We start from the raw sequence: 72,089 nt of genomic DNA, 5'->3' as shown, positions 1-72,089 counted from the left end.
CTTATCATCATTACACATCTTTAGAAAAATGTAAAGGAAGGTTCGAAGTCCATCCTTATCTAATTATTCCAGCAGACTTCTCAAAACGCGGCACACTGTAGGCGTTACTAAAGGTTCTTTGCTGCGTCCCTTCGGGCCCTATAGCTGCAACACCTTTCATACTTTTACTATACTTCTATTCGTATTCTCTTCCTTCCATCTGACTTTCCATCCTCTCTACTGATTCATAGCCTATTCTACTTTATATTCCAGTAACTGGAATATAAAATAGAATACACTTTAGAATTTAGGCCAGCAGCTGGGACCTATGAGGTCATTCGGCGTTAGTACGGAAGCAAACAGTAAATAGGTTTGGAAGGTTCAACAGAAGGAAAACCTCGAAGCAGTTGCACTAGGAATCAATTGTTAGAGAGGGTGGAAAGTAAGGTGGTAGGACGGGGAAAAGGGTGGTTGAAAGAGAATACGAATGGAAGTACAGTAAAAAGTATGAGAGGGGTTGCAGCTAGGGGCAAATAAAGTACTGCCTACAGTGCACCGCATTTTGACACGTCTGTAGGATGTGAGATGCACTGACGGCACTAACCCACCACGGGCAATATATATCTATATATATATATATATATATATATATATATATATATATATATATATATATATATATATATATATATGTATGTATAAGCCACGAAGTTAGGTGAAACACTGAGTAGCTGCAAGATCTTTCGACTCCATGCCCTTTACTTAATCAGTCTGCTAAGTAAAGGACGTTAAGTCGAAAGATCTTGCAGCTACTTCAGTGTTTCACCTAACTTCGTGGCTTATACCTTTATTTATGCATTTATCACGTTCCACCTTTTCGTGATTCAGTTATATATAATTACATTAAGTCGTTTCACCTATTGGTAACTCCCAAGAAAGAGAGAGAGAAAAGAGATAATGACCACTTACACATATACAAGCTGAATCTTGAGTCAGACCCAAAAAAAGAATTCTTAATTCTACAACACTAGCCGCTTCACACACCTAATCAGTATACGGTATCTACAAAAATAAGCAATTCCACACTCGATTCACGACCCATCTACTTCTACCAAGATTTGAAAACCACTTCTGCTGTCCATTCTCTAATGCTGGCATCACGTCATCCGTGAGGATATTAAGCAGCCATGGAGATTGAACATACCTTGGTTTCAGCCCCTTTTTCAACGGCCAACCAGTCACTCTCCTACTACAAACTCAGCAATTTACTAACCTATACGACACATCTTCAACACCCTCTACAATGCCCTTTATTTATTGTATAATAAGCCTTGTTTGGTTCAGGTATGCCACTCAAATATCTTTAAGATCTACTTTAATATAATAACAATTAGGCCTAGCTCGACAAAAAACACCCTAGAAATGCATAAGTAACCTTTTGCTATGTTTCATGAATAGACAGACAACCGTACACATAGGTATAAGCGGATACACAACCTCCGTTCAACTTCATTATTATCATTATACTAGCAAACATATGTGTACAGAAATTATGTATGATAAATTCGTAACTAAGTCTACGGGCATAACCAGCCCCATTTCACGGGGAGACCCAGCTCCGCTTCAGGGAATCCCTTCTCACCCCACCCGCTTCGGAGTGGGGAGAGGTAGAACGAAACCCCATTATAAATCATCTTAGGGGTCCCCACTATAACCCTGCCTTGTTTCATGTCCATCGGACCAGCCGTTTCTCCGTGATTGAATGACAGACAACGCCCATCATAGTTAGATTATTATATTATTCAAAAGACGAACCTTATTCATAGGAAGCGAGTCTGCCACAGTACCCAATAACTTGAAATTCAAGCTTCCAAAGAATATTATGGTGTTCATTCGAAAAAAAGTAACCGAAGGTGGCAATCTTACCCTAAAAAATAAAATAAAATAATGTGTCCTTTGTGTGAAGAGCAATATTGAACTAGGCAGCATTCAGTTAATCTGAAGAATGATAAAAGTGTTTGATAAATGAAAGGAGGTCGAGAGCACGTTCACAATTATTTTTGTTAGCGCCGACTTTCTGGGAATTGTGACTGGTATATTAAAAAAAAAAAAAAAAAAAAAAAAAAAAAAAAAAAAAAAAAAACTGGTATGCCTTTGCGATCTTCGTACACAGAGTAACAACCATTCATCTAAATAACGTGGATATGCGAAAGTGACCTGAAACATTAAATTTATGGCCTTTGAAATTACGAAAATAAAAGCGTATTCCAGAAGAAAAAAAATTCTTAGCACATAACGGAGAACAACTAACGAACGACCGTATAGTAGTTTACAATAGCACTAAATAATTACTCCATCTGCACTTCCATAGAGTATCAAAACGCGCGCGCTACGATGATAACATAATGCATTTATACCAAATGACGTTTGATTGTGTCAATTACGTACTCATGAAGAACAATTTTTCCTCCTAGGGTTGAGCAACGCTTATAAGATAATTATGAAGGTGAACGCGGGGATGAAACGTAGTACTACGGTCGTAGTGATTTTTTTTTTAGCCCCAGGTCAAACAATGACCTTGTCAAAGGTTTCAATATTAGCAATAGGTGGGGATGGGAGTGGTGGGGGGAGAGAACCCTACCACTTTAAGGAATAATAGTAGCCCTACCACTTGTCCAGATAACACTATTTCCAAAGTTAACGAGTAGGTAAAGTACGAAGAGCAACGCGAATATTGTATATATTGGATTACATAAACGATGAATAGTCTTGCATTATTTTGGTTAAAATCAATGCAACTTACAAGGGTGCTACTTTGGCTGTATTGTCTAAACGTCACCTACTCCGAGATGCTAGTACTAAACGCCGTATGGTCCATGTACAGTAATCGGCCGCACGAAGAAATAGTTTGTTGATACAGTTTGTCTACCACACAATACAGAAATGGATGTATATAATACTTTGATCCCGGAGGAGATAGTACTAACCACTGCGTCCCAAGGAGCTTTCGCCATGTTTAGTACTAGCACCTCGGACTCTTGATAGGTGACGTGTATGTAAGACATAGTAGCACCCTTACAAATATCCCTGGCTGGGTTAACTATAGGTAATTCACATGTGTCAACAAAACCTCAATGCAACATGGACCTTGTAGTATATATTCTTGAGACAAAATTCGGTTCAGACATTGGCACAATCATTGTTTCGACCACATGTAACGTAAGACAAAACAATAAACCACACAACCTCTGGACTCTGTGATCTCACACCTCGGTCATCGAGGAAAAAAATAAAACTGGGTCCACACAAATTCCCCAACTATTAACGACATAAAATACAGGTGGACAAATACATACATATTTTCACTTATGTACCTTTACCCGAGGCAATCTTAAGTTATATATAACCCGGCTGCTCCTTTGTTTTTCAAAAAAAAATATACAGTGCAAACTCAGCATGAATTACTTTCAGTTCTACCTTAATATCGTTACTAAGTTCTACTTCATACTCGAACTATCCCAATAATAGAAAAACTTTCATTATTTACATAGTACATCATTTTGCAAAAAAATGTCCCAGTATAGTCGAGCCGCTTACAAGAAACAAGGAACCGAATATGATTAGAACCGTGGTGGTTCGACACTTGGGAGACGGCTGGAGTGAAAGTAAGTGTTATTCGTTAACTCTCCAGAGCGATGATGTAACGGAAATCCCAAGCAACAGACCTCTCTCTCTCTCTCTCTCTCTCTCTCTCTCTCTCTCTCTCTCTCTCTCTCTCTCTCTCTCTCTCTCTCTCAGCTCGCAATGATGATTAAAAAAAAAAAAGAACTGACAGCATCATCTTCCAAGGAATTCGTCATGCCGGCAAACGAGCCTCGGAGAGGCTTGATTGTTGGTTTGTGCGAGATGGCAACTATATTACTTCGACACCAAGTGCTGCCTGGAAAGCTGAACACTAAGTAACAGAGAAAGTGAACATCGTTGCACTGTTTCTCATCAGATAGATATCATTCAGCTCTTATTATTTGCAATTACTTCCGGTGGAAACTTTTAACACATTTGGCGAACCCAGAAGCCAAGGGGCGGAGTTTCTCATGAGACTAGGTGACCTTTTACGTAAGGAACATGAATGATTTGCACGAATCCGTTAAAATAGACACATAAGGAAAGGCAAATATAATTTGTTCTACCGTTCACCGTATGATACAACTTTCTGCCAACTCCATTTTAAACCAAGCTCTTGGTGTAAGGGAAGTATGAGGCTATATAAATCTGGGACACTGGATGATGAACACTGCCTTCAAACCGAAGTTGCAAGTCATGACTACAGAAAGTACTTTAAAGAAAGTTCGGCATATGTAGTTACATAAGAATACACGTTGTCATCTTAGACACCTGCCTTTAACAGTAGTGGGCAGACATATGTGATGTTTAACTAAACAACAGCTGTGGCTTTTGAGATTCTATAACTGACCAAGCGCTCGAGTGTAACTTATCTTAGAAAAACTCACAGTTTCCATGGTATTCCTTCCCCAATAAAATACCGTTACAGTGACTTACAGAACTTGATAATGGTTAATGCAAACTCCCTCGTTACCTTCTCCATCCAGTCCCACTTTAAATAAATAAATAAATAACGTACTACTAAACTGCTGCACCTGTCGACAGTTACGTTCGAAGATCACCTTCACGAACTCTTTCAATGCTCTCATTCACTCAGACTTTTTCCCTTCTACCAATAAAACTTGAGTCTGGTAAGCCAGCTGTTCGGTCATGCTGTATAGCCGATTAACATTCTTTCTCGCATTTTTTATCTACAACTTTGGATGTCCATCATAGAATCGAAGGAACTTCTGGGACAACAAACAGCCCTCCCTCCCCAACAAAATTTCATTACACATGCGCCTTTTTTTTATCTATATATTGTAAACACGAAAAAATGCACGACCTCTTACACAATTCTGTGGGTGTGGTAATCATTTCCTTCCTAATATCGATCATTCCTCTTGCCTATGCTTGTCGAACATGTCCTTAATAATTCCATCAGAATTTAGAATGTTCCCCAAAGGAAAGGTTTCTAAAAGTAGTCGAGACTCGACGCTCACCGGTCTTTACAAAGCTTTTACCTACGTTAGACTGTCGGCGGACTAATGAATTTGACTGAACAGAGAAACACACACACACACACACATGCACAGTCAATAAAAGGCAATCGGGGTCTCTTTGCATACGTGTCATGACAATGGATTACGTTACCTATGTATCTAACCCAGTGACGAAACTTTTCTATAAATAATATATACATATATATATATATATATATATATATATATATATATATATATATGTGTGTGTGTGTGTGTGTGTGTGTGTGTGTGTGTGTGTGTACATATATAAATGCATGAGAGAGAGAGAGAGAGAGAGAGAGAGAGAGAGAGAGAGAGAGAGAGAGAGAGAGAGAGAGCGGATTGAGAAGAGAGAAGAGAGAATCTCACGTTGTTCCGGTTCATGAAATCCAAATGACTATGATATGATAATTATGTATTTACCGTCTGTTGATATTTCGTGCATCATTATTAAATTCACAAACCTTAACGTTTATCTGCTTTGCACCATCATGGCACAATGTCTTGAGATTTAGGCTGGAAGCAAGGTCGGGAAATATATGAAATTTGCATGACATTCAGCAATGCCTGACCTCTGACCGATTATGCGTGTCTATTATTACGGGCCTGTTACTTTCGAAGTTGTTAAACTGTGTTACAAACCTATTATTAAATTATTCATTAAAGTTTCGAAGCCGTGGTAGACATTAATGCTTCTGGCAAATCACCATGATGGCATGAAGACGGCTTATAACCCAACCCAACCAACATAGGCCTACGTCTAGTACAATTAAACACTCCTGCAGTTAGATTACTGGTTCGCATCAACGTCAAAATCCGAGTTTGTTAATGGTAGCCTGGTTAATTTCAATAGTTACTGTTGTGTTTGAACCTGTCATGATATCAGAGGTATTTGATAATAGTTACGACTTTGGGGTAACGTTATATATATCCGGGAATCAGTAGCACTTCACAATGCCATCCTAATCAGTTCATTTTTCTTATATTTCTGTTCTTATTCGTATAATAACATTTGCTTTATATATCTTTGTTATATAGCTACGGCTCTATTTTTAACTTTTTTTTTTTTCCATAGGCCTATGACCTTTTGATACTGTGGAAGTTTGTGTATGTTTTAAGTTATTTGCTTTTTCGGTTCCCCTATGAGTTTGAGTTTTCAAATTTTGGATGTTATGCGGTTAATATATTTTTTCTCCCGTGACATAGGCCTAGTCTTTATTTAAAACCAGTCACTAAACATATTGCAGATTCCCAATGCTCGGAGCTTAGGCCTATCAAGGAAAAAAATATTATAAGGCAGCTACTGAACATATGACACCTAAAAAAAAACGAATCAGAACAGGTGTCATTCCAGTTTGACAGACCTCTCTCTCTCTCTCTCTCTCTCTCTCTCTCTCTCTCTCTCTTCTCTCTCTCCGTAAACAAAGCAGCATGACAAGTTTTAAAGCTCATAAAAAAAATTTAAACAATAAAACATTAGATAATTATTTGAAATCTATAAAAATTAAGGCATAAGCTAGATAATGCTTATATATATATATATATATATATATATATATATATATATATATATATATACTATATAGCATAATATATATATACCAATACAACTCAAAAATATCTGGACCTACAATAATTCATATACTTATAAATGTAATAATATAAGTATATATATATATAATATATATATATATATATATATATATATATATATATATATATATATATATATATATAAAAAAAATCACTAATGCAACTCAGAAATATCTGGACTTACAATGATTCTTTCCAGTCACGTCCACCTGACACGTCGGAGGAGCACAGACAGACAGACCACTTTCGAAACTTCAGTTGCGTGTAAACTCACTGGATAACCCTGACTGAACTTTCTTCTTTTGTATGGAAGAAAGTTTCCAGGTTGTCGTACCGCAAGGCGAAAGAGAAAGTTAAGCGATCTTTCGGCGATTTATTTTACTATTTGCGACTACGCGTGAAGACAGAATTTGTCGGTTTAAGATTATTATTGATGTGTATCGCAAATCTGAGACGATTAGGGCTAGGAAAATTCGCCGGAGAGTTGATATCGTACGTCTGGCAGCCCTGATAGCTCGCGCACCCGTAACGAGGTTATGTTTTGATCTTAGAAAAAAATAAGAGGCAAAATTCTGATCTTATACTATTGACCTCGCAAATAGCCCTTACGATTTATCTTTGCGATATAATCGTCATTATGAAGTTTCTGTTGATTTTCACCTTAGTATCCTTCAATGCAGTTTAATGTTTTTTTTTCTCTCTCTCCACTTGATTATCATTTCGAGAACAACATGACGATGGATCGTGTCTCTTCAAGTGTTTACAAATATCTCTCCTTCATTATCAGGGCTGTACCTGTGGGAGAGTAATAATGCATTTTTATTTGATACGGAACAAGATACTTGGAGCCTTCTTTTTTATGGAAACATGCTAATAAAGGGACTATATGACGCATGTATAGTACTCTATGAAAAAGCAGGAAACCCGTATTAAAACGGCAAATGGAGATGTAGTAGGCTTATAATAGCGGAGTCTCTTTCCACTTTGCAGAAGTGAAACATGTAAGTACAATGACGCTGCATTTTCATGATTACGGACACGGGATCTCGGAGAATCCACAAGTGGGTGGCGGAATAACGTCTGTCACAAAAGGATTTCCTTCTTCTTGCAAAATACACAGCAAGTTCGAGAAGCAGTACGGTGTTTCACAGATAGTTTTAGACACATTGCGTCTGTTCCTCAGAGTAGGAATATTTGTGATGATACGTAACGGTTCGTTAATTGCTGTTTAATATTGTTCCTTTTTTTTACGTTAATGATACAGAGGATTAAATTGGCAAGTCCCAACCCCAGTTCAGTACTGAATTTTGCTTGAAGAGGATTATAAGGACTAGTCCCAAAACCAGTTCAGCATTGAAATGCCTTACAAAAACATATAAGCAATCCTGCACCCTATTCGTTGAAGGACTTTTTTTCTCTCTTTTATTTAAAAAAATACATTTTAAAGTTCATTTTACAATTCAATACACATACAATACATGTAATTTATGTATAAAACCAACAAATATATAATCATAATATTTTTTTATAGATCAATATACTTAAATTTACAATCTGAAGTGCATCACAGTTTACGATGGCAGTTAATTCATTTAAATATATTCTCAACTAATTTCTTAAGAACCTTGGGTATACCCTGGGCGTTTGCAAAACCACAAAATTACTAACTTTTATTCATAGCTATCACAGCGAGTCAAAGCACTCAAGATATGTTAACAAAACTGCTGCTTTTGCCTTCATCGTGGTCTTTTTTTCTTTTTTTTTCTTTACTGGAGATAACTTACATTAAGGGACCTAATCTAATCAATACAAAAAAAATATTTATATCAAAATTCAGCGATAAGGTTCTTGAAAAAAAAGATGTAGAAGAGACGGAAGCATGAAGAGCACTAGGCTGATGTACTTACGAATTTTGGAATGGTCGTGTTTATACGGAAAAGAAGCGCGCGCCCAAAATGAGCGTGTGTGTGTGTGTGAAAGAGAGAGAGAGAGGTTACTCTGTCTCCATGATACACGGCTGTATACTGGGTAGGAAAAAAATTATGGTCCAGACAAAAAACCAAATTGTGAACCACACAAGCAGTGTGTCATTCTTCCCAGTGAAAGCTGCTTACTCTCCAAGAAAATAAAATAGAAAAAATAAATAAATAAATAAATAAGGCGAACGGGGAAGACGGCGCGAAGCGGTATATTGTAATTAAAAAAACAAATAGATCTGATGAAAACGTGAGCTCGCATATGGTGAGACTAGATCATCCTTGTAATCCTATCAACGAATGTGTTTAGTGGATGAGATACCACACTATTGTTTCCCCTCAAATGTTTTACTATGTATATCGATAATCTCCCATAAAGTTCAGTTAATTTCCAGCTTCTGAAAGAAGCCTGGTATCTCCTACAGGCGAGTAGCCACAAGGGGGAATCCCAGATACCAACTCGCTCACTATGGTGGTTTAGGCCTATCGCAACTGTCAACGTCACTCAGCCTTCCGTCAGAAAGGTTTCAATGTCATTTTGAGAAGCTCTCACAGCAGCGCATTGCAAGGACATCGCCCACTGACTTTATGTCGTGGAAATGAAAAGCTCGGGCGTTAGAGGTACATAAATAAAGTCCGTCCGCGTAGGGTAGTATAATCGAGTGAAAGTGAACTGGCCGTTCTCACTGTCCCTACCTACACTACATCCGGCATGGCGTTTGGTTGTTTCGTTAACTTCTAACGGTATATTTTCTTCGATGAGCCAAGCTGGATCTCTGCTTGTTTCCATGCACACTCACGCACATTATGGTATCCTGTGATACTTTTCCATGACGAGTCATAAACGCCGTAAGTAGTGAGGCGCTGCTGCTTGTAGTACGATGAGTCACATAGTCTAGGCCTTGAGGGGATACAGTTATGGAAAGTACAAAAATACTTCCACAAAGTAAATTCCATGAACAGCAAAATCCCTTTCGTCTTAATACTGACCTCAGGGCAGAGCTGAAAGAGTGGGTGTTAAACATATAATGTTTAATAATGGTCTTCCACAATCGACCAACAAACCACTGTCTTGGATTGTCGCTGATTTCCGTTCAGTGTTGAGCGATTGGCGGCTTTTCATTTGCGAATATTTTCTTTTTCTCTTTGTAAAGAATGTTTTTGCACACACACACACACACACACACACACACACACACACACACACACACACATATATATATATATATAATATATATATATATATATATATATATATAATATATATATATATATATATAGATATATATATATGCAAATACTACAGAAAAATTATAGACAGAAATCCAGGCGCTTTCCTGGAAAAAGAATTGAACTAATTCGTAAGCAACTTTCGTCTTAAAGTACCCTGACCATATAATGAGAAAGCAATTCACAAAGCAAACGTAATTTTCTACCGACCCCCTAAAGACAAGACCAAAGATACACCCAACATTAAAATAAAAATTCCACGCCTGGACATGATTAAGACGGTGACTCAGACCCTAAGAAAATCTAACCCTTTTGCATTTACTTACCCAAACACCTTAACCAAATCCCTGATTAACGTCCAACAAAAGACATCCCCTAAGGACACCAGGGTTTATCAAATCCCATGCCAGGACTGTGACCAATCTTACATCGGATTTACAGGTAAATCACTTCCCCAGAGATTAATACAACACAACGGTCAGTTAGGTATGGACAACAGAACTCAGCTATTTCAACCATATAAATGAAAACATAACCATAGAATAAACTGGAATTTGTCACGTATAATTTATAGCAGCAATTGCCGGTACAAGAGTCAAATGATGGAATCGGCCTTAATAAAAGAGAGGCAGGTAATGAACATCTCAAAAGGAGCATGGGTTTCAGATACGATCGACAAGATTTTCATTCAACCAACGCTTAAGAAGATTAAAGGAAGATTATCAGCGGGGGTGACCTAAATTGGCTTGCCGTGGTGGACCTCTTGGTATAAATACCACCTTTTCTGTAAACTTTTCTCATTCATCTACCTAAAGAGGGAGACAGCAGTCTCTGAAATATAGTACTTTTCTCTCTATATTTTGGTGTTTTTTATGGGCTCCTTTTATTAGATGGAATTCTGTTGTAACAAAACATTTTTACCAGTCATATATATATATATATATATATATATTATATATATATATATATATATATATATATATATGCTTAAAAAATCACAGTAGATGCGCGGGACTTCATTAAATAAGCGAATACCCCTGCGAATACCACAGGAAAATGATGGGCAGAAATCCAAACGCTTTCGCCTTTACTATGACAATGTCTTAGTAAAGACGAACGAAAGCGCCTGGATTTCTGCCTATCATTTTTCTGTACCATTTGCTTATATATATATATATATATATATATATATATATATATATATATATATATATAATATATATATATATTTACATATATATATCATATATATATATATATATATATATATATCAATATATATATATATATGTGTGTGTGTGTGTGTGTGTGTGTGTGTGTGTGTATATATATATATATATATATATATATATATATATATATATATATATATATATTTTATATAAGCGAATACCACAGAAAAATGATAAGCAGAAATCCAAGCGCTTCGTAAAGACGAAAGCGCTTGGATTTCTGCCTATCACTTTCCTGTGGTATTCGCTTATATAATGAAGTCACGCGCATCTATTGTGATTTTCTAAGCATATATACATACATATATATATATATATATATATATATATATATATATATATATATTACCCCCCCTCTATTCCCTAAACTACACAAAACTGGGAACTCTTACCTGTTGCCAACGGTGCCCTGTCTGTAAGATGTCACGAGGCTTATTAAGACTGCGTAAATACAAAATATCATTTATTTCCCAAAGCAATTGGTTATAACAAAGAACAAAATGATTAACAAGTCATAATGGCACAAATACCCAAATCTGCCATAAAGAAAAACAATAAGATAACATTCTACCTTCCGGACTAAGTTACACTCTCAATCCCCCAAAACAAGTCACACTGTCTAGTATTGGTCAATTAGAGAATCCCATTCCTAATCAACCATGGAATCGGACCCATCTGTAATAAAGATAATAGTTATATAGACACCCCCACGTCACTCTTTTCAAAGTATTTACGTAAAGAGAATATTTCCACACTTCTCTCTCTTTCCCAAAAGGTAACAGATTTTCTAAGTTTTTTTAAAGAACGTGTCTTACCTTTTCGATGGGCGTTTTCTCCCGACACTTAGGGTAACCGCTTGTTTCTCTCCTTGCACAAAGAATGCGTCTTCCACAAGTACCCTGAACCAGTAGGCCTGTAATACGCGTACAAACGAATGCACATGCCTCGCAAACGGGGAACGCCTCTGAGACAAGTTGCTTGTTCAGCAAATACCATTCTCTCTCCGGTGACTTTGCAGTGTACCACCCTTGTCTCTAGGCAAGCAGAGCTATGTGACTTTATTATATAAAACACTTTAAACATATTTATTAAGCCATTCCCCCTCTTTCACCTCTTTAGATATTATTATATATATAATATATATATATTTATATCTATATATATAAATATATATATACTATATATATATATATATATATATATATATATGCAAAAAAACACTCTTTCCAAAGAGAAAAAGAAAATATTCGCAAATAAAAAGCCGCAATCGCTCAACACTGAACGGAAAATCAGCGACAATCCAAGACAGTGTTTGGTTGGTCGATTGTGGAAGACCATATTACATATAGACCAATGCTGCACTGGTTCCTGCTGCCACTTCTTATGGCTGCACTCTTTATGGCTTTCTTTAATGGTGAACACTTGATATCACTCTTTGAGAGCCGCAAATGTTTCTTTGGGGAAATTTTTTTTTCTTTTAATAAGCAATTATTGAACTAACTTTGATCATTTACTGGGGAAATACTTTCTGCGCTTATACAGTTAATCACTGATACGTATTATCAGATAAATAGGATGACAATAATTGGAATAAAATATACTAACTGGCAACCCCACGAGTTTCTAAAGAAGTCCGATCAATTCTGAGATTTGTCGCTTCACTTCTGGAACTTACTGTACTTTCCAAAACTGTATCCCCTCAAGGCCTATATATAGACTATGTGACTCATCGTACTACAGGGGATAAAAACGTGATTTAAGATGTATACAGTATTTGGTCGCAAGGAACGTGAAATAACAGCATAAGATCTCTTGCCCTTCCTTTTTTTTTTTAAACGTTACCTCACTCATTTAAGCTTGTTCGTGAAACTATAATGGTCCGAGCGGGGAAAATGAAAAAAGAAGAAGACGAATCATTTTGGAACGCGAAATGAATTTCGTTCGGGGAAATCCAGCGGTGTTTCAATACGATTTCAAAGCATCCATTAAACGTTCAGGAAAAATAGTTAGTCCCGTTGGATGACTTCAGATCCTGCCTTCATATTCCCGTTATATTTTGTTGTTGCCTTAATCCCACATAAGCCTACTTTTTTATTGTTTGAAAATAAATGTCCAGGAATGATTGATATGAGGAAACTCTTACATTTCATAAATGAGAAGGGGTGTGTGGATACTGTAGGTCTAGAGCAGCTCTGTGCGGGTATACGGATAGTAACTACTTATTGTGTCACATGAATTGTTATGTATCGATATGATAACCAGGATATTTATAGATTTTGTCAACGTAGTTTTAGATAAAATTCTGCATGGCTGAAAATTATTTCAAACGAATGAAGGTATATATCACTCATGACTGAGATACGTACGTGGCTGATACGTGTTGATTGAACGTAATTAGTCATGATACATGCCACTTGTTCCTGTCTCGTTGTTACATTATGCATTTTTCTATTTTATTGATATTTAAACTCTAACGTTGAATAAATTCGTATCTTTATCTCTTGGAGTCTGTAATATTTCTTAGCTCTGGATATGAAAATTAGTCCTATAGACCAAACACTTAAGGCAAACATCAAACCATTTCCCGTGAGAAATAGCGTGTATATGACAGCTTTCGGTTACGATCAATAATTTCTTTAACATTTTCAAAGCTGCGCATTGAAGGAAAACTATGGTGTAGTGTGTGTGTTTACGTGTCTTACCAATATTTATCTATATTTGTTGAATATATTGTACTTTTTTATCCCTAGGCTTATGCCCATGAGAGCTAGAATTCAATTTTTAAAAAAAAGTAATTTTGATGGAGTAAATCCCACTGACGGCCCCTCATACAACCAAGATAAGAAATAATACTCACCAATTTAAATTTTCATATTACACAGAGCACGAAATATCCCGAAACTGCAAAATAAATCGTTACAGTAGGCCGATAACGGTATCTGTTGGTATGAGAAGTGTTTACAACTTTTTAATGCACGATAAAACTTTTTTTTTTTTTTAAGAATTCGGTTGATAAAGCATTCGTCAATTTATCTCTATCCTTTGCTCTCACGTGTCATCATTGACACTGGGTGGGCATGCGTCGGTTTTTGCTGTTCAGGGCAAGGTCTAGACCGTAGACTCTAAACCTTGGTTCAGGGCATGCGTATACTCACGTTCACTATTGACGAGTTAATATTACCAGTGATGTGTTAAATTCGACGTATTTGAGCAACAGACTATACCGTTTTATTAATTTAATGTTTTAAACGAAGAAAGCCACATCATGCCACGTGGACATCTTTCGAAAACACAAGTTCGATTCGTGGTTCAGGTGATGGGTCTAGCTGTGGCCAATGTTCTTGCGCACCTTGACTAGACGCATAGAAATCAAAATGGAAACAATATGTAGTTTTTAACCATAGTGGCTCCGCGGTCTTCTGTGAAACGCTTGAATGGAAGGACTGCAATGATCTGGAAGTGCTAGTAATGATAAAACAGGAGCCACACCTCCCCGATGGGGAAAGGTAGGTATAGTACAGGCTTATAGCTGCGTTATATCAGCAACATAAAATGGCCAAAGTTATATTAATGGCGCGATTTATTGTTAGAAGATCGAAATGGATAATTGATCATAGCTTCTAAGTAAATAAAGAGAATATCTGAGGAGTTTATTTCACGAAATAATGTGAGAAGTTGCGGCCTGCCTGGTGGTTACCTACCACTGGGTCCAGCCGCCATATTCCATTGAGGGGCAGATGAGGAGTTTGATCGGGTGTAAATTTGATATAAGTGAGAGACTGGATTACTTTTTGGTTTCAAGAGAGAGAGACTCTCAATAGGAAATGCTCACCACCACAGTTAATTAACTATCAGATACTGCTTACGCCTACGGTGACCTGCCGGCTTGTGACAGATCACGCCCATATATATATATATATATATATATATATATATATATATATATAATATATATATATATATATAGGTGTTAGTAGAGTGATTCGACGTGCTGCTTATGAACCTTCTTTACACATGAGACATATGAAGCAAATAGCCATGTGGAAGTTATCTGCACCGGGCACTCATCCACCAGTATTTGATCAGATAGGCGGTGTCACTCAGCGTCACGTACCCAGAGTTGAATGAACTGATGCCCCCAATGTTACGTCATTGGTCTAGGGTTGTCTGTCATGGTATACATACCATCTGGGTATCGTGACAGTTAGTACTAGTAGCCCTCGTGGGCGACAGCGTGAAAATATTATGTCGTAATGAGGCGTGTGAGGGGATGGGGGGGAGGGGGGAAACGAAAGGAACCCACAGCATAGCAACGAAACATGAAAAACTTTGGATCAAAACAAGGAACGTGCCGTGCCGTCTGGCTAAGTTCATCCACCCACCCTAGACCTATAAAGGCGCACGCATACCCACCTTGAGAGAGAGAGAGAGAGAGAGGAGAGAGAGAGAGAGAGAGAGAGAGAGATTGGCAGCACCCAAACATTGAGCTTAGCCAAAGTCTCTGCCTGCCAAGAATAGCTTGTTCATAAATACGCTGGCATTAATTTTCCACGTTTTATTTGTTAGCGAACAAAACATCTTGTTTTGCATTCTGTCTCGTTTTTTGCAAAGATGAATGACTGCTGAAACCACTGCTGAACATATTATAGTTATCGAGACTGTATACCGGTCATTGGGAATATGCCGTGTCATTTATTTATTCTTAAAACTGCATATATAGACGCAACCTTGGTCCTTGTCCAATGACACACGTCGAGCGCAGGATAGATCTGGGCGCGTACCAACGGATACAATAATACGAACGGGTTTACCTTTGTCCCCTTTGCCCTGTCTCTGACACGGCAGGTAGACAGACAGACAAAGCTCTTTACTGTATTAAAAAGAAGAAGAAAGTCACGCTCGACACAGCAGATGAGCAGAAGTTGCTTAGCTGAACTGAATGAAATACCTTGCGGGTACACGAACGAAAAAGCCGACGTTATGTAGACGAAACATGTTATCAAGTCTTGCAACAGTAATAACAATTATATGTGGGTTACATCTCTTTTGCACGATTTAAATTATTGTTTATCTCGTCCATTTTACTCGACATTTTCATCGCCTTTTTCAACTTCCATACCACGATTACATAGATCGTGGTCTTCTTCAGTAATGGGAGTAAGTTGGTCTTTAAACTAGCACAAGATAATATTTGAAAGGGTGTATAAAGCCTCGTGTAGACCTCAGGTTTCTCCGCCTTCCAACGGAAAGTGTTGCGGGTGGAATCAGGTATGTCGCTTATCTGCTGACTTTTTATTTATTTATTTATTTTTTCTCTCTCCTTTGTCTCTGCCAGACGGATGAAGTTCGGTCTGGGGCTGTCGTACACCGACGCTAATATTATGGAAGAAAATGGGAATTTGGAGTCTGAAAGATCTAAATAAAAATTTAAGCTGAACTTGGCTGCTTGTAGACCTCATAAGTTCCCAGTTCTGACGTACTTAAAAATTGCTGTTTAACTTTCTTTATTGTTTTGTTGTATTCTGTTCTTTAACGTAAAAGTATTCCATGATCTTACATTTTTCCACAGCTATCTTAGCATTTATTGTTCCACATGGATCTCTGCAGAGTTTTGGTTGTAAATAATACAATTAAACCTTAGTACTGGTAAGAGGCAATGTTGGCATGATCTAGAAACTAGACCTATTCTGTAGGCCTTGATCTCTAAACGATCTATTTGGTTTCTACGATGCTCAACTCTGTGATGTTTCAGTTAGAATTTCCTCAAAATTCTCCAGAGATTTAGCTAATTCTCCAAATCAGATCAAATCTCCCTTACCAAGACTTTTTTAATAAAAAAAATACACTTTAAATGTCATTTTACAATACAACACATATACAATATACGTAATTTATGTACAGAATCAACAAATAGTTAGTTATATATAGCTCAACATACTTGAATTTACTATGTATATACATACATATACCTATACACTGTATATATCTTCAGTGTGCCTACGTGACCAGTACTACCATTAGGCGCATGAGGGAAATTCACCATTATAAAAAAAAAAAAAAAAAAAAAAAATCTCCGGTTTACCTAAGTTTCCCCAAAAACGTCCCCAATTAAGGGACAAAGTAGGAACTTCGTTTACCTAAGTTTCCCCAAAAACGTCCCCAGTTAAGGGACAAAGTAGGAACTCTGGAGTGGCAAGCTGTGCATGCCGGCTGCGTGCGAGGTTTTTACTATGAGGTTTTACGCTCAAGGTCGAGTGAATATTATCGTTCAAAAAGGCGTGACGGCGTCCTCTCGACGATGAGTCGATCGGCTGCCAGAGTCGACAAATGATTATTGTTTTACTGAACAGAGAAGATGGGAAAATGGATGGTTGAATGTTGTCATGTGATTCGTCCCTGTAACATGTGTGAATTATTATTATTATTATATTATCTATGGACCTCGTAAACGGTGTGACATATCCCAGGCTACTTGAGACATTACCAAACGTTGCCTACGGATAAATTACATTCCAAATGAAACTTTATTCACGATGGACTACTGTCAGTAAAACTTGTAGGTTAGGAAGGGATGACTCAAGGAAGATTTGGTTAGAATTCGAGATGGCTCGGGATATAGGTCTAGGATTTATTTATTTATGAACTTAATTTGTTTATTTATATTCCGTTTTTTTTTGTTTTTGCGTTAACTGTCATACATCAACATCATCCTGAAAAATACCCCAAAAATTGGTGGGGAGTGAATTTAGTCTAAAAGAATCGTAGAATGATAAACGAAACAAAGCGTGATCCGACCTGCCGCTTAATCAGGGCGCGTGCTAAAATCTCTACTGTCAAATAGAGCGTTGCTTCACCAACGAAAATTAAAACAAATGCGTTATATTTTATTAGAAATGGTTGTTCTGTAGTGTTTAACACACACACACACACACACACACACACACACACACATATATATATATATATATATATCTATATATATATATATATATATATATATATATATATATATATATTATATTACATTTTCATTCTAATCAATAAATCATAAATATCCTATCGTAAAATTCCTGTATCTTTAACCCGACGCGAAACACCTTTTTCAGACCTTTTATAGACTTTTCCATAGACTTATTCTAACCAACCCCCACCCCCCCAACAACAACAGCAAAGTAGTTTGTAGTCTTACTCCCCGAGTAGGCGAAAACCTCCTTTGCTCTCTGGATGTTCAGCTCGACGAGACGACAACCCCAAGGACCTCTCCTGCGAACAGAGAGACTTGGTCGAATTGTGGATTCCGTCCACGTACGAAGTCGTTCTCCTGTTATGAAGAGGAGATAGGTCGACGGGCTTGACGTATGGCATACTAAAACTCATGCTTAGACTCAATATTCCTAAGAGTGTCCTATTTGTTTCTTTATTTCCTTGTTGAAGAATGACAAGGGGTTTTGAAAGAGAGGCAATCTGGTACTCTTGCCTGTACCAGGTCACGAGAAAGCGAGAATGAACAGTGGAATAATCAACTAGACTTATTCTAAAGCTAGGCTGTGTGCATACGTTCAAATCCTGATAAGGGTAATATAAGTGCTTTATGGTTCAATTTCATCTACGGGCTGCTCTGTGAGCAAGAAATCCGCGCTGGCATAAGGCCAGCTTAATCAATAAAACATCAGTTCACTTTGTTCGTAAGTTGAACCAAAACAATTCCTCGTTGTCAAATCTGCGTCTCTTCATTTGAGACCAAATCGTGGGCCCGAATTTTTCCTATTTGATGTTCAACTTACAACAAGCCGGTTGTTCTAACTTGTATGACGACACGAGCAGATAGTTGGTAACTCTGGGGCTGCTTTTTGTGTTAAAAAAAATGGATATATAAAAAGCTGCGAACAACCACGGCCTAGCTAACTCCTCGGTGCTCATCTCCCGGTAACTGGTTTTTCTTCGTCTAGAAAACAGAGGAGCCTAAGATGTCTGCCTGGTTTATTTTATTATCATTATTATTATTTTCACCCTTGCATGATTGCACCATCTCAGCCTAACACCTTCATCTTATCCAGCACGTCCATTAACCGATGCGTTTGAATATTACGTTTACTCCGGCTTTACTGCGTCTCTTCAAATGGAAATCTTGGAAATAAAAGATTTATTATGAATTAAACGAGATCCAGGGAAACGTGTCTAGAGTGCAGGCCTACTGTCCGCAGTTTCTTCAGAGGGAACAATGTTTGGTTGCTAACGTCAAAATTCTACCCCGTTTCCTTTTGGAGTATAGAGAGCAGTGTTTGATTTTATGATTGTGCTCGTCAATCGAATACGCTTATTGGCGTCTTCTTGCTTCTTGCCACCAAACTGCGCAAAGTAGTTGATAAATATTCTAGGTGCACAGCAAGTCAAATGAGAATATATAAATAAATAAATAAATAATCAAAACCAACTTCCTTTACGCAGAGGATTCTCACCAGATATACATTGGTCTATCAACACGGATTTAAAATCATATATGTCTACCCAGACCAGGTGAATATTATTCAAAACAAAATGTTTCTCTGCTATCCGAAACTTATATACAGTATTTACAATATAAACAAAATCAAAGGTTTTGCTTCGCCCCCCATTTTAGTCTCATAAAGAAAAATTCGGTCTAGCGGTGACAGTAACTGCGTTTGTTTTTCTCTTGGTTTACTGAGTAATGATAGTGGTATGAGTATTAATTCGTCATTTTTGTAAAGAAAAGGGGTATACTCAGTAAAGCAACCTCTACTTTAAATGAGCGAACCGAGTAACCAATTAACAAAGTAAAGCAAAAAAGAAATAGTAAAAAAAAAAATAGTCGCAAGTTAGCCTTGTAGGACCCCTCTACCTCTGTGTCCTCCAAGGTCCCCCCCCTCCCCCAGAGTAACCGCAAACCAAGGACTCCTTTTGAATGACTGGTACGCGGAGGCCGTATATCGTTGTTATAACAGAGTTTATCTTCAACCTACGGTCCAGAATTCTAGAAAAAGCTTCAACCAAAATCGAAGTCCTTCATTCCTCACGCTGTTGGACTATGTGGAACAGCGAAGATGCAATAATACTATTCTCCTTGCATTTTTTTTATACAGTTTTATCTATTCATCTATCATTTATTTTAGATAAGGGGTATCTCTTCTTTCTGTATTTCCCTTTACTTCCTCTTACTTCTTGCTAATGACACCACCGCATTTGGAAGTTTGAATTTCAAGTCAATGGCTCCAATGGGCTTGTTCCATATGAATAGGTTTCATCTGCTGAGCAATAATAACAATATAGGTCTAGAGGACTGCAAATTGGCATGTTGATCATCCACCCTCCAATCACCACATATACCAAATTGCAGCCCTCTAGCCTCAGTAGTTTTTATTTTTATCTAAGGTTAAAGTTATCCATAATCGTGCGTCTGGTAAAGATATAGGACAGGCCACCACCGGGGCGTGGGTGAAAGGTTTCAAGAAAGCTCATACAGAAAACTCGATTGAGCCTAAAAAACTTCAGTGCATTTTCTACTGGTTTCTTTCGTATCAGTAGAAGTTTGTCGAGAGGTGGACTTATCGAAATGTAATAATAATAAAATAATAATAATAATAATAATAATAATAATAATAATAATAATAATAATAATAATTGTATTATTATTATTATTATCATTATTATTATTATTATTATTTAATTGAAAATCACTCATCTCTCTTTATCTCTGACTGACAAATACTCACTCTGAAGATTCACTCCCTTTATGTTTCAGTCTATAGACTCTCACAGTGAACTCTCTCAATACTGAGAAGTAATATCTCTCTCTCTCTCTCTCTCTCTCTCTCTCTCTCTCTCTCTCTATATAATAATTAATAGAATATATTATAATATATACATCTATATATATATTTAAAAAATATTGCTGCTTTCAAAATACATATATCCCCTCTTAGACTATATAAAATGTTATGTAGAATTTTGACAACATTTTTTCAGATTTCTAGATAGTTTAAAGACAGGATGTTTTAAATGTGTGTTCAGATTTCGCATAACATATTGTAAAAGAATATATAACGTAGAATGTAGAAAGAGAGAGATTTTCTTTGTCCATTCGAAACTACGATTGTTTCCCTATTATGTCAGCGCTGTGAGATTAGAGGAACTCCGAGATCTCTGTTTGCTTCCCTAATCTGTCAACACGTTTGATAAGCGAGCTTGAGTCTTCATTGTGTTTTGGGATTCTGTCATCACATATGATAAGGGAACTTCTGCTTCGGTCGATCGAGTCGAGTACATGTCTTTTTTTAACAGACTGGTCTCGTACGCGTATGTCTTTGCCGAGTGCCACATGCAGATTACACATTTTGTATGTAAAGTTGCATAGATTCAACTTCTAGAAGCATTATTGCCCAAAACTTTTTGTATCATCTCCAGTCCAGCTTCTGTAAGGGAGAAGTTTTTCATTCGGCCTTAAAGACTCAAACCGTTCACATCTCTCTCTCTCTCTCCATCGCATAGCACTTTTGATTTTAAAAGTAACGTAACGATTTCGTACTTATTGAATGGTCACTCGTAACTTGTAATTTTCAGATTTGATATTTCTTAGAGTTTATTTATTGTTATTTAGTAATTTTTTGTGGAATCTGAACAAACATTGTTGAGTAACGGCGCCTGGTTTTGTGAAAGTGTGAAACAAGCCTGCAGCAAAGAAAGAAGTTGGTATACCAAAAAGGTAAAGTGTGTTATATTTTTATTAGTTGCAACTAATAACTGATAGGAACAGTGGTTAGGTAAAAACTAATAACTGATGGTTACGGTGGTTGGAGAGAAACTATTTACATTTTACACATTGCAAGTTTTTGTGTTTTGTGTTTATTCATTTGAAGTGATTTTTATGTTTTGTGCATTTGTCCATTTTCTTATTGAAGTGTGTCTTTTTATTTTACGTTCTGTGTGATTAATGCTTTTTGAGATTTGGTATTGTCCACATTTTTCTGTATTTTCATTTGCATTTACAATTCAATTGCCTTAGTTATTTTCATTAATTAATCGTTGCACATTTAATTAAATTTAACACTTGTGAATTCATTTGCATTTACTTAGAATTCTTTTCAAGTTTTATTATTGTTTAGCACTTGTGAATTAATTTCCAAATTTCAATTATTGCCTAACTTTTGAATTTTGATTGAATTAATATTCTTGAATTTTGTGATAAATTAATTTTGATTTAATTTTACTTAATTGATTCAAGAATTAATTAAACTTTACTGTTTTCAAGTAACAGTAATTTTCCCTGATATTGTGAATTTCACTTATAAATTTTGAGTTTAATAATAAATTTTTGCATTTAAAATTTTTGTAAGTGTTTTCATTTCTGACCAGTATATTTGCATTTGATTATATTGATGTTAGGTAGAAACATAGAGTGGTAATTGATCTGTTTTCCTTCAATTAACTTGAAGTGACTTAGAACCAGGGAAGTACGTAGACTTCTGAAATCAGGGAAATGCTTAGACTTTTAAAGTTGTTGATGGAGTGATGCCCTTTGATTAATTTACAAGATTACTTACAAGATTACCTCACACCTGTTTTGATGAACTTAGTCTGATTTTCTGCAATACTGGTAAGTTGTTAAGGGATCACTGTTGCCTGTAGAGCATTCAGTCGATTAGTACCTGTGATGAGGGTTCAGGTGTCTGGCTTTTGTGAGGTATCAGTTAATGAATGGTAAGTGTAGTAGCCAGATACTTGGCACTTCGTCACAAGTAATTAATGGCGCCCAGAGACCCGGGAAAGCAGATTTCATTATCACTCTAGTATATACTGGTGGTGTTAGGGATATGTTTTGTTAGGAGAGTGACCATATAGTTTTGTTTTGCATATATTGTCTTGAATTGTAAGTTGATAACTTAGAAGAAAAATGGCTCAGTTCAAGGCTCAGGAATTTTTAGCAGCCCCTTCCATCCACGTTTTATCTGAAACCACTCTGACTAAAGCACAGTGGAGTGCTTTAGCAGTGGCATGTGGTGGTTATGTGTCTACTAGTATGGTAAAGGCACAAATAAGATGTATTGCAATGGAATTATTGATAAACTCTGGTAGAATAACTGATGAAGATGAGTTAGAATTGGCTCAAGAATTGTTGAATGTAGCATGTGCTGATCTTATGAATAAGCAAGCAGAAAAGAAGGAGAAAAGTGATGCAGAGTTAGAGCTTAGACACATTGGAGCAGAAGAGAATTTGATTAAGCTAAAAATGCTTGCTGAAAGAGAGAGAATGCAAGCTGAAAGAGAAAGAATAGACAGGGAAAACAAGAAAGAAGAGAAAGAGAAGAAGAAAAAGCCGCAGAAGAGGAAAGAGAAAGGATAAAACAGGAAAGAGAAATCGCAAGACATGAAAGGGAGATGGAATTGATAAGAGCTAGATCCACATTACCTGTAACACTGTCTAACCCTAACCAAGGTAATCAAGACCCTGCATTTGATGTAGTAAGAGTACAGAAGTTAATCCCTAAGTTTACTGAAGAAGCTCCAGATGAGTTTTTTGATCACTTTGAGAAAGTGGCTTCAGGTATGGGATGGCCAGAGGATAAATGGTCAGTTTTGCTACAAAGTGTCTTGATTGGTAAAGGGAGAAGTGCTTATCTAGCCTTAACAGCTGATGAGTGTAAAGACTACAAGGTACGTAAACACAGTGTGCTACAAGTTTACCAGATGACCCCAGAGTACTACAATGAAAGATTCAGAAATTTAAGAAAAGATGAGAGGGGAACATTCTTAGATTATGCTTACAAAGTGAGAAGGTGTTTCAAACGTTGGTTAGGAGCTGCTAAAGTTAAAACTTTTGATGAGTTAGAAGAGTTACTTGTTCTTGAACAGTATCTTAAAGGAATTCCTGAACATATAAGAGCCTATTTGAGAGAGAAAGAGAGAGAGAGAGAGGTGAAGAAACTTGACAAAGCTGCTACACTGAGTGAAGATTACAATATAATCAGTAGTAAACGTAATTACAATGTCAAGTACCCGAGTCAACAACGCCCAGGTTTTAAGTCTTATACAAATAACAGGAACAAATTTAATGGGAAACCTACAAGTGATACTACCAAGAGTACACAAGCTAATACAACTCAGCAAGCTAATGTGAAATCCTCATCTAGTTTTTCAAGACAGTTACAGAAACCTAATGTTGTCTGTTTCAAGTGTGGAAGAATAGGACACTACAGTCAAGAGTGTTACCGGAATCAATAGCAGTCAAAGCCAGTTGGTCAAGTTGTGAAAGGTGACCAGGTGAAACAAACTACGAAGAACAATGTGGGAAAGAATCAGCCTCCAGAGAAGAATGAAACTAAACAAGCTGAATGTTTAGCAACCAGTGGAAATGTTACCTCAAGCAGTGAGTGGCTTAGCAGTGTGGAGGCTTTTAAGCCATATATCTATGAGGGTATGCTGTCAACTCAAGAAGGAAGTATGCAGGTACCAGTCAAGATATTACGTGATACAGGGAGTAACCATAGTGTGGTAGTACGTGGCTCTCACCCTCAGTTGGAGAAGAGTCTCACAGGAGATTCAGTTATTTTGAAGGGTATAGGAGGAGAGGAAGTAACTCCTATATGCCGCTTACACCTGTCATGTGAATTGGTGACAGGGAATGTTGATTTTCCTGTAAAGGACTCACTGGCTGTGGAAGGTGTACATGTTCTGTTGGGAATGAAGTTGGTGGTGTGCCATTTATTCCTTGTCCTGTAGTGACAGACAAACCATTGAGGATTAGTCCTACAGTAGAATTGGAGAAGAATAACCCCCACCTGTTTCCTAGTTGTGTAACTACCAGAAGTATGAAGAGGACTACGACTGCAAGTGAAGAAACTGAGGATTTGCACACCCAAGAAGGATCAAGTGAAGGATCTTTGAGCTTAGAAGAATTGTTCCAGGGAAGTGAAGTTTCCCATAGTGCTGACCAAGAAGAGATTTCCCAAGAAGATGAAGACGACGACGATGAAGAAGAACCTGATGTTCCTGAAGAGACTCCGAGTAGTCAAAGTGTTACTGAAGACAGTAGTGAAACTACAGTAGCTGAGTTAGCAGATATTGAGAATTCAACCCTAGAAGTTGGTCAAGTGACAAGAGAGAAGCTAATGGACTTGCAGAAGAAGGATGCATCGTTAACTGATTTATTCTTCAGAGTTGTTGATCGAGAAGAGATACAACAAACTCCTACCTGTTATTATCTGAAGGAAGGTTAGCTGATGAGAAAGTATAGACCTACAGATATACCAGGAGAGGCTGTATGGGGCGAATATCATCAAATTTTGATTCCATATCCGTTGAGAAAGCAAGTGGTTGCAGTAGGTCATGAGTCTGGACATATGGGAATCAGGAAGACTGTGGAGAAGATCATGAAATATTTTTTCTGGCCTGGACTTCACAAAGATGTTAGCAGGTTTTGTCGTAAGTGTCATACCTGCCAGATAGCTTGAAAACCGAATGAAACCATCAAGAAAGCCCCCCTACAGCCTATAGAAGTTAGAGGAGAACCCTTGAGCAAAGTGATTATAGACATGGTTGGACCGCTGCCGAAGACAAAGAAAGGAAATGAGTATTTGTTAACATTAATGTGTCCTGTGACAAGATATCCAGAGGCGATCCCTGTTAGAAACATATCTGCCAAGATAGTTGCTGAAAAACTTGTGGAGTTTTTCTCAAAGTTTGGTTGTGATACCACGTCCAAAGAAATAAGTACAAAGTGACAGAGGAACAAACTTTACTTCAAAGTTATTCCAGGATGTGATGAATTTGTTAGGAGTGAAACAACAGTTATCCACTGCCTATCATCCAGAAACTCAAGGTGCCTTGGAAAGGTTCCATCAGACATTAAAAAGTATGCTGACAAAGTATTGTTCTGAGTCAGGAAGAGAATGGGATGTTGGTTTACCATTAATGTTGTTTGAAGTTAGGAGTGCTTATCAAGAAAGTATGGGATGTTCACCTAATGAGATGATTTTTGGAAGAGAAGTGAGAGGACCGTTGAAGATTCTTGCAGAAAATTGGGGAGAAAATCAAGAGGAAAGCCAAGAGAATATGTAAGAACTTAAGGAAAAGGTTGAAAGAGATTAGAAAATTCTCTTTAGAAAACCTGAAAATGAGTCAAGAGAAAATGAAGAGGAGATTTGATGCTAAGACTAAGCTAAGAAGTTTTAGTGTTGGTCAACAAGTGTTAGTGTTCTTACCTGTCAAGAGATTTCCCCTCACTAATAAATTTCAAGGTCCTTACAAGATAATTCAGAAGTTAAGTGATAGAACTTATGTGATTGAAACACCAGAAAGAAGAAGAAGACAAAGGAAGATACATGTGAACCTCTTGAAACCTTATTTCTCAGAAACTAAAACTGAAACTGTGTCAGTAACCCAAACAACTTTATCTACAGAAGACGATGATGGCTACGAATTGGGAGCTGAAAGCAAGATGAATAATTCTTCAATTCTGGAAGATTTGGAGGATAAACTGAAACATCTGAGTGTTGGACAATGTGAAGACTTAAGTGAAGTAATTAGAAGTTTCCCAGAAATTTTTGCAGATGTGCCTAGGCGTACTGATCTGACCAAGCATGAAATCAAGATTCAAGAAGATGGAAGACCTTTCAACCAAAGAGCCTATCGCTTATCACCTTATCATCGAGATGTTTTGAAGAAGGAAGTTGAGTATTTGCTGCAACATGGATTAGCAGAACCCAGTTCAAGTCACTTCAGTTCTCCATGTGTGTTAGTGAAGAAACCAGATGGTTCATTTAGGATGTGTACTGATTATAGGAAACTGAATTTTATTAGTGTGGCTGACAATTATCCTTTGCCTCTTATAGATCAGTTACTTGATAATATTGGGCAAGCCAAGTTTGTTTCCAAGATAGACTTGTTGAAAGGATATTATCAAATTCCCTTAGATGAGAATGCCAAGTTGCTGTCAGCTTTTATTACTCCTTTTGGACTGTATCAGTATACTGTTCTGCCATTTGGTCTGATGAATGCACCTACAACATTTCAACGAGTGATGGATCAACTACTAGGATCGATAGAAGGAGTAGGTGTATACCTAGATGACATCGTGATTTACTCTACAACGTGGGAAGAACATCTGAAGATTCTGAGGAAAGTTTTCAAGAAACTTCAAGATAACAGTCAACTTAGAGAAGGGTGAGTTTGGAAAGGCAACTGTGCAGTATCTTGGGTTTGAAGTTGGGAAAGGCCTTCTTGCTCCAGTAAATGCTAATGTAGAAGGTATCTGTAAGGCTACCCCACCTACCACCAGGAAACAGCTACAGAGATTTTTAGGCATGGCTGGATTCTATCGTCGTTTTTGCCCAATTTAGCTCCCTTGACAGACTTAACTAGTCCCAAAGCTAAGTTAGTTTGGACTCCAGAGTGTCAAGAATACTTTGAGAAGGTAAAAGCCATTTTAGCTTCAAGACCAGTACTTCAAGCTCCAGACTTCGACAAGAAATTTGTGATACAAGTTGATGCATCAGACTGTGGCATTGGAGCTGTTCTACTTCAAGAAGATGAAAATAATATCTACCATCCTGTGTGCTTCACATCTACAAAACTGAAAAAACATCAGAAAGTATACTTGACAATCGAGAAGGAAACTTTAGCCTTAATCACCGCATTGAAAAAGTTTGAAGTGTATGTGAATAGACCTAGGAATGAAGAAATTTTAGTGTTGTCTGACCACAATCCATTATCATTTATCCAGAGAATGAAAAACCATAATCAAAGACTGACCAGGTGGTCTTTGTGCTTGCAACAGTATAACTTAAGAGTGTAGCACATTAGTGGCAAAAACAATGTAGTTGCTGATTATTTATCTCGTTGCGAATCGTTGGATTCAACACCGTGATAAAAATCATCTGGGGGGAGGTATATTATATATTGCTACGTTCAAAATGCATATATCCCCTCTTAGACTGTATAAAATGTTATGTAGAATTTTGGCAACATTTTTTCAGATTCCTAGATAGCTTAGAGATAGGATGTTTTAAATGTGCGTTCAGATTTCGCATAACATATTGTAAAAGAATATATAACGTAGAATGTAGAAAGAGAGAGATTTTCTTTGTCCATTCGAAACTACGATTGTTTCCCTATTATGTCAGCGCTGTGAGATTAGAGGAACTCTGAGATCTCCGTTTGCTTTCCTAATCTGTCAACACATTTGATAAGCAAGCTCGAGTCTTCATTGTGTTTTGGGATTCTGTCATCACGTATGATAAGGGAACTTCTGCTTCGGTCGATCGAGTCAAGTACGTGTCTTTTTTTTAACAGACTGGTCTCGTATGTCTTTGCCGAGTACCACGTGCAGATTACACATTTTGTATGTAAAGTTGCGTAAGATTTCGAAGCTTCTGGAAGCATTATTGCCCAAAACGTTTTGTATCATCTCCAGTCCAGCTTCCGTAAGGGAGAAGTTTTTCATTCAGCCTTAAAGACTCAAACCGTTCACATCTCTCTCTCTCTCTCTCCATCGCATAGCACTTTTGATTTTAAAAGTAATGTAACGATTTCGTACTTATTGAATGGTCACTCGTAACTTGTAATTTTCAGATTTGATATTTCTTAGAGTTTATTTATTGTTATTTAGTAATTTTTTGTGGAATCTGAACAAACATTGTTGAGTAACGGCGCCTGGTTTTGTGAAAGTGTGAAACAAGCCTGCAGCAAAGAAAGAAGTTGGCATACCAAAAAGGTAAAGTGTGTTATATTTTTATCAGTTGCAACTAATAACTGATAGGAACAGTGGTTAGGTAAAAACTAAATACTGATGGTTACGGTGGTTGGAGAGAAACCATTTACGTTTTACACATTGCAAATTTTTGTGTTTTGTGTTTATTCATTTGATGTGATTTTTATGTTTTGTGCATTTGTCCATTTTCTTATTGAAGTGTGTCTTTTTATTTTGAGATTTTGGTATTGTCCACATTTTTCTGTATTTTCATTTGCATTCACAATTTAATTGACTTAGTTATTTTCATTAATTAATCATTGCACATTTAATTAAATTTAACACTTGTGAATTAATTTGCATTTACTTAGAATTCTTTTCAAGTTTTATTATTGTTTAGCACTTATGAATTAATTTCCAAATTTCAATTATTGCCTAACACTTTTGAATTTTGATTGAATTAATTTTCTTGAATTTTATGATAAATTAATTTTGATTTAATTGTACTTAATTGATTCAAGAATTAATTAAACTTTACTTTGTTTTCAAGTAACAGTAATTTTCCCTGATATTGTGAATTTCACTCATAAATTTTGAGTTTAATAATAAATTTTTGTATTTAAAATTTATATAAGTGTTTTATTTTTATACCAGTATATTTGCATTTGATTATATTGATGTTAGGTAAAAACATAGAGTGGTAATTAATCTGTTTTCCTTCAATTAACTTGAAGTGACTTAGAACCAGGGAAGTACGTAGACTTCTGAAATCAGGGAAATACTTAGACTTTTAAAGTTGTTGATGGAGTGATGCCCTTTGATTAATTCAATTACTTACAAGATTACCTCACACCTGTTTTGATGAACTTAATCTGATTTTCTGCAATACTGGTAGGTTGTTAAGGGATCACTGTTGGCTTTAAAGTATTCAGTTGATTAGTACCTGTGATGAGGGTTCAGGTGTCTGGCTTTTGTGAGGTATCAGTTAATGAATGGTAAGTGTAGTAACCAGATACTTGGCACTTCGTCACAATATATATATATATATATATATATATATATATATATATATTATATGCTGCTACTTTTATAATGCATATATCTTCTCCTTGACTGTATAAAATGTTATATAAAAGAGTTTTGCAACATTTTCAGATTCCTTAGTTAGCTTAGAGTTATAGGATGTCTAAAAATGTATGTTTAGATTTCATATAAAATAATTTAAAAAGTTAATATAACGTAGAATGTGAAAAGAGGGAGAGAGATTAACTTTGTCCGTTCCAAGATAGAATTGTTTCCGTAACTTGTCATCACCTCAGATTAAGAGATCTCGAGTTCTCTGCTGTGTTTTGGAATCCTGTCATCACATCTGATAAGGGGCTTCTGTTTCGATCAAATACGTGTCTTTGTTGAGCATACTACGTAATTGGTTTCATACGTGTATGTCTTTGCCGAATAGCACGTGAAGATTTCATGATTTTTCTATAAAGTTAGGTCATATTAGAAGCTTCTAGAAAGATTGCATCATCTTTTGCATGCCCAAAACGTTTTGTGTGATTTCCGCTGCACCGCTTCCATAAGAAACGAAGAATCATCACAGACTTTGAATCCCTAGCGTTCAGACATTCTCTCTCTCTCCCTCGCCATACTTGATATTAACGTAACGTAATTGGTCACTCGTAACTTTTAGATTTCGGGTTTCTTAGAGTTATTTAGCATTATTTAGTGCTTTTTTTGTGGAATCTGAACAAACATTGTACAAGTGAGTAACGGCACCTTTTCTTTTGAGAAATATTGTGAATTGGTTAAATTTTTTGAGCTAGCTGCAGCAGTAAGAAAATTGATACCAAGGTAACATGTTATTTTAAATTTATTATTTGCAACTAATAGTTAAAATGGTTTGGTGAAACTTTAAATTTTTACACATTGCAAATTTTTGTGTTTTGTGTTTGTTTCATTTGAAGTGATTTTTTTTGTATTTATCCATTTTCTTATTGAAGTGTGTTTTTTGTTTTTTAATATTCTGTGTGATTAGTGCATTTTGCAATTTTGGTATTTTCCACATTTTTCTGTGTTTTCATTTTCATTCACAATTTGATTAACTTGGTTGTTTTCATTAATTAATCGTTGCACGTTTAATTGAGTTTAACACTTATTAATTAATTTGCATTTACTTAGAATTCTTTTCAAGTTTCATTGTTGTTTAACACTTGTGCATTAATTTCCTAATTTTAATTATTGCCTAACACTTTTGAATTTTGATTGAATTAATTTTCTTGAATTTGGTGATAGATTAATTTTTATTTAATTATACTTAATTAATTCAAGAATTAATTATACTTTGCTTTTTTTCAAGTAACAGTTAATTTCCCTGATATTGTGAATTTCACTTATAAAATTTTGAGTTTAATAATAGATTTTTTTAAATTTAAAATTTGTATGTGTTTTCTTTTTCACCAGTATACATGCATATATTTATGATTAGGTAGAAACATAGTGGTAAGTGAGCTGTTTTCCTTCAATTTACTTGAAGTGAATTAGAACCAGGGAAGTACTTAAACTTTTGGAATCAGGGAAATACTTAGACTTTTAAAGTTGTTGATGGAGTGATGCCCTTTAATTAATTTGATTACACATAAGATTACCTCACACCTGTTTTAATGGACTTAGTCTGATTTTCTGCAATACTGTTAAGTGTTTAAGGGATTACTGTTGCCTTTAGAGTATTCAGTCGTTTAGTACCTGTGATGAAGGTTCAGGTGTCTGGCTGTTGTGAGGTACTCAATTAATGATTGGTAAGTGTAGTAACCAGATACTTGGCACTTCGTCACTATATATATATATATATATATATATATATATATATATATATATATATATATATATATATATATATATATTTAAAATCCCTCAAGCTAGTATCTGCGTAACGACTTTACATCTATATGTGGTGAGGAGTTGGTTGCAGCCTCGCTATATATGATCTGCTTTTCAAACTGAAACCCGGTCCATGCGGGTAATAATAGACCTGCTTTTCAATTGCTTCGATTTGAGGCGATCGGCGTCCAAAGATTCCTTCTGCGATCATTTTCTCTTTCCGTGGAGACGCGAAACTGAAAATGATTTGAAAATGCGTGGTACTTTGGTTTGTCATGTCCGCGAAACCGCCGAGGTGCTGGTATAGTACTATATGGCAGAAGCTCAATAGGACGCCATGTTTAGTACTATAATATACTATTTAGCAACTCGGGGATCAAAGTATTTTATACATTATACACCCATTTCTATATTGTGTTGTCGACGAATTATATTAATAAACGATATCTTTGATCCTGGAGGGGCTGGTACTAAACACTGCGTAGATAACAAGCCAAAGTAACACCGGAATATGTAACCCTCGATATATATAAACTAATAAATAAAACTAGAAACCTATTCGTGAGTTTATGACCACACCCAACGCCTGGAAGTAAAGAAATTCTAGACCTACTTCCGGATTTCTTTCAAAATCCTGTCAGCTCTTGCTTGGTCTATATGGTCTAAGCCTCCTGTCTACAATGTCTTCAACTTTTCAAGATATCCGTCATGGTTGAATAATCAATGCGCTATATTTTAACAGAGTATTGATCGTTTCTTTAGCATTTACCGTCCACTAGAGTTGACTAACAGTCAGGTATTACATCTGACTCATTATTTAGGTCAACTGAGGCGTACCTACAGGATTTTTAAACAAACGGTCCCACACCGTTTTTTACCTCGCCCGTGGGATGGCTGTATCATTCACGTAGAAGTGAGGTAGTTTCCCCATTCGCTGTTATTATTAATTAATGATAATTGCGGTAAGCTGTGAGGTATGATAAACCATTTAAAACTAGTTTTCAAAAAATACTGTAGACTGATTCATAAAAGCTTTGATTAATTCCATGTCCACGGTCAGTCAGGAGCAACAACCCATCCTTAAACTAGACCTATAATTAGCAATACTCACCATGGATAATTCATCAATTACAGCATGCGATTAAGCTAGACCCATAACACTAGACTCATCAAGGATAATTATCATCGAATTAGCAGCATACGAGTAGTGTAGAGTTCCAGCACAGATCGCAACCAACCGAAGATAAACCTTTTTAATTTGAAGCAGTAATATCCTTAGATTATACGTGAGACTGGCTGCCCGGGAAATCAAAGGTAGTTTGAATGTTACTAAAACCGATATCTCGCCCTACGGAGGTGGGAATAATTCATCACTTGGAAAGTATACATCTTAAACATTCGACTTTTTAAGGATCTTGCTAATAATAATAATGATAATAATAATATGAACACCATCCAGAGGTTCTTATTCCTCATACCCTGAGGATGTTGTGCAATTGGAGCTTATATAATTTCAATAATTTACTTACATATTTATTTATTTCTAATATATAAATAATCTCTTCTTTCCGTGTTTCCTATTACCTTCTGTTACGTCTTTCAAATGAACGCCAAATTCTATGGAAGCTTGAATTTCAAGTCATAGACCCGTAAGGGCTTTTTCCACATGAATAGTATTAATGCTCTGAATTATATTATTTCTAAAATAACAATAAATTAACCTCGCATTGATTTACAGATTCATTATTACAGTAAAAGTAGAAAAGAATTCCCCAGTAAATTCCCCAATTTACCTGTAAGTAAAAAAAAAAAATAACGTATACAGGAATGGTTTTTATTCGTCATGAAGCCACAGTCATCACAAATATATACATTTAAGAATCGTGGAAACCCGAAATATACCAGGACCCACTGAGAGGGTCCTGAAATAAATAGTATATACATTCGCGAGACGAAACCACACATCGAATGTGAAAGGGTGTTTTACTAAACTTTCCTCCTTTCTCTAGATACCGTGAGACTCAAATGGTCTGGCTGGGAACTTTTTTTTCCACTCTCCCTTCGTCCAGCGGTTATAGACTCAGTTTCGTTTTCGTCTGCTGTTGCAGGTGAGGAGGAGGAAATACTATCCACTCCCGGCTCGTCATCACGTTTGAATCATCGTCGCAGGCATCTGGACCGATCTGGGTGGGAGTGGGAGCCAGGGGTGTGGAAGGGGCTGGGTGTGTGTGTGTGTCTGACCAACCGACGAAGGTATATGAAGAAGGGAGTATGTAATAAAAGGGGGTAAACCTGGGGAAACGGCTCGCGGTACGTTCTTCAAATGGTCGTTTTCCTTACTAGCCCCCCTCCCCCGACACCCTCCCGCCCACTGCAACTCTATAACAGCCACATCATCCCCACCCCTCCTCTCTCTCTCTCTAATTCCCGCGCTCCCAATAGTCTCACATTCACCATCTCCCCCCCCCCCCCGCCTTTCCTTTCTTCATATACAGGAAAAATGGTGGGGGGGCGGGGAGGGGGGGTGGGGGGGGGATAACGGGAGGGAGGAACCACGTGGTAGTCACTGTTGCGTCACTGGGTCAGGCCGAGGACTGCTTTGGAAGAAGCGCTTTCCCTCTCAAAGCACAACTGTTTTTCCATTTATTTCGCCCCTGTCTGCATGCGAGGTGGAGAGGGAATAATTATTATCGATTTTTTAACTTGATCATAACTACGAAATGAGACTACTTCGTGGCAGATAAAACAAATGGGTAATAATAGTATAGTGTCCTAGGCCTAAGGTCACATTAACGTTTGACTCCCAGAATCAAGTTATATCGAAATCCCGTTCAATTTTTTCTTTGATATCTCCTTCCTTCCCGACCCTTGCTTTCTCGTCTAAGATATTATAACTTCCAGAAAAAGTGTATAAAAAATGGATATAGTATAGGCATACTCTCTTTTCCACGGCTCTCTATAACCCTCCATAGTTCAGGAGGCGTTTGCGTTATATAAGCGTACTCAGAGAGAGAGAGAGAGAGAGTTGACATAGCGTGAACAAGATTTGCTGACGAATACCCCAGCAACTAAACTACATTGTCTCATTCATCATAATATTCCCGGTAGCGATCCTGATAAACTCCCTTTTAATGAAGATCTGGTCAAAGATCCTTTCGTTATCCGAAGATTTGGCATTACGTAAAGAATGCTTTTCAACCCGGGCACCGATATTTAAAGGGAAATAGCAGTCGATTCTTGGGTACGCTGGGAGCATACTTTGTTGGATGCTTTTTCTGGGAAGGTTGTTGGAGAAGGTGGGATGGGTGGGGGGGGGGTGGGGGGGGGGGGGTCCGTCCCGTCGTCCTCTCTTGGGGCCGGGGGTAGGCTACCGGTGTAGGAAGGTAGGGTAGGTTACGGGTGTAGGAAGGTCACAAGTGAGATGCTGGATTCCTGTCCTCTGTTTTAAAATGGGATTTACGTGTGATTTAATATGTCAGAACGAGGATTTTCATTTACGGTTTTAAATCCCACCGGTTTTGCAAGTTTGCGAAGATGCCGGGCGTCAAAGAAACATTACATACACGTAATCAATGCTTGTCTTTCTATACAGTTATATATACGAGATTATACGAGCGCTTCTCGTTCGTTTTGTCGATATGTGGTCAATACATGAATGACCTCAATTAAAGTATCGCTGAAGACATTGTGCGTGTCCGTTTAAGGGTATAATTACAAGGAACTCTTACGAACACTGTTTGACTAAGTTTCATCAAGCAGTAGCTTTCTTATGAGTTATATTTTAAGAACACTTCACGTGAATCCAGGTTCACGTAGATTTAGTTTTTGCGCCGTTCGGTGTCAGTTCACTCTGACATTGTCTAGCTCTGCGATTACGGATAAATCGTATCGAATGATTACCGATGTCTATCGATGATGACTGCGTTGATCAATTGAACGAACAATATTCACATTTGCACCGAAATGCTGGTTTACGATGGGGGGGTTGTCACGTGGACTTGGTTGTGTTACGGCATGCCTGAAGTACGATACAAATACCGTTTGTAGCATCTTCATTCGAGTTAAAAGTCCTTTTTAAGCGGGTGAAATTAATACTTCTCTATCGACGTTATAATATGAAATTTAGCTGTGATAACATAAATGCGTATCGCATTCGTTACAGCGCGTTTTACGATTGATGCGACGAATATATTATGTCGCAACAGCGGAAAGAAAGCGCGATGGCGCTCGTCGCTCGCTGTTCTCCAGGATCGTTTCGTCGCCATTTGCGAAACGACTGAATGATATGGCAATTCGGCATTTTATGAAACGAATTCCCCACGTCCTTCGTCGCTCCCGAAGGAGAGGAACTTGGGCATTTATGGCCAAAGCATCGTTCATCGACCACGAGAGAGAACGGTGCCAGTCGCCTCTCACTTGTCAGGGAGGCCGTTGCATTATGGGTACGGGGCCCGCGACCCACCGACCAATCAGCGGGCAGCGCGCTCGTCGCCATGTTTGTGTGTGTAGAATGTCGAGGAGAGAAGTTGTTGTGAGTTCTGGGGGTGCGACAGTGAATTGATGTGATTTCGGGAGGGCGTCGCAGCCGTCGTCAAGTCGCAAGATGGCCTCGGAGGCCCCGCGGAAGTTTCGGGAGAAGAAGAAGAGGCCGTCGAAGCCCTACGACCGACCCAAGGTGAGCGATTTTGCCTCCGCCGTTTGTGGGCCTCCTCCTCTACCTCCTCCGAGGAGGTCCTCTGGCTCTTCCGTTTATATCCACGTTTTCCTCTCCTCGCCGCCTTTCTTTCCCTCCGCTGGGTGTTCCCCATCCCTCGACGCCCTCAATGGTGGTGGCTGCGCCCACGTGACGCGCCCCCACCGCTCTCCAGGGGCGTCTCTCGCGGGCGGCCCTGGCCGCCAGTTTGTTTACGTTGCGAATGCGTTATGGTGGTCAAGACCTGCGCGTGTTTTATCCGCTTAACCTACGTCGTACGGGCGCCCTTCGCAGGCTGGTTTTAGACGATACGACTGCGGGCGACGGAGGGGCAGGCGGCGACGCCGCAGGAGCGGCGGAATTCCCGCTAACGGACAAAATTGAGCAGGGTTTTGAATCGCCGTCGAAGGGTGGACTCAAGTATATGTATTTCGGTAACCCGACTCGCCGGGGGAGGTCCTTCGTCGCGTGTGTCGCTTTCTGGCTGTTTTTGTTGAAAGAGGAGTTGGCGTAGAGATGCCTGCAGGTGGTCCTGTGGCGTATATCTTTAAACTAGCCCATAGTAGTGGGTCGTAGTAGTACCCTCCCCCCTCCCCCCATCCTACCCACCAGTTGGTGGTGATGCTCGGGTTAGGTTGTTTGTATTTTGGAATTGGATACAAGCAAGCTACGTGTCTTCCTGTGGTATTATGAGTCATTTTTAAAATGAATTAGTTTTGCCAAAGCATTTTGTAGCAGTGGCTACTATTGGGCCAGTTAAACAAGGCTAGGTGGTCGGTCTAAGTAATAACACTGCGTCGGGTATTTCTTTGGACATTACAGTTTCCTTCTGTATTTGAGTTGCTTATTAACAATGAGTCCGCACAGGGTATTTCCTTGGAAATTACAGTTTCCTATAGTATATGGGTTGCTTAGTATTAAGAATTTACCAATATCTTTTGGGGACGAATGTAATTAACCCCCAGGGGCTAGTATATTAAAAACGGCGAAATACATTGGATGCCCCGATCCCTAGGGGCTTTCGTATTCGTGGTACCGTTCCTTGCAGTCTGTACAGAGTTATTCCCCAGAATTACTGGCTAGGCTACCACTATGGCTAAAATAAAACCTTAGCTGCATGTTGTATAGGAGTTTTTGGTGTTTTGAACGATGTTAACACCTAATTGCACCAGAAATCTCATTATCCTGTTAGGCTATTCCCTCCTTGCATCTAGGCTAAGATTGAGGCTTTGGGGTGAGAAAAAAATAAGAGTAATGAAATGTTGGAATACTTAACACATGCACGGGCAAACGTATTCACCGCAGATCCAGTAAATTGGAGAGTGCACGGTGCTTCTTAACCAGAACCCCTAGCCTAACCTGGCTTGGAACATTTAGAATATACTTCTGTAACCTAGTGTGTAAAATTGTTACCTTTTTTTATTTTATCCTAGATTTGTAAAGTCGTAATTTACTGTTATTTGCCAAAGTTACAGGTGAAATTTGGTGGATGAGGAGTTTGGGCCAGTGAGTTTGTTTTCCATGAAAATTGTCAGTAATTTGAAACAAATTATGAGATAAATCACATTTCAAAGTTTGAAAAAGAAACCCACAAAATCACTGTTATACACAGTGATTTTGTGGGTTTCTTTTTCAATCCCCAGAAGAAAACAAAGAAGATTTTGTTTATTTCAAAGTTTGTTTGCATTGCCCCCAGACTGCCCAATGTTTCATTGCAAAAAGACTCATTAACTTGAGAACTTTACAGTTTCAAGGCTAAACAAGTTAGATACTAAAAGAAAAGGGTCATGCAGTCAATGGTTAAAAACTGTGACATCACTGCTTTGTAGATATGAAAGTAGTAATGTTCTTGTTTAAGTGGTAATAACCTTCGACATTTTCATTATTCAAAAGAGTGACAGCTAGCATATAACTGAACTACCATGTGTAAAGAAGGAAGATTTATCATTTTAGATAGTATGAAATTTTAGTGTATATATATATATATATATATATATATATATATATATATATGTGTGTGTGTGTGTGTAACATTAAATATGTTTGTGGTATCACCCAGGGTAAAAGTTGCAAATTCAAGTAAATTTGAGCAATTTATAAGATATAACACAGCCTCAGGTGCTTTTAACCCTAATCTGTTTTTGGGCTAGTCTAAGGCCTAGGTTATACCAAGCTATCCAGTTTTCTTTGCAGGATTTAGGCCTGTTTGTAACATTTGGGTCGACATTTTTATTTTGTGAAGCTTTTACTAAAGGATTTATAATTAATTAGTGATTTTTTATATTTATTTCCTAATGTGCTGCAATCTATTCAGATTTTGTAGCAAACTGCTTATGCACAAAAGGCCTAGGCTACCCAACCTGTACATGCGATGTATGTACAACTAAACTTTACCGTACTATTATAAGTGTGTGTGGTTTGACTAAGGAGAAGCCAAAAGCATCAGTGCTTATAAGACAATAGAAATAAAATTTATGATGTTTTGGCCTGTAAGTAAAATTCATGAATATATGACAAAAGGAAGAATAATTTCAGTTTTGTACATTGTAAGCATATTTTGATACAGTATTGACAGTCATTTTAATTAGAAATGTTAGGATAAGGAAGGATATATGTGATGATATCAGGCCAAAAGAGCTGGATATCACGGTAATGTACTCTGTTCCTATTATTAAACCCTGTAGGGGGATACTACTGTTAGAGCACCTCATGCGGTACACTGTAGGCATTACTTGAGGTTCTTTGCAGCGTGCCTTTGGCCCTTAGCCGAAGTGGCTGTAAAACTCTCGAAGCCAGGACCATTTGCCCATCCCTGCCCATTTGTTTCTCAGTTCTTGGGTAAAAAAAAAAAAAAAAAAAAAAAAAAAAAATGGGTGTCTGGTGGCACCAAACAACTTTTACATAATTTTATCCCAGCAACATTGCCCAAAAGTCCAAGGATCTTTCTCTTTGGAACCTGTGGTGGCTGCAGTGCTCCTCTCAGACTAAAATGCATCTCACCTCGGGTACTTGTAGAACATAGGCTGGAGGTTGAATGGGTGAGCAACAGGCTCTGCAAGGCAGCAGTAAGGGTAGATTTCATTGTTGGAAATCTTATTATAGAGCCTTAGTTTATAAATGTGCGACTCATTATGTACACCCTATCATCTGAACCTATTAAAATATTATTGACCTTGGTACTAGTTGATTTTACTTTAGGGCAGCACCTGGTTCTCAAAAGTTTTTCCTAGAAGGAGAGTTCAGATGCGTTTCACTCTGGCTTAGAGCCTACTAATCCAAACTAGGACAGGAGCATGGCATTTCTGTTTGGAAATTCCGTTTGCCAGTCAGGCAGGAGAGGTGGTGGTAGGTCCTATTTTCAAAGGAGTAATTAATGTCAATAATGTTGAAGTGGTTAAAAAGGATATTGATGACTAGCCAGTGTTGGTATTTTGTTTTGCACACAGTTTTTCTAATCATGAAGCAGCTAGTGGTAAGTGCTTCCTGCGGGTTTTCTCATGACCCAACCCAAAGGAACCATTACTAGGAGTGAAAAGGGCACTTAAAATCCATTGAAGTCACAAACTTATCTTTTGAAAGACAGCTTGTTTTCATGTAAAAAAAAAAAAATGTAAACATGGCTGTTACTTCGCTGCATTATAGAATGACAGATTGTGGTGTGGTGGCTGATATAGTGCTCATAATGGGTAATGAAGCAGTGCTTGAGATAGTCATAATGGTAAGAAAACAGATGCTGTAATACTCAATGTAAACAACAACATCAAACAAAGAAAGTTTTAACTAGTAGTATTCTCGATAGTTATGTCACAACACAACAGTGTCTGGGAATGTTTCTGCATCATGAAAATATAAAACCTCAAATTTACAAGAGCAGCATATTAGGCATATGGGTGAGATTATTGCAAAGTATGAATTCTGGTGAAAAAAGTATTTTTTTTTTTTATTTTTTTTTAATTGTCCAGCATTTAAAATGACCTCCCAAGATAATTCTGGAGTGACCTGAATATTTAGAATGTTGATGTTTGAAGTAATTGTTACCAAAATAAGGAATTATATTTGGAGGAGGTTAGTGGGTTACCTGTCATTAAGGTATTGAACTCAATGAAGTTCCATGAATGACATTAAATGTTGATAATCAAAGAATAATTCAAGATAAAGTGCAAGTGAAAGGGGCAACTAAGAGGTGGTCCAAGAGGGTGGAGGAATTGATTATTAAATCATCAGCAGAACCCCAAATGGAGGAGGGAGAAGCAAAGTTAGGAGGGAACAGAACTCAGGTGTACACCTCCAGCTACCAGGAGGCAGCAGGTGTTTAGTGTTGTCAGATTAAACTGATATAAAATACAAGCCTGTCGAATCCCCTATAGCTCATGAGAACAAGGGAAATGCAACCAAGTCTCGCACAAAATCCAATTGGTAGTAAGATAAGAGAAAAGGGGGAAGCTTTATGGGTGATCTAAAATGTAAATTGTTTGCAATGTATGAGACTATGGTAGCGTAGAGAGAAGCTCCAGGGAATTTCAGTGTTTAGAAAGGGCCAGATAAGGAGATAAGCATGAGAACATAGATAAGAACTTGGTATCGGAAAAATGCAAGTTAAGACCCTTGGTTGTTTGGTTTACATCACTTGGGATGGAAGAACAAAATTGTTACCGTCTGTTAATAAGTAAAAGGACCAGAGTATATTCTGTTTCTCATTGTTTTCTTAGAGTACAATGCTTCATATCACATGTCTTGAAGTGAATATTACCTAACAAAAAGTCTAGGAAATAAAGCCAGGAATAATATGCAGATCCTCTCTTGCCTGTAATTTCAGTCATATGGTTAGAAGTAGCATAATTTTTAACTATTTGTTAAGGAACTGAATTATTACTGCACGAATCTGGGTGCTGTGAGCTCAGGATTGATCTTAAAACCAACAGTATTTATGTGGATTATCAAGATGGAAAGTGCTTGAGAGTTAACCTGGAACGTGGGTGTCCAGCTGACATAGTAGGCTACATACTGAAAGAATTTTTCTGTAGTTGTGCAGGGTTGGTGGGGTGCGGTTTAGGGGAGAGGGGGATGTTTGCCTCGTAGAAATTGCCTAAAAGAACTGAAATTCTGAGGCATTTTGTGTAAACTGTTTTGAGAACTACAAATACATTATAGGTTAGTAGTTATCTAGCAATGTGTTCATTTTTTCCCCCTTGCTTGAGATTATGTTTTGGCTTTCAGATCCCTTCAAAATATATTAACACCACCTAATTTAAAGGGTCCACTACATCAGCTTCAATTTTTCCATCCCCATTTTCTTTTCTAGACAGCTTAAAGATGTTTGCCAGTTCTCCAATATTTAATTACCTGGTGTCCATCAGTATGAGTTTCTGCATGTAAATGTCATACATCAAGGAATCCCATGCTGCCAACTTATCGCTGGTTGGTGATTTTTGTCCTGTGTCAGGGAGCCTTATTTTGGGGATATAAGCAGTTCATTGTTTTGTATACTATAGGCAAATACTATTTAAGAGAGTAAGATTTTCATTGGAGTCTGATATACCCATATTTTTCTCTACCAGGGAATCATCCGCCGTGTTACCGATTCAGTGACAGGCCTTTTTTCGTCGTCATGGCTGTCAGGGTGGATGGCTGGGGAAGAGGAGGAGGAAGCTGGTGACACTCAGCAAGCAGGTTCATCTAGAGTTGCCAGCCAAGTAAAAACGATGGCCCCACCTGGCGAGTCTTTCATTTTTGCCCAGCCAGCTACAGCTCGTCGCTCATTTCGTCCAATCTATCCTGAAGAAGGTATGACAGTAATTGAAATTTGCTTAGGAAATATGCTTGAAGATTTATTGAGGTATCCTAGTGAGCATGTGTAACATTTTCATGTAGGAACCAATTATTATGCTAAAAATATTTTTTCATCTAGAAAACATTCATTTTTAATTTATTTTTCCTTCCAACTGCTAGGTATATTTTACCCTTATTTGTTTAAGGCTTAGTTGGGTTCAGGGGAAACTAAAAGAGTTGAGATGTTGATACAGTTAAGGTCAGATATTTTAGTGTATGAGGAAAAAGAAAATAAATAGGCCAAATACCTGTACTAGTTGACTATTGTGGGGACACTGGTGATAGTTTGCCTTGTGTGATACACTGTAGATAATCCTCCAGGTTCTTAACAGATGTCTCTTTGACCTAAGGTGCCTTTTTCTTTTACTATTCAAGCTTTCCATTTGGTTTCTTCTACATTGCCATCCAATTTCTTCACCCAGGTCCATTTTACTCCCATATAAGAACAACTGCTTCAGGTGTGTTGTCAGTCTAGAAATGCAACTTGATCATTTTATAATGTATATTATAGTGAGGCACTATAACTTTAACCGACATTGGCCTGGGAAACTCGCCTATCTATTATGGCGGAGAGGTTACTCACATGTTACAAGGGACTTTTCATGAAACATTACCAGCCTCGGCACACTAAATCACTCAAAATGTCACAGCTGCTTTAATTCATAAGCAATTTCAGAATGGTATTGACCAGCTGGCTTTGCTAAGGGTTGCTCTGATTGAACCTAACCAAATATTTACTAAAAACCAGAAAGGAAAATTACACTTTGGCTGGAGATATGGTACACGTAAGATTAAGGAGATTAGAACACGGAAGGTAAGTAAAACACTTAGTCACCATATTCAGGAAGAAGTAAGAAAAGTAAGAGTTCAGTGGAATGTTGTCAGAATTGCCACTGGTAGATAGTCTATTTAATGGAGGAGGCCTGAGTGGCCACCAATGTAAACATATCTTAGAAAAAAATTGGGATCAAGAAGCACTTTTAGAATTCTGCCCAAGCTAAGAATTAAGATTGAAGACCGCTGCTCAAGAAACCCAGAGAGTTGATCTTAATGAAAGAAGGTGAAGAAGTTGAAGCCAGTTGAATTTGTTATAGTGAGATGGTTGGCATTTATAAGATGATTCCATTAGTATACCAGTTTAGGTAGATAAAGAAGTATTATTTGGGAAATTGCCTGCTAACAAGGAATCAAAATACAAAAGTGGTTGGTTGACACTACTGAAAGGTGTACAAAAGGCACCATCAGTATTGTGTGGTATGTCATTAGGGTAGGAATAACTTGAGCCTTAGAAGAAGACAAACAAGAAGGGGAAAGATGTCTACATGGAAGAGAGCAGAAGGCCAAATTGTAGATGGCAAGGGGAAAAGAGGCTTTTGGAGGAAAGAAATTGTAATCTTACAACAGCAAGGGAAGATAGAAAATATCCAGGATAGCAAAGTGTTTTGAGTAAAGATGTAAACTATTGAAATGGGGAAAATGGATACTTGAACAATGGGCCAGTTTTTGAAGGAAGAGATAGGAGCAGAAGAAATGAAAAAGAGCCTTAAAATCAGTACACAGAAAAACGGAAAGCATTTATAATGTGGAAAGCTAGAGGAATGAGGCTGCTTGAGCATGCTGTGAAAATATTGGATGAGGTCCAGAAGTAAAGGCTGAGGCAATGAATTGGCAGTAGAGGTAGTCTTCATAATAAATCGGCTGCAGGAAAAGCACCCTGCAATGTAGAAGATTATGTGGATTGAGAAAATAAGGGATATAAGTGTCCCACACTTTGAAGATACTGGAAAGGATGAGAGATGCTAGACTGAGGGATGAAGATACTGGAAAGGATGAGAGATGCTAGACTGAGGGAAGAAGTACAAACAGGTACAGAGCAGATGGGATTTATGAAGTTAAGGGGAACTGGTATATTTTGTCTGAGACAACCAATGGAGAAATTCGGGGAAAAGCAAAGGGACCTACATATGGTATTCATTGACCTTGAAAGGGCTTATGGCTGAGTCCCAAGATAAGAGGTATGGAGGAGTCTGTGGGAGATGATGGTGCCAGGGAAGTATGTGCGATTGATACAAGAGATGTACTGAAATGTATTTACCAGAGTGAGGAGCAGTGTTGGGGAGACAGAGGGTTTTGAGATGAGAGTAGGATTACACTAGGGGTCGGCTCTTAGCCCATTTATCTTTAAATAGTGATGGACGTTATAATAGAGGAAGTAAGGGAGGCAGTACCATGGAACATATTGTATGTGGATGATATTGTTCTGTGCGCAAAGGGCAGGGAAGATCTGAAAATGAAATTGGAAAGATGGAGACAAGTTCTGGAGGACAGAGGAATGAGAATAAGTAGATCCAAATCAGAATGTATGTATACCACCAATGAGGGGGGTGATAGAGAAAGTATTCACCTTTGGGGAGAACAAATAAAGAGAGTTGATAAGTTTTAAGTATTTGGGATCCTTCGTTAACGCTGGAGGAAGTATGGAAGAAGTAAAACATTGGGTGCAGGCAGGCTGGAACAACTGAAGAGCGACCTCTGGAGTTCAAGAGCACCGCTGAGGTTAAAAGGAAAATTTTGCAAGACGGTGGTAAGAACAACAATGCTGTATGGTACGGAAACAGCAAGCTTGAGAAAAACAGGAGAAGATGGATGTGGCAGAAATGAGAATGCTTAGGTAGATGTCTGGGGGGATGAGAGGATAGGATCCGAAATGACTAAATATGGGGGTCAACTAAGGCGATGGAAGTATCAAAAGCAAGTGTAGGAGGGTAGGCTGAGATGATATGGACACCTGCTGAGGAGAGATGAGGACCATGCTGGGAGACATACTATGGGGATGGAGGTTCAAGGAAGAAGAAGAGGGAGACCAAGAAAGAGATGGAAGGACTGTGCGCAGGATAGAAATAGATGGAAACGGCTCATATGAAACGCCGACCCCATATAAAAATGGGAACTAGTTGGGAAGAAGAAAATAAGGGATCTAGCATTATGAAGGAAGAGAATACTTAACTAGAAACAATCATAAAGCCAGTGATAGAAACAGCGGCCTCTGTTTCAGAAAAATCTAAGGAAAATGTTGGTGTCCATCAAAGGTCAGCTTTGAGCCTTTTGGCTGCTTATCTTAGTATACTGGAAAAAGCTGGAGAGGTTGCCCATGGGAGTTGCTTGTATGCAGATGACCTTTGAGTTCAGAAAATCTAAGAAATATATGTAGATATTGGTTAAGGCTGAAAGGATGAAATGAAGAGATGACTGATAATTGCATACAGAACAGTTTATAATAAGGAAAGAAGGCAGACAAAAGTACAATGAGAAAAGGGGCCATGAAGTTGTTTTTGAGTTGTTGTGCTAGTTGGGGAACTTAATACCAACTGTAACAGGTGGTTTTGCAAGAGGTGTTTAGGATTACGAAATGGGCGGGTTTTACATGCAGCAGACCTTCCATTACACTACTTGAGAGTGGTCTGAGGACACATTCATAGTTTTTGCACCTAGCTGTACAGGTGGTTTGCCTCAGACATTTCATGCCTCTTGTCATTTTCCATACTTCTCTCAAGGAGCCGCTCATGCCTGTATGTTTATGTGACCAGGAGTTTGACATTTCTGGGTAGGATTCAACTCGTTCTGATGTCTGGGGTGACCTTCCACTTAAATACAAGTGATTTGTATTATTCTTTGGCATACAACCCGGAGCTTTGTTGTATTCCCATCTGGGCCACCCTACTTAGTCCAGGAACTGACAAAAGATGAGTGAGGGTATTCCCCCCAACTATATTCCCATAACCTCCAATTTATGATCTTCCCACCAAATTCAATGGCTGTTCCAGCTCGTGCTGAGGATATTCATATTTTATAGGCCCTATTTGCATGACCAGGAAATTTAAGTTACTATATTGTGAGATGGCTTTATTTCATTTTATACTTTTGTGATGTGATTTTCAGCATCTAATGATCAGCTTTTGGTTTTCAGGTGAGATTGAGGGCAATAACCAGCATGCACATGGTGTGAATGTTGGCGCCAGCACAAGTAGTGGGGTGCGATTGAATTTAACTACAGCCACGTCTGTTGCGATTCCTACTGCATCTTCAGTTCCGTTAAGTAGTGAAAATCCTAGCCCAGTGCTTTTGGGCCGAAGACATCCTATAATATCCTCAACTCCCTCTCAAATGTTTTCTACTCGTACTAAAAGTCAGCTTGAACCTCGCCCTGCGCCACTTCTTACAAGCTCCACCCCAACAGGTTGTAGTAAAAAAAAAAAAAAAAAAAAAAAAAGCCCCAGTCCAATTCACATTACAGATTTTATATATATATATATATATAATATATATATATATATATATATATATATATATATATATCTATATATATATCTATATATATATCTATATATATATCTATCTATCTATCTATATATATATATATATATATATCATATATATATATATATATATATATATAATATAATATATATATATATATAATTATATATTTATATTTATATATTTATTTATATATATATATATATATATATATATATATATATATATATATATATATATATATATATATATATATATTTATATATATATATATATTTATATATATTATATATTTATTTATATATATATATATATATATTTATATATAATTTATATATATATATATTTATATATATTTATATATAAATAAAGCTTGCTGTACTAGCTTGGCATCAGAGCCAAAGTCAAATTTAAAAGTTAAGGGCAATTTGGTTAGTATGACAGCACCCCCAAGTAAGAGATTAGGAATTCATTTCTCTTTACAGTGCACTATATGAAGCTGATTAAATATCAGTTTCATTAATGAATATGATGCTAATAAGCAAATTGAGCTGTAACTGCTGAGACCTGTTTACAACCGTCAATGATTATACAGTATAGGAAAGAGGTTCTTGAAATTTTGTCAGAATCAAGATTTTAACTTTGTCCAGCAGCTTGGTTTTTAAGCTTTTTATTTAATATCTAAGAATTGAAACAAATCTGGGCCAGCCTTATAATTTTAGAATGTTAGCTTCACAGTCTGGATATTAATGTAATAAATAGTAATGTTTAGTATTGTCAACTGTATTAACTGATTATTTTTTAAATGCTTTCAAGGTGATGACGGCAGTGAATTTAGCGAGTCATCAGCAGACACAGGTGTGGATGCCTCTGTAATTCCACGTCCAGATGAGAGAGATTATCAACGAGAGATACTGCAGCTAGATGATGAGAGTCTGCAGACATTGAGAGAGTCTCTGGCTAAACCAGCCCTGGCTCCTCCAGTCGCCCAACCTGCAAGTGCCCTGCCATCTATAGAAGAAACAAGAAAAAGACCTCGGGACATAGAAGCTGGTATGTAGTCTGTTCGTTATGGGACTGACACTTCATTGCTCCTCTGGTCAATGAACTTAGTGGTTTCACAAATTTTGTGGATTCTCTTAGATTTTATGTGGAAGCTGGTCAACTTGTGGGTTTGGATATTTTCCTTGTACTTGTGTCTAAGGGTTCTGCTAGAGTTGTTCATGTGAGTGCATTTTTTCCTTGGAGTAATTTTTATTCACGTTTTCTTATATATGAAATTTTTGCAAATTTCCACTTATTTTAAAAGTTTCCAGTGGGCCTGTACGTAAGTTAGTCATGCAGCACAGCATCTCATTATATATATGTAGTAGTAATGTTTTTTTTTTTTCCCCAGATCAAACCAGTTTACGGGCTGAAGGGAGCCTCAGCAATAGGTCGTTGTTTAGTGACTCTGGTGATGTTTCCCTCAGTCAACCTCAACCTTCAGCCTTAGCGAGCAAAAGACCAAGATTTAATATATCGGCATATGGATCGCCACTCATGGTAAGTTACTTCAATGGGGAAAGAAGGTTAATGCACTGGTATTTCAACTTAATGGAGTTCAGTTTGAATTGTTACTTATTGGATAAGTTCTATTGCGAAAGGGTGTGAATGATTTCATACGTAACATAGTCCAGTAAACACTCTGGTCGTAGAGCATGATGAAAGAAACCTGACCAATACTTGCTTGTCTTACCTTGTAAGGCGCTCTCTCTCTCTCTCTCTCTCTCTCTCTCTCTCTCTCTCTCTCTCTCTCTCTCTCTCTCTCTCTCTCTCTCTCTCTCTCTCTCTCAATAACCCATCATGCCCCACTTTCTACCTTTCAGCCTCTCAAACGTTTACCATGTGTTCTTCTGCATTTCATCTCAAAATGTCTCTTGATTTAATTTACTGTTTAGTGAATGGGCTGATCTGGCCTTAGTGCAGTTGTGTTTTTGCTGATCTATTCTTCAGGTTGCTTTTGCTATTGCAGAGTTTTTCTTTTTAACTTAATAATATTCTCACGTGAAGTCTAATTCTTTAATTCAATTGCTTTTTAAAAGGAGTTAATTTCCATTTGTTATTATTATTAATAGGGGTTAGTTTTTCCAGACCTCTGAGTCTCAAGTAAACTCTTCTCGGGCTGGTTCTCAGGGATCAATCCTGAGGGGAAAAAAAAAATTAAGAATAGATAAAAATGAATAAATAAATTAATTAATTTTTTAAAAAATGAGACTATTTGAGAAACCTGTCTAACTTTAAATATTTATGATGTTATTAATTCGAAAATCTTTGAATTTCCATTTGTTGGTCATGGTAAATTTATTGATTACGTGTCGATACAAATATTTTGTTTCTCTTTGTTAAGAATGAATGTTTAACTTTGATGCTGTATAGTACAATTAGTGCCCTTAGTAAACAATAAATAATGTACATAAAGATTCTGTAAAGTATAGTTCTCAATATAACTGCAGATATAACTTGTATAACCTCACCAAAGTTTTAGACAGCGTTACTCAGCCCCATGACTCTTTTTGCTACTGTACAATTATCAGGGTCTGTGTCTGTTATCTCGGTGATATATTAAAAGTGAGGAAAGTAGTATGAAGGAACCTTTGAAACTTAACATCTACAACAGAGACTTTATCCACCTTGTTTTTAAATTGTTTGTAAAATACCAAATGTACCCCAGCTTGGAATATAGCGAATATTTTCACTTTCAGTTTGAGAAGTCTGTATTGAGTGATTCGTCATTTAAGATGTCACCATTTTATCCTGGGAAGACAATGTTTGGTGGTGCTTCAGCGTACAGAAGACGACAAATTCGATCGCAGGTAAGATTTGCCACCTGAAATTTTTTTTACCTGTTGTATTTTGTTTTGAATGCGTTTTAAAAGTTTTACAAAATACACACTGTCCCTTCGATTTATGCCGAATTCATTATTGTGGTATTTGAATTCTGAAAGGTAACATTTAAAAGCATAATTTCAGGAGGGTCAACAGAGCAGTCGATAGTGCAAAACTTGAATTGCCATGCACTGCACACAAGGAATACGTAAAAACATTTTGGCTTAATGCCTGAAAGCCCTGGGATTACTTGATTACAATTACTGGAACTATGATGTAAGTGGCTCCATCCTGGAGACTTTGCCATAGTCACTATTATTAAAGAATAAATGTCTAGGTAGCATTTAATTACCTAGTATTTACATAGTTCCAAATATTTAAAGTAATCTAGTGATATGCACGAGAGTGGCATTTATATTTTCTTGGTTATGTTAACTCTTTGAACGCCAAAGGATGTATTCTACATCTGGGCATCTTTACTCCTTTCAGCTCTGTTGGAAATGGAAGTAGTTGTTGGGGGGGGGAGGGGGGGTAGGGGGGGTCTAGAATAATAATTAATTCTTGCTTGTTTTGTTTGTATTACCAAAAAAGACTACGTTAGGCCAGGCTGCTTGGAGGGATGCAGAGTGCTCGCTGAAGGTCCCAGCTTAGAGTTTGTGTACCTTGGCCTCATGATAACCACCATACCCCCCCACACACACTTTATTCTCTTACTTGTCATTTGAGACCCATCTGTCACGCAGAGAAATCAATATGGTACACACAGCATAGGGTGTAAGCATACACCCTTTGCATGTGCTTGGGGTAGGTGGTAGGAACACTTCCACAAGGTTCCCTGAGAGTGATAGTCCTCCCACCTTCAGGTGAGGTTCCACATATATGAAAGCGTAGGTTCATATACATTTTGGAACAGATAACAGATTGAAAAGAAATTTGTGTTTTTTGTAAGGAAGGCATGTATGCTTTCATGTAGGGAAGTTTACCCTCCCCGTACCACCCCACAGAGTTTCGATCTCTCACTCCTTGGAGAGTGAGTGTGCGGGCTGACTCACAATGAGTGTTGGGAGGTTGATTCTGGTCACACTTGACCCAAGAATACCATTAGGTTTGTATTTTTCAGGGATGATTCAATTGCAGCTCAAGCGTGACAAGGGCAAATTACTCCATTGATAGAAATGTGGAGGGTTGCATGTTAGGAAAAATGCAAATGTTTAATTTGAAATTAATGGCACTTAATGTTTGTTTGTTTTTTTTCGTTACATTTAGCTCAATTTCTTTTTTTCTTTTATATACTCTAGCAGGATTTTGATGATTTAAGGATGAAGTCCTAAAAAGAAATAAATAATTAGCTCTATAGAATAAAATTCAACAATGCTAGATCAGTAAACAAAGAAAAATCTTGCATTTGTTAGGTGCCATACTCACCCAACAATTTTAGATCAGTAAACAAAAAAAAATCTTGCATTTGTTAGGTGTCATACTCACCAATATTAAAAAAATTTTCTTAGGTGTAAAACACTGCAGTGTTAAAAATTTTTTATTTTCAATTAGTATTTTTTCTTATATTTTTCCCAAAATATATAAAACTGTATATAATTGAAAAGAAATTTTAGCAGTAATACTATGTAAAATGTTTCAAATTCCTGTTACTAATAGTTTTTCTGCTTGTATAAATCAAGTATGGTATGGCAGGTTATACAAATTTTAGTTTTAGCTATATGTTTGATTTTTTCTTACTTTTTTATACTTTTAGGGGTATTTTGATGATTTCAGAATAAAGTTTGACCATTTGCCAAAAAAAAAAGAAAAAAAGTAAAAATTACTGATGCTTGAGCTATAGGGAAATAACTTTTGCATTGTGATTTATCACAGCTCAATGAGGCTTGGCACTCAACAGTTACAAAATAAAGTAAGCTTATGGGGAGTGAGAGTAACTGCATTGCTTCAGTGAACCAGCAGTTGGATTGTGGTGGTCTCCATTTGATCTTGTCTTCAAATGTGTCTCACTCATCTGACCCCTTTGTATTATGGTGAATTGTTTGTAAAGTCAGTCTTCCACATTCTTGTATCCAATCATTTCATTTTTAGGGTTGAAATATGTTGATTAAGATTTGGAATAGGTATCATGAATAACACCCTATTGGGCCGGCCCTGTCAGAGCCAAGAATGTTGACACAGTTGTCTGATTAATCTGTGTATATTAGTAATAATGTGTGGAAAAGGTATTGAATTCTATGTATAAAGGTAATAAAATGCCATGGATGGAAGCAAATACAACAGCAATGTGTTTCAAGTCAGTTGTAACAGACGTGTTTCATTTACAGACTCCAAGAGTCCAGGTGAAACCAAAGCCGGCACAGACTCCTGATGACGGAGGATTGAGTCGATCCGCTCGCCGTATTCTTGAATGCCTAGAACAGATGTCCACCCCAATATCAGACGCAAAGCGAATACCAACCCCAATACCGGGACAAAGAGGTAGTTTTTTAGATACCACATCGGGTTACACAGCTGTCTACCACAGACATCGACCACCTTCAAGAACACCTGGACCTCCAGCTTACAAGCAGAGTACCCCTGCAAAGGTATTAACGATGGTATTTTTGAATTTTCGGCAGGTCTTCACTTTATGTAGTTACTTACGAAAGATAAGAACCCCTCCATATACGTATAGTATAAATAAAAGTAAGTTTGTATTTGAACGTCTCCCATTCATAACCTGAAGTTAACCAAGAATATTTTGAAAATGAAAAACTTGAGACGGCTGCTATAAGTGATTGAAACTTGGGCTTAATTGAATAACTAAGTGCACATAATTTTAGATATATTTTAGAGATTCATACTTTATTTCACCCTTTATTTTAGGATCACTAATATGCAGTAGTAATTCTTTTGAATGAATTATTTGGTTAATCATTGTAGTTAAGTAGTTATTTTTCTCTGGTTAGCGTTATGTAGTTGTTAGGACTTTTGTACAGTAATCTCCTCCCTTGTTGTTTGTTATCTCTCCATGTGTAGTAAAACAAATTTGGATGCAGTTTGTCTGTTATGTATCAGGGAAAACTCAGCATTGACTGTGTTTCATATGTAATTTACTCAGATACAGAATTCCAGAAAAGCCCTTGAAATGTGAGTTTATAACATTGCATTTAGATTTTCCCATAAATTTTTTAATCCATAAAGTTTTCTCATTACAAACTTTTTGAGTATTGAATATTAATATATTTTATTATTTGCATATAACTGTGCATGGTCATCTTTCACATTTTTCAGTCCTGCACTCATGAACACTTATCTAGAAGTACTATAAAAAATAGTTGTAGTAAAGTGAAGTTACTCTGAGATTCTAGAGATTTAAAATTGTATGGGAAGACAACTATTAGACAGTTATTTCATTCCTTACAGGTGTCTGTTGCGGAAAAGTTTGCCATCACCACGCACAGTACAAGTAATGCATCTGCAAGTGGTGTTGATAGTAGCCCACTTGCTACTGCTGTTGCCTCTGCCTCAACTTCAGATACATCCAGAGTAGAAGTGGGTGGTGCATCAGCCAGCGAGGGGAAGGTTGATAAGCAGCCAGACAATGTAGCGTTCTTGTCAGTCTTTTCAAAAGCAGTTTCTGAGGCAACTGCAAACATGAAGTCTACAAGCAAAAGCGGTGCCTCTCTTCCTACATTTGAATTTGCTCCTAAGCCACTTGAAGTAACAGCTGCATTTGTAGGGTAAGTGTGCAATGTGTGAAAAATTTTACTTAGTGTTTCGGTTCTCTGTAGGAGAGTATTGAAGTCAGTGCACCTCGTGTCATACAGTAGGCATTACTTTTAGGTTCTTTGGACCATCCCTTTGGGCCCCCTTGTTGCAACCCGTCATTCCTTATACTATACTCCATTCATATTCTCATTTTTCTGCCATACTTTCCACCCTCTGCTAAATTATTGCTTTATACTGCAAGGTTTTCCTCTTGTTACACCTTCAAACCTTTTTCATTCGTTTTACCCTTTGGCGCTGAATGTTCCTAAAGGTCCCAGCTGTTGACCTGCATATGGATGTAAGGGTTTACTGGCTTTCTCACTGTTTGAAGTCCAAGAATTAATCTTCTTTTTTCTCAAGTGAAAATATTTTATAACATTTTCTACTATTTTGTGCTAAAAAATGATTAAATATTTTCATGTGGCAGTTGTAACCTGAAATTTTAATGTGTATTATGGTTGAATTAACATTTTGGAGAAAGTTTGTATTTGTTCATGAAATAATTGTTCCAAATTGCACCAATTTTGTTCACTTTCTGGTGATAAAAGTCGCTCTCGACGTGGTTTGGAAGTCATGTAAAGCCATTGGTCCCATTGCTGAATAACCACTGGTTCCGTGCAATATAAAAGCATCATATAAACAAACAACAAACAATTTTGTTCACATCAAATCACTTGTTCTAGAAGGCCAGTGCTGTCAACATATTTCATCCCATGTACTTTTAAGCATTATTAAAAGGCGTTTGCAGCCTCCTGTAGTATGAGAGAATTTCAGACTTCACTGTAGAAAATCGTCATATTTAGATCCTTCTACTTCATCTCATTTTCTGGTTCTCATTATCCTGCTTCCCAGTTACTCCATCTTAATAATTCTCAGATATGACATTACCCTAGTGCTTGGCTTTGCCTCAGTTTGTTTCTTTCATTCATTCACAGGCAGTGTGCTGATTGTCATTTCTTTTTGTTGATGGAAAATTTGGAAAAAGATCAATAATAGGTTTCAGTACACATGATTATTTGCGGTTTTGAAATATATAGAAATTTACACATTCTGGGTTGTGCTTCAGTTAGTTAGGTAACGGGATGCATCGCCCCTCCTTAATTCATGAGGTCGATATTCAGATATGGTATACTCCTTGCTTTTTGTTCACTGATTTGCAGACTTATTTTTAGGGATCATTATGTAAATCCTGCAGTATCATTGGATGAGGCCCTGAAGGACTGCAAGACAATACAGCAGAATGGATAAAGTTGTTTTTGTCGGCAAAACATTGCCGTGGTGTTTCTAAACAGTTGTAGGTACCATAGCTCTACTGGCAGTGGTGTGTGAAGTAAATGGTAGTATTTCTTATTTCGTTGGCCGGTTTGTGTGTAATGTTTCTTGAGGCAGTGTGTAGCAGCAACAAAGATTTATTTTGTAATTTATCCATTGTTTTTATAAGTATAGGGAGTTATTTCATGTGTGGATGTTACAGTAGTTGAAGTAGTGTGTCAATCTTGCAAATCTTGTTTGGCATAAAGTATCTCAATAAATGTTGATTTTCTCTTGATTATTTTTCAGTGGCTTGAGGAAAGTAGGTGGGAAAGTAAAGACGAAAGTGGTCAGCAGTGGCAGGACAGCCATTATTTTACCGGATGGTGACATAGTTGATGGCCCTGAAGAACCCAATTTACCAGCAGTAACCCTTACTATTTCGTCTCTTCCGAAGATTGATTTTACCTCGGCTATTAATACTAGTCCTGCTTCAAAGGCGCCTTCTGCAAACTCGGAAGGATTTAAATTTGCATCGCCAGAAGTTGTTCATGGAGGTAGTAAAGTCCCTTCAGATTTTTCGACGAGTCTACCTGTATTTACATTTAGTAGCCCAGCAGCAGTTGGCCATGAAAATGTCAATGACTTAGACTCTCCTGCTGCACTAGCTGTTCCATCAGTACCCTTATTATTTAACTGCAGTTCTGGCTCTGCACCCAAATTAAAAGAAGTTGTTAAAAAGGACAAGGCCTCCAGTGTATCAGAATTGAAGGAGGGAAGCATATTGGATGTTCTTAAACCAAAGAGGGCATCTCCAGAAAAGACAGTTAGGGAGAATTCAGTTACACCATTCTTCTTCAATAACATAGATACGAAGTCTGTAGCAACAGACTCCTCCATAATGAACATCACTGAAAACAATTCGGGGTCAGGTGTAGAACAAAATAGTACCATTAATAATGTGTCCAAGAAAACAGAGTCCTCCCAAGTGTTCCAAGGGTTTAGTTCTTTTATGAAATCCAGTGATGAATGGGAATGTAGTGTGTGTATGATTAGAAATAAAAATACGGCTGAAAAATGTATAGCATGCGAGACTCCTAAACCTGCACTTAATTCAGTTTCAAACACTGGCAGTCAAATAGCTAATGCAGTGGCGGAGCCGCCGCCACCCGCATTGAATAGTATAGCTGGAGGGTGGGGTAATGCGTTTAAAAAGTCTGATAATGAATGGGAGTGTGAAACGTGTATGATTTTAAATAAAGACACAAGTAATAAGTGTGTTGCGTGTGAAACCCCTAAACCAGGTAGTAGAAGTGAACCTCTATCACAAGACAATAGTAGTAAAGTTTTAGAGAACAAAGAGGAAAAAACTAATTTAGGGTTTGGCTCCATGTTTGCCAAAGCGAAAGGTGAATGGGAATGTGCCACGTGTTTAGTCCGTAATAACAGTGACGCTAGTAAATGCATATCTTGTGAAACTCCTAAGCCAGGTGCTGTGGCCGTGTCCCAAGCTATCACAGGTAATTTCAGGTTTGGTGTAAATACAAATGACTCTTCCACAAGTTCTACTTTTAAGTTTGGTGTTAGTGACTCACAGTCTGAGGTTAAATCTAGTGGGTTCAGATTTGGGTTGAGTGCCAAAAATACTGACGAAAGTAATAGCAAAGTAAGCGGTGGGTTTAAATTTGGTGTGAGTGAGGAGGTAAACAAAAGTTCTTTGACTGAGAGTTCAAAAGATGTTGCAAGTGACAAGTCAAAAGAAAATTCTGAGTGTGTTAGCAGCAGCAGCAGCAGCAGTAGTAGTAGTACTGGTTTTACATTTGGTGTCAAGTCCACAGACAAAAAGAAAGAAACTGATAGCAAAGTTCCAAATTTTAATTTTTCTTCGAATAAGTTAATAGAAAACAAAAAGGATTCAGAAAATGCCATCAAAACCGGTTTTAATTTTAAAGTGGTTAGTCCAGATACACCATTTACTTTTGGGGTAGGGTTAAAACGAAAAACAGATAGAGATGATAAGAATAATTCCAATGAAATTAAACCTCCTACGGAACTAAAGTCAGGGAGCGTAGCAGACGTTCTTAAGCCAAAGGAACCTTCCACTGGTGTATTTACATTTGGAAATAAAATTGAAAAGCCTGAGAGGGACAGTGTAACCAAGCTCCCAGTTTTTAATAATGCATTGTCTTCGTTGCATAATGACGGGGAATCCAAGAACGCCACTCCCACCTTTGGAAGTTCAAAAGTGTCTGCTCCACTCATCTTTGGAACGAAAACAGGGGAATCCACTTCTATCACAGGTAATAGCTTCACCGTTGGAACAGAGGTTACGAAGGCAAATGCTTTACCTTCCTTTCCATTTTCTCCTCCTGTAAATGAAGAAACCAAGACAACAGCATCAGTGCCATCTTTCACCTTTGGCTCTAAACCTGAGTCGGCAGACAGTGAGGAGCCCTCCAAAAAGTTAGCCTTTGGATCATCAAGCACCTTGACTAATAATAATGTCAACTCCAAAACTCCCCAACTCTTCACTTTTGGAAGCAAAGAAAATACCCTGACAGGTTTTGGACCATCCCCTACTTCTACCCCGGCCTTTGGAGCACCAGCCCCAACGTGTAATGTAGGGAGTACATTCCAGTTTGGACACAATAATAATCCTGTTCCAGCTGCCACAGCCCCAGCTCCCTCCTTTGGTAATGCAGCAGCAGCTCCTGCATTTAGTGGTACAGCTGCGTTTGGTAGCAATAATTCAACATCATCTTTCGCATTTGGACAAGGTCCCAAGAAGTCGGCTGCTGGTTACGATTTTGGTCAGGCTGCTTCAGTGGCAAACGCATTCAACTTTTCTGGTGGAGACTCCACTGCATCAACATTCAAGTTTGGTCAGGTAAGTTGAAAGTAATTAATCTCCCTTTCCCTCTAGCTCCTCCTCTGTAACATTAGGCTGTGTTTTGTAACATAACTTTCAGTAATGATTTGTTTCTAAGCTTCCCAAAATGCTTTCTTGACTATGTGTGATTGCTGCTTAACGCATTTGAGGTAGGGAATGAAGTTACTTGATTCCATTATTATTATTATTATTATAAAGGATTCCATTATTATTATTATAAAGGATTAGTTTATCCAGACCTGTGAGCCTAGTTTTGAAGGTTTTTATCTTTAGCCACTTGAAAGTCTTTTGCTTGCTCCAAGACCTGTATTAAGATATTCAAATCTTGAAGTAGTAGTCTCCAAACTATGGGGTTCAATTTTTAATGTTTTGTTCATGTGTCCAAAATCTAGTGGGCTTACCTTCTGCCTATATATACCATAAATTTATGCATTAAAGATAGCTTAACTTATATGTTTCTGATTATAATGGAATGTTTTGTTCTTGATAGGTTTAACAGTCCACATCTTTTGGAAGATTTCACAGTTTACATTCTGCACTTTATGAACTCATAGACTCATTACCCGACTGATTCTTGCTGGGTGGATTGTTGTTTTATTTTGGTGAGGGAAAAAAATGAGTTGTATGTGAAAAGTAAATTCTAAATACCTTGTTGCTCTTTTTTTCTTCACCCTGGTTTTAACAAGATGCAAAAGAACATTTACAGAACATGTTTTTTATCTAAAAAAACATATTGTTTGGTTACAAGGAAAGAACAGCATTCACAGATTAAATTTGATTTTAAGGTTAAAATTGCTCAAGTAAGAAGTTGGTTTTAGCATCACCTACTTAAGAGTGAAAGGGAAATCTGAATATGACAGATAACTGATTTTTCTTACTGCTTTGAAAATGTGTTGTAGACAGTAGTGGTGCATATAATTGCACTTTAACAAGGAGAAAAGAAAAGAAAAAAAAAAAAGGAAAATGCCATAAATGTCGGTTACGTGTTGTTGAGAACAATATGTTGAGGATTTGGATCCTATATTTTGGAGACTAATTACATACACAGTAGAAATACTGAAGCTAAATTTTGTAAATGCTTGTGGTAATCTCTATCTCTTGAGGTGGAAACTTTTAACTTTTAATTCCCTACCATGGACACAAAGTAACTCATTCCCACTTTACCCAATTAAGACCGCTAAGTAAAATGCCTAATCTGCTGTCTTGTTTGGTTACATTTTCCTAGTTTGTAAGATTACATTTTGATATAATTGTTTTATACCATGAAAATCTGCAAAAAATATATACATATATATTTTTTTCACATACTATGCATTCCATTAAAACTGTTATAGGTCTTAAGTACATAAATGTGTAATTGTTTAGTGGTCAGTATTCATGATTGATTATCATGAATGTGTTAGCTGCCTGATGTTTAGTTGTTAGTCATCCAATATTTATTTGCATCTTAAAGGTGAAATATTTGGTAGAGTAGATATTGTACTTTTCTCAAACTATAATTGTGAACATTGAAAAGCTAGGAAGAAGTCAAAGCATTTGGTCAAGAAATTTTGAATGATTTCTGTATAGAGATATTAGATATGTAGCAAAGGAAGACTTGAACATATCTGTAGGGCCAGCCATCATGGTTGAAACATTTATTCTAGAACTAAGGCTTTAAGAGATTGCTTAAGATGCAAAGTGCATTTGCCTTTTGCCGAATGTCAGTTTCTTCTATGTATATAAATTCAGATAAGAATAAGGAGAGTGGGATTCTTCTCACTAATGTGAAAGTATTTCTAGTACAATGCTGCCTTGAAATGCGTATCAGGCTTGTGGCTGGATGCTCTATAGGCCTACCACTAGGGTGTTCCTGTAGCAACACATTGTAAATGATATTAATAGTTTCTAGTATCCGTACGACCCCATTTATGCTAGTTTCTGCCTTTTCCTTTAAATCTGTTGACTGTAAAGGCCACCTAGCTGTCCAGCATCTTCAACTTTTTTCCATTTTCAATTCTTATTGACAAACAAATCTGTTGGGTGAAACCTATAAAAATGGAGCTGTATGGATAATGGTCTTAACGTAATATTACAATAATGGATGTGAACTGTGTTAATGGCAATACAACAGGAATGTTAAATTAGGTTAAGTATTATAGCCCTATTATGTAATAGCTTTATTAACTAATATAACAGTGCTATACTTTAACAGGCTTTGTGATTTTGTATATTGTGAAATTATTTGTAAAGAATGTGACATTCATTTGTTCATAACAAACCCATTAATCAGAGCTGTTGAGCATGGTTCAGTAGTTCACAGAACCATGCAGTCTGATGTCATGCAGACAGGAGCAGGAGAGCACTGTACATGTGACCCAGTGGTAGGTTGTAACCTATCATCCGCATTTTGTTTCCTATTTCAGGTTTTGAGTATGTTAGAAAATGTGTGACAGGTTTGCTTTGGTAGCTCAAATATGACTTCATTCATTCATTCATATACAGTATTAATGATTCAGTGTATTAATGATCCCTTTTAATATTTGCCTTGATATAATTTTTCTTTTATGAAAAGAGTCATTAGTAGTGATATGTAATGCATTCTGGCTACCTTAGCTATTTGTCTCATATTTTTCTCCTTACTGAATGTTACCTTTTTTCAATTTATTGCTTTGGTGTTCTAAAATAGTTCTTAAGTAATGTGTTAACTAGTGCAGGAGTAGACTGGTAGTTAATGGTAAAAATCTGGGTATGTTTGGCACAAATTTTTTTATTAGTTCAATTAGTGTTTGGTTAATTTTGTACTAATTGTAGTTTCATAGATATCAGTGTGTGCTTTTTCTCATTACCCTTAACGGTATGTATGTTATTTGCATGGTTGTCAGGTGTAAAGGTGTATGTATTTAATTTTTTGCTTTTAGAACTATTGTTTGTGTGTACTGCCTTTGAGGTGTTCATAAATTGAAATGCATATCTCATATTGGGGTATTGCGGGAGCAAATTTGTCAAAGTTTGCCGGCCAAGATTCACCGAATTTTCATGACTACTTGGGATGAGCCCTCTTGTGCTCTGTTACTGCCATAGCAGTATGACAGCAGAAGGACGTATTTGGCACAGAATAACAAAATCTTTGCAACTGAACTTTAGCATCTGCAGCGTTGAAGTGGATTCGAGGATTTTCATTGGGATCTTTGGCCTGTCTCACCAAGGCACCAGTCTTGAGAATTGGACATGATTTGTGCTGGTTGCTGATCCCCATTCTGGGAGTGAGTAAACTTGAACTTTCCAAGGACTTAGACTAAGAGCTGATGTTAATATTCAGGAAAAAGTAATCAAGGATGTGATTGACTGAGCTCTAGGATTCACCATTTGTCTAAGGCTAACTGGAAGATGGCACCTGAACAGTGAGTAGGATATCAGGAAGAAGGGGTATATCTTGGCATCCTAGAATTTATAGGATACGTACTTCAATGCCCCACTTCATACTCTGTCAATGAAGTACTTAGGATTTGTCTAGAGGGGCCCAGGTTTTTTCAGTTCTATGCTTGTTGGACCTGGTGATTTTGGGACCAGCGGCAGCCAGATTCCACCAGTTTGGTGTAATAATGAGGATGTCCACTCAAATACATCATGAGACAAATTATCTTGCTTGCATATTCAATGATCTCAAAAGAAGTGGCTGGCTAGGTGAGGGACAGGAAGATCGGGGCTCTCCCAACTTCCTTAACTTTCACTCGTAATCTTAGTTTGAACTCTTGAGAAGTCTTGTAGGAAGATATATTGTGCTATACATCTTCCTCCAAACCATTTTTATTGTCCATACATTGCTCATTCTCAAGATAGGTTTCTTGGGTTAAATCAACCTACATCCAGTTCAATGGTTAGTTGAGCTCTTGCATATTTTGAAATAGGAGAGATGAAGAACTTGTACTGAATTTCGGGGTGTTTGACTAGCTTACCTTATGGGAAATTCTTGCGACTTTGCTGCTTGACTCCTGCCAGAATTACCTGCTGGATTTTATTTGATGGATTGTTTTGGTAGGAACAAAGGTTTTTATAATTGGCCACCTCCCATCCTGTCTGCTACTGTCTGGAGATAGCAGAATGCCTGTGGTTTGGAACTTCTGGGCTTTGAATGAGGGCGCTGTATGATAAAGAGGTGTTTCAAAAGTAGGTCCTTGTTATATCAATACTTTCCATGGAACATACTCGTGTGTCGGAAAGGTATGAATGTTAGATTATGATTATTTGAAGCTTAGAAAGGAGAAATTATCAAGGAAAAAAAGTTAATATGTTTCTGAATTCAGTTGATATGCCTGTATGTTGGGCTGACATAATTTGGTGGTTGGGAATAAGCAATTTTTTCTGTTTGGTCCAGTATCAATTGCATGGCATCATTATAAAGTCTCACTGTGATGCCTCATTCAGAACCTTGATTGTGCCATTTTTCCTATTGCCTGATTTCTTCTAAAACTACTTAAAAGGTCAGGCACACACTTATAACTGGATATTGTTTCTCTGCCATTCCCTATTTCTTGCTAGACTGCAGCAAAATGATGAATTCCCTGGAAACACTCCTCTAAACCTAAAATTCCAAATTTTTGAGGGATAATCATTATCCAGTATCCAGTTCTCTTGCATCTTCAGTTTCCCACTATTTTGTTCTGCAACTTTAAGAGTTGAAATTTTCCATCCTTTTGCAATCAAATTTTAGCTTTGTTTTTTCACCATGATCATTGCCGCTAATGACTTTGAGAGGTCATACATTTAGAGAACTTTAGAAGTCATAGTCACCACAATTCTCTTACTAGATTTCATGAAACTAACTTTTGGAGCAAGCCATAACACTGGAACTTTAGAAGAAAGCTGTAACAATGGAGAGGACACGATTAAAAGGCTGCACTGCCTTCATCTACCATGAATCTGATGGCCATTTCATTAAGGAAGTAAACAGCCACCAACTGGTTGAGAGTTGAAGGCCGAAGTGAAGAAAAGGAAGGAACAGAGAGAAGCGGTTTTAGGCTTGCCTGAAGCAGAGAATGAATAGTTTGATTTGATGAAATCATGAAGCAATGGTGTGATTTAGTCGTCGGAGTAATTCTGTAGGGTTGTCATAGAAAATATTGTATCCAGGAGAGGCACTATCCTGAAAGGGAGCAGGACTGCCAAGAGAATGCAGCTGTGGTTTATGATAATGTGATTGCCGATTCTGGAACACAAGTACAGTGCATATATTTGTGTAATTAAACTTTATTTAACCAAACATCTCAAAATTTCACTCACTTGATAGCAAGATGATTAAGGAGTGACTCTTGTGCTTTTGGAAAGTTACTTTTTAAGCATAAGTTCAATCATGTAAAGCATTTGAATAGTGTTGTATCAATATTGAGTGTTTTTGCCAGAAATTTTAACTTTATTTTAACTTTAGAAAAAATAACCGTGTACTTATTTTAACTGTAGAAAAATTAACCGTGTACAATTTACTTGCAAAACCCCCCCAAAAAAAATTCTGAATAACTTTTTTTCATGCTCGACCCATTCTTAACACAAGGGGTTCCAGTGCACTTGCAAAGCCGACCACTAATGTTGGGAAAACACCTCCCAGCCAGTGACCAAAGCCAGTAAAAACCATTAATGATGAATGTTGTCTGAAAAAGTAAATTACAAGCTGTTCAGTCTGAAATGCACTACTTTAGACCCCCTGTATTTGTGGGGTGCGGGGCAGTTGCCAAAGCACTTAGAATCCCTATTTTGATAGTAATAAAAAAAAAAACCACACACTCAAATGCTTATAACTGATTATTTTGATAGTTTTATCAATATATCTCCGTGAAAAATACCGCAATTATGCTAATTTCCTGTGAATTAGGGATGTCTACTGTAGGTGTGAGAAAATTTTACTTTAAAAGAATCCATAGGCAGTTTCACGATAAAAAAAAAAAGTAGAAAAGAACAATAATTAAGGGCATTTATCATTTGAAATGCTTAGGAGAACTGACTTATCTGTTACCCAGCTAGCAGAAAGACAAGAGTGAGCTTGTTACCTGTTGATTTGCCACTGCTGATAAACGTGCTATCTGCTGGAAGTTTCTTATTGTTTCTTCTTGCTTAATCATTCTCTCTCTCTCTCTCTCTCTCTCTCTCTCTCTCTCTCTCTCTCTCTCTCTCTCTCTCTCTGACAGAACCCATAAACTTTCTCTAAGTTATGTTTATGACATTGTTAACACTGGTCACTTAGAGAAATTACGTGGTTCGGAAGTCACGTAAAGACGTTGGTCCCGTTGCTGAATAACCACTGGTTCCATGCAACGTAAAAGCACCATACAAACAAACAAACTTTAGAGAAATTGTAAAAATTGCACAAATAATGAAGATGTTAAACCAGAGTCTTTGTCAAAGATTATTTCCATTTGAGTTTTATTAAAGGAGCAGAAGAATTGCTACTTGCTTTTCATGTCTTATACAAAGTATCCTTAGAATGAAGAAAATCAACAAACTGGAAAACTGCAAAATATTTCACCAGTGTTCAAGCAATTTCAATTCCTAGAAATTACTAGTCTATGGCATAAAGAAACTTAGTCAGTTTGATTCCAAGTAGGCAGCATGGGTTTTTGTAATGAAAGCAGTATATAATCAACCGTTCAAGGTTTTCATGGTATGCATATTTCATAAGATGAAACAGGAAGCAAGTTTGCTGACGACAAAAAAAAAAAAAAATGTGAATCACTGCTGATAATACAACATAAATCCATTGCAAGAAATTTTGAAAAAATGAATAGTTATATGCAGGTGCCATTGAACTTAGTGTAGTCATGTACGTTAGGTTGTGAAAACATGAATGCTCTTGTGACTTCAGTGTCAAGGAGAAAGTCATCAACAAGAGTTGAGTCATCAGTGAGATACAGCCTAGAAAGGACTAGGATACATCAAGGATGTAGGTTAGCATCACAGGCAAGAGCTACAAATTTTATAATGTACAATATTGAGCAGACACCTTAGGTATCGAACAAGGTTAGGACACACATCTGTACTCATAAGGAAATTGTCAGTTTAGAGGTCATTTAATCATATTACTATTTAAGTTCTAAATAACAGTTGCAGGAATCTATCTACCTTAAGTGATAAGGGAACAAGTCAAGCTGCACTTATATTCTGGTTAAATGGATAGGATTGTCCTTGTTTGTGTAACAGGTTTCCAAAAATACTTTATGGCAGATAGAGAAACACATTTACTGGTATATTAACTTAAAAATGAAATATATGTTCTCTTAAGACTTGGACATAAAATTGAAATATATCTTCTCTTAAGACTTGGACATATCTTTTAAATCAAAAGTTGCAAGTGAGGGGATACTGCTGTTGTATTGCAACTTGAAAGTATATAATTAAAAGCGTCGACAATCATATAAACAGTCATTGATACAGCCAGTAATTGTTTCATGTAAAAGTTATTTTGGTTGAAAAGCAAATAAATTTTAATTTTTTAATTAGGTACTTATTTCTGCTACATACAGTAATTCATTGTAAAGTATAACAGTGATGTGCTTGACTTTGTGACATGGCCCACTGAAAATAGCTTGGATGGGCCTGATTTGAGTGACAGGTGGACCTAATGATAAAACAATACAGGTCTTGTACAGGTAACCTTATTTAGCCAGTTCCATATCACAATTTGAATGAGGCTAAAACTTTTTAAAAGTGTTTTATTTGTAATTTCAGAAAAAAAGAAAAGTCCCAGAAATGATTGTCCAGCTTTTGATTCTCTTATGGTTGCTTCAAATGTAGTTTAACAATAAGAGTTAAATGTATTTGTGTTAGTCCTTATTTTAGCAAGTGATAAATGACTTGGATAACTTTAGACACACCTTTATTCTTTCATTATTTTTAGGAAGTTGGATGTAGATTAATTAAGATATAATTTTAATATAGGAACAAATCTTTTATGCAACTATTTGAGGATCGTGAGTTTAAACACTTTAATATAACACTTAATGGAATGCAGTCAATTAGTATGTGAAAGTTAATTTACATTATTTAGGAACATGTCCTAATTTGAAACCTAACATTTTCAGAACGCGGGGGACGCAGCCTCCAGGATATTTCAGTTTGGTGCTGGAAGTACGCCTGTAGAAACCCCTGCTTTTGGGTAAGTTACTGTCCATGTATACATGTGTAGTATATACAGTATTAGTTAACATTTCTCTATCAGGATTTTTTATTTGAACATTTCTCTTTTTTTAATTGAGATTTCATTACCATTGAAAATACCATTAGTGTTGTAGTGAGGATTATAATTGTTTTACCTTGCTTGGTTAAGTGTATTATGTTAATTCAAGTTTTAGGTTCTTTCTTGGAATGTTGATTAGTAGCTTTGCCCTTTCAATGAATATGTATTACGTAAAAATTCTTTTGATTTAGTTTAGCTGGAAGTTTCATTATGTAATTGATATGTATGTATGTATATGTATATGTATATATGTGTATATATATATATATATATATATATATAATATAATATATTTTATATATTATAGAGACACTCCCAAATGATTATCATTGCCTGAATTGTAACCGCAAACACTCAAGATAAATGTCACACCACAGTTTTCTGCTCTGGAGAGGTTTTCAAGTGGCTAGTAAATGAATATGTTTAAAACATTGTTCTTTCAAAGCAGAATTCATCAAGAATTGTATAGCACATAACCTTTCAATTCCACATGTAACAGATTCAAAACAAATGGGCCAAACTAAACCCGCTTTTTTTAAAGGGTTGGAAGCGAAGCACATCCTCTCTTAAAGGTGGTAAGAAAATAACTAACAGGGTCATGGGTTAAAGAGAGGGTATGTGGGTGGCTCCACATGACTCGTGACTAAGCGCAGATGCCAATAGTCCCTTGCGTACACAATTTTTTTTGTTTAACTTTACCGGTTTCCAGCTGGCGCTAAGTTATTTATCCTGATGTAAAGACCGAGGGATTGTTTGTTATGAAAAATACAAATTGATTAAAAATTTGTCCTTTTTTAAATGTAAATTTCACCCCTGCCACAACATTATTTCCAGCATTTAATGACCACTTTAGGTCCCAGTGCGCAGCCTTTGGTTTAATTCTAAATTCCAGTTCAATCTATAGGAGTCTCTACTGTAAACCATAACCAATTTGGGTTGGCCTTTTTTTTTGTTTATTTATCTATTTATTTTTTGCTTGCTTTCTGCACAATTACTTTTTCGTAAGCTTAACTTATTTTTTATTTTCCATTTTATTTATTTGTTTATTTTTATTTTGCTTGCTTGCTTTTTGCACAATTACTTTTTCATAAACTTAACTTTAATGTGCATGAACTTTAAAGCAAAACAAGGAAACTGCCATATTTGATAGAAAAATTAATTATTTTATCATTTATGCATTTTTTTTTCTTTTCCTTTTCAGTGCGGATAATCCCTATGCAGCGCCAGCACCTCCAAGTGGCCGTGTAGTAAAGAAAGCAAGAAGACGAAAGCAGTAACTCTTAGCTGCTCCGTTTTGTACCAAATCGTGTCTTTATATTGATAATATATGTATATAACCCACGTCAATTATTTTTTTATGACAGTTATTCTTTTGGGGGCTGTTGCTTATTTGTCCTATTTTTTCCCTTTTTTTTTTATTTTGTTTTTTTTCTTATATCAGGAAAGAGCGCTTTTGATTTTAAATGTGGTGCTTTACATGGGAAATGCTGTAAATTACTTTAAGTTGTCAGGTTTCTCTCTCTCTCTCTCTCTCTCTCTCTCTCTCTCTCTCTCTCTCTCTCTCTCTCTCTCTCTCTCTCTCTCATTTTATTAGTCACCTTAGGTTAGTGGTCTAGGTAAATGCTTCATAATGCCTCATTAAACTTCCCTTTGTTCCAGTTTGTGATATTAGGGAGCATTTGTATAAATTACCATGAACAACAGTAAACTCCTGTAATAGTGAGCTTTTATTTATAGTAACTGACAGTCATGCATTGCCGACATATATATTCATAAGATATATACCGTATATATGTGGTAGACACTGATATAGCGCTATCACATTTAGATTGTTGACTTTGATTTTTGAGTAGTTTTATCTTTTGATAGAAAAGCTGTCACAAAGAATTTTTTTTAAATTGTTGCAAGCAGTGAGTGTCAGTTTATTAGTGTTATGTATTTTGCAGATCAAGTTTAGTGATATTTTTGCTGTTTCATCCTTTGGTATAGCTATATATATTTTTTATTGAGTTGATCCGAAGATTTTATTGCGTTGTTTACTGTGGCAAGAGTTTACTTTGGGTAGTTCAGATGATTTGCTCTTGTTTTATTTGAGAGACGTTTTAATAGGTATTAAAACTGCTTTATTGCAGAAGTTGAAACCAAATTGTATCATCCTTACATGTTCCTCCTACTGAATAGGAATGTGAAGGTAAATTTCTTACAGAAAACTAGTTTTATACCAGTGAAATGATCTCTTGAAAAGAGAAAATCTTAAGTTGGATAGGTAGGCTTTATTTCGGGGGCATGAGTTCACCTAACAACTATGATTACTGTATTTCATTTACAGGTAGATCGTTGGCCACTGTACATAAATTACTGGCCAGGTTGGGCTTATGCCACGATTTTATATTCATGTCACTTTTCACTTGAGTTCTTTATAACCTGATGGATCTCGTTAACTGTTGTTCACTCTGTGAAAAGGCCTGATGAAACTGTAATGAATATGAAATTGTGCTTTATATATCAACCCAGACATTTTTGTAAGCTTTGTGCTACACTTCTCCTCCCTGTGCAAGGTTATTGTAGAATATTTTAAAAATTATTTCACTATTTTTTTATCAGGAGCACAAAGTATTAGAATAGATACTCTGTTATATCACTAAAGTGTAAATGGTGTATACTGTATTTTAAATTGACCCTCTTTGACCATGCACAGGTAGGGGCTCTGTGGTGATTTCAGAAGAGGCATTCAACTAAGCTTTTTTCAAGAATGAAGTCTTTTTACCACTATGAACATTCTTTGTACATACTTAAGGCTTAGCAAGCCCATGAAGTCATACTGTTTCACGGTTCCTTGTTAGGAGATCATTGTTGAATATTTTATATGATGCCCATGGTTAATGGCCATTGGTTTTTTTTTTTCATATTTTTTTAAGTTTTCATTAGGAATGTTCATAGTTCTCTTGTCGCACAGGTTATTCCAACATCTTGCTACAAAGGGCTGTACATATTTTAAACAAATGAATAGTGCAGTTGGACATAGCATTTTATGTTACTATGGTGAATGAATGCTGGGGATAGCTAATGTCAAGTTTTTGTCACTGAATATAGCAGGATAATTTTTTTCTATAAATAATACTTTATAATAGACTAAGTAAAGCCTTTCATTGTGGTTATCACTGCCCCTGATGTTAGCCATCCGCAGCTTCTCACCCCCACTTTAGTGTTGCTCATGCAAAGTCCTCTGCAAGATGCGACAATTGTGCGCTTTATAAATAAGTGATGTATATAGAATACCAAGGCAGGCTCACTCCTTGAAAATGTACGAACACTTCATTAGTGTGGTATAGCTGACGGACTTGTGTTAAATGCGAGTTGTATCTGTAGGCTGCTGTTGCGGTAACTAATACGAGTAGTAAAAATGAGTGGCTGGTTGTGAGAAGCGGAGTGTACCGCCCCTTGTCTTGTCCTGTCTGTTGGATCCCTGAGAGGTTTATTGTAATACTGATAAGATTATTTTATATCAATGTGACTCTTAATATGTACAAATTGGTGAAGTGTGAGTGTGAAGGAGTTAGACTGCTGGGAGTATATGTCATCTGGTTTTGCATTACTCGGTGTGAGTGTGAAATGTTCAATAAAGGAGCATTCTATACTGGAAGTAGACTTTTAAGAACCTGTTCTCTTTTCAATTCTACAAATTAACCCAACAAATTAGCTTTTGAAGGGCTTTAAAGTAATTAAAAAATCACTCCAAATATGTCCACCACAAACAACAGCATAAAAAACAAAACTTTTGAAGACTGACAAAAATGAAATGGTATGTGTAGTATTGAAACAAAAGCAGAGATAATGATAGACTAAATTTGGCAACCAACTGTGGTATGTCTGTTCCGATCAGAGTACAAATCATTGCAATTTATGAAATAGTCCTTGGTTCAGGCTGGGTCATGGTAATAAGTTAGTTGAACAGGACTAGAGAGGTAAGTGGAGGGAAACCCCTAACTTCCCACTTGCCGTTTTTTTTGGTTGCCATGAACTATTGGTGACTAGTACATAATGACCAGTGGATTGATTATTTGTAAATGTGGATGTATCAAAGCTGTAAAGGACACGACAAGTGTGTGGATTCCTAATCCTCCCTGTATTAGTGAATCCTTGATAATTCCTTCTGTGGGGGATGAAGTGGTACCATAATTTGCTTGCAATGAATATTTGAACTGGTCCATTTCACAGAAAAAGAAATTAGGCAAGAACTTAAGGAGGCCTAGAAGTGGATGCTGAACTTTTAGGCTCCTAATAAGTACTCTTCTTGCTTGCATGCTGTAAGGTTTTGTGGTGAGACCCTGCTATGTTGGCCGCTGCTTGGATTATGGATTCTTTGGGGCACCTACAGCGTCTGGCTATCTGTATTCTCAGAACCCAGGGACTCGACTATGGTTTGGCCTGCTGCTCCAGTTCCTATTAAGCCGCCCACAATAGTTGGTATACCTGTGAGATACTATCGGTATGAGCGCCTCAGTGGCGTGGTCGGTATGGTGTTCGCTTACCACCTCTGTGGCAGAGAGTTCGATTCTCAGGCCTTCCACTGAGGAGTGAGAGATGTGTATTTCTCGTGATAGGTTCACTCTTGACGTGGTTCGGAAGTCACGTAAAGCCGTTGGTCCAGTTGCTGAATAACCACTGGTTCCATGCAACGTAAAAACACCATACAAACAAACAAACTATCAGTATGAAACAAAGGTCTATCCCATTGTCATATGCAGTCCCTACCTTGAGCAGTTGTGCTCCACAGGAGAAGAGCAAGGCGAAGGAGTGCCGGAGAAGACCCATGTTTAGCTCTTCCTCCTCTTCTGTTTCCTCCTATAGAAAGAAGGATTTAAAATCCTGTTGGACTTCAAGTGTGCTCCCTCCCGCTGAGTGTCATCAGTACTGTTTACTCACCTTTTGTTGCGAACATTTACTCTAGGTGATGTTACTGCAATGGTTTTTGAGCATGCAAAACAGTGTCTGCTTCTCCTCTCACTCAGCTCCTGAGCAATCTCCAGATGGTATGCATTGAGGTAGGTTCATATGTAACAAGCTGCCATATAGTAGCCTCAGAAACAAAAAAATATAGTAGCCTCAGGTATCATGATTTTGCAGCACCTTGGACAGGTTTTGGTTTGTCTAGAGCCCTAGATGTGCAGGTGTGATAGCATGCATCTGATCACCTGTAGATTCTAACACGTACAGTTCTTATGCTTTGGTAGGCCAGTCATAGGAAATCATCCGACTAGAGGTTTGACGATTGTTGTCGTCTGTGCTGATCATGCATCACCACCCCTGAAGTTTACTTAGGCAACTAGACGTCATCCTATCCTTTGGAAGGTTATCAAACTCATTCTGTAGATCTGACAGGAGCAGAGGGTTCGTCACTGACAGAACCCAAACGACTAATTTGCGATTAGGCTCATTTGTGAGCACAGTAATCTGGGGGTAGAGACCTTTCCACCCCTTCTGAACCCAATATTCTTGATTGAATTCTCCATGGGGTGTACTCAGATAAGACTTGTTAAGATTGCCACTTCATTTGTGATAGGTTTGGGAAGTGTTTTCTTTTTGTCAGAGCACAAGAATCCTGGATTCTGTTTCCTCAAAATAGGTAGCTCCAGGAGCCTACCCAGCTTTGGACTTCCCCCCCCCCTCCCCCCCCCATTCTCTGGCTAGGAGTATAAGCAAAGACAATACACGTGCTAGGCAATTTTGGAAATGAACATAGACGTTTTTCCCAACCAACGCTTTTACAGTTATCTTTTCCTGGTGAAATGGTCGCCCGACAGCTGCATTCAGCTTGGACTCATTCGCAGTTGACATGCTTGCTTCATTACCTGAACAGTTGAGTAGTTCTTGCATCTTGCATTCTCTTTAATGAGACTACTCACACCTTGTTACTACCGACGGATTTTGATAAATGGACAAATGTGAGGATAACTATTGACCGTCGTGAAAAAGAGGTGGCAGAAGAAAGTCATCAGATTCTCGTATCAGTCAGCTCATGGAGGTGAGAGTACAGTTCCTGAGAGTACAGTTCCTGACAGGACAGGAACGACCAGTCTTGCTTTGGCAAGCAGTCCCTTTTGTCACCCGTTGTCCTTGGAGAAGCTCGTGCCACGTGAACATCACCAAAGAATGCTTCGGTGGTTTCAATTGACCCTCTCTCCCAGCTTTTTTCTCAGGCCAGGAAGGAAGATAGGATCTAGATGCATACTCATTTTAAAGTACGTGGTCATTGCTTGAAAGGGCCACAGTATCGGGCCTTGCAGCTTTGTAGCCTATGTATGGTAATTCAGTTCAATCTCTTTAGTAGGAGGCACTCTGTGCAAGGCTATTTGGTCATTTGACACAGGCTGATCAAGACGTACCTGTGACACCTTGGACCTAGGTCTAGAGACCTTCCTGAGAACCACTCAGAATGACACGTTACCAAAGCCCAAAGCCTTAGAGAATGAAAGTACAAAACCCGAAACAGTTCGTAAGATTCAAATAAATGTTTAAATACAATGGAACAAATTAACTTTTACTGAGATGAGAAATATTTTCCTACGCA

The 72,089-nt window shown here is 37.3% G+C and overlaps 2 protein-coding genes across 4 annotated transcripts in view; one reads left to right on the top strand and one right to left on the bottom strand.

Moving 5' to 3' along the window:
- Window positions 1-6,982, bottom strand: part of LOC135218763 (gastric triacylglycerol lipase-like) — a 60,173-nt gene extending 53,191 nt beyond the window's left edge. Inside the window, 1 exon segment of the mRNA XM_064255216.1 lies at window positions 6,883-6,982. The gene's annotated coding sequence lies outside the window, so the exon portion shown is untranslated.
- Window positions 6,983-14,253: 7,271 nt separating this feature from the next.
- LOC135218742 (nuclear pore complex protein Nup153-like) lies at window positions 14,254-69,161 on the top strand. Of its 3 annotated transcripts, none has more exons than XM_064255202.1 (11): window positions 14,254-14,642; window positions 41,966-42,191; window positions 46,204-46,473; window positions 47,370-47,606; window positions 47,950-48,098; window positions 49,298-49,408; window positions 51,746-52,006; window positions 52,827-53,143; window positions 54,732-57,309; window positions 65,364-65,437; window positions 66,720-69,161. In XM_064255202.1, the coding sequence occupies exons 2-11, from the start codon at window positions 42,032-42,034 to the stop codon at window positions 66,793-66,795; spliced, it is 4,233 nt and encodes a 1,410-aa protein (XP_064111272.1). In that variant the 5' UTR covers window positions 14,254-14,642; window positions 41,966-42,031; the 3' UTR covers window positions 66,796-69,161. The 3 variants fall into 3 exon arrangements, with proteins under 3 accessions (XP_064111272.1, XP_064111278.1, XP_064111265.1); XM_064255195.1 differs by lacking the exon at window positions 14,254-14,642 and adding an exon at window positions 36,176-36,389; XM_064255208.1 differs by lacking the exons at window positions 14,254-14,642; window positions 65,364-65,437; window positions 66,720-69,161 and adding exons at window positions 36,175-36,389; window positions 57,803-57,964.
- Window positions 69,162-72,089: the final 2,928 nt, after the last annotated feature.

This window comes from Macrobrachium nipponense, chromosome 19, assembly GCF_015104395.2.
Source record: "Macrobrachium nipponense isolate FS-2020 chromosome 19, ASM1510439v2, whole genome shotgun sequence".
Classification (NCBI taxonomy): Eukaryota; Metazoa; Arthropoda; class Malacostraca; order Decapoda; family Palaemonidae; genus Macrobrachium; species Macrobrachium nipponense.
This window is presented reverse-complemented; position numbering and strand designations above follow the sequence as displayed.

Coding starts and splice junctions, on each gene's coding strand:
- LOC135218742 (XM_064255195.1), top strand. CDS start 36,318: ATGGCCTCGGAGGCCCCGCGGAAGTTTCGGGAGAAGAAGAAGAGGCCG. Junction 57,310..65,363: donor CAACATTCAAGTTTGGTCAG/GTAAGTTGAAAG, acceptor TAACATTTTCAG/AACGCGGGGGACGCAGCCTC. Junction 65,438..66,719: donor GTAGAAACCCCTGCTTTTGG/GTAAGTTACTGT, acceptor TTTCCTTTTCAG/TGCGGATAATCCCTATGCAG.